This window comes from Sapajus apella, unplaced genomic scaffold (genome assembly GCF_009761245.1).
Source record: "Sapajus apella isolate SASKATOON/1434 unplaced genomic scaffold, GSC_monkey_1.0 scaffold17, whole genome shotgun sequence".
NCBI lineage: Eukaryota > Metazoa > Chordata > Mammalia > Primates > Cebidae > Sapajus > Sapajus apella.
In genome coordinates, this window is record NW_022436957.1 from 19791522 (window position 1) to 19855435 (window position 63914).

The window sequence follows — 63914 nt, forward strand, 5'->3', positions numbered from 1 at the left end:
AAAATTACCTGACAAAAATGTAAAGGCTTTCAAAACAGGTATAAAAGGCAAACCTTAAATTATTCTTAAGATTTTTATATCGGCCCTAGGATTATTTGACTACTGGCCCAAAATGTACCTAAAGGTCAAAATATTTTTCTATAGACAAAGTATGCCCAAGAGGTACAGGGCATATACAAGTTAGGTAGAAAATAACCTCTCCCAATCACCTCACTGGAACATTCCTTCAAAAAGCAAACACCTAATCCTTACTATATACTGATTAATAACATCTTAAATGCAGTTGTTCCCAAAATGTAAAAAGAAAATCTAAGAATTTAAGGGAGAAGAAAGCTGATGGCATTCTCCTCAATGTTAGTTGTATAATATTGAAGTTACGCAGTGTACTGAAAGGATATGATTTTCCATGAATTTATCTATTCCAGTCTATGCCTAGTGAATATTTGACTTTATAAACTCTGGATAAACTAATTTTTAGGACTTCCATTTTTAAGATAAATCTCTTTTTAGAAGATATTTATTCCCAAACCAACTCTAAATGTGACTGAACAAACATATGATCTCCAAAAACGTTCAGAATACGAAACAAAAATCAAAAATGTATAACAGGCAAACAAGAAAACTGGCACTAGCAGTTTTACTGCCATACAGCCCTCAATTATTTCTGATTTACACTATTATCTATGTTGTGTTTTACTTTAGTCTAAAACTTTAAATTATGAATTCTCAAAAGAGCTAGTCTCCTCTGAGATAGCTTATCAACTGAAACAATTTATATTATAAACTGAAATGTTATGACCTACACCCACATATACATATATAAAAATAGTCCCACTGAACGTCTGACATGTTTAGATTACGCAGCTCAAATAATCTGTTATAAAATATTTTAAAGCTTAGTTTCATGTAATTAAGACAAAACTCCATTTTTACCACTTCTCCCCACACAAAGCGTGTGTCCTCTACTATGACTCGAACAGGCTTCCCAGAATGAGGTGTCCAAAGGTGCTGCTTTAGAAAAGATAAGTGAAGGGCTCAGTCAGTATTTCACAAATTCTATTAACACTCACACAGAGCAGAGTAATGAGAACACAGAAAGCTGTCTCCAGAAAAGCTAACAATTCTATTAGTTACGCTTTGCTTTTTAAAAACCAGTAGCATTTCTTCCAACACAAAACCTTCAATGTGAAAAACTTGCATTTTGTGAAAAGGTTTTAGTGCAAGGAATTTCTTTAAAATCAAAACTTAGAAGGCCAAAGACATGGAAGAGAACAAATGGTTCTAATTAAGATGCAATTAACGAAGATCAGCTATTTTTGTGAACTCTGGCATTTAAAATGTAAAGTGAAAATAACACGCATAAAGGTCATAACAGTTACACTGTATATATTCAAATCTCTGATTTTTTAAAAACTGTTTTGAGCATATACAATGCATATAAACAAAAATAATTCCCAATGAAGCACACACAAAATAAACTTGAAAAAACTGCTATGAAAAAATTCTCCATAGTTTAGTATAACAAAAATAAATCTCTCGCAGCAATTAAACCATAATTTTAAAAGGGAATGTAAGTTAATCATGGATTTAAAATAACCTAAATTAGAATTACATATAAACAGAGTTTTCTCATACATTCAGAACCCAAGCAACAGCAACTATTCTTAAAGCTCAAAACTGATCACAGCTAACATCAGGTCCGACGTGCCTTACGTGAAGCTGAACCCAGAGTTAGTTCAAGTTAAGATTTCACCAATTTTACAAAACATCAACTTTGATCTTGGCCTGTCTTTAAAATGGAAGACCAAGCATACTCAAATGTTTGCCCAGAAGTCACCCTAACTAGGGCCATGAAGTCATATATAAGCAATTAAAGAGAACCACCACTATAATGTAAAGCCTTTGATTTGGATACCTGGTCTGATGGCTCTTTCTTGGTCTTTTCCAGCAAAAGACATCAATGAGGAAAATAATGAAGACGTTATTTTCTTTAAAGCAAAACAGCACACATACAAAGCGCCACTAAACTAATGTAGTAGAAAAAAATTTAATTGGCTGACTTATTCCTAGCTTTCAAAAATACTTTTTTAATGCAGAAAAACACTTTTACCCATATTACCATGGGAAACAAGATACCGAATTTCATGTTTGGAAAGTGTAAGTAAATGATAGGAATAGTTAATGAAAATTTAAGTCTCATACATAAAATAAGATTATAATTGATTTCTGAAATCAACGCCAATGGTTTTCTTTTTCAAAAGCTACTTGCGTACCTGTTTCTTAAACCCAAATGCCTCCAATTTTGGAGTTTGAAGATCAGGTTTAATCTCATAGCATACCTAGTAACTGCGAAAAAACAAAAACCCAAAAACCAAAGTCTTCACATTTCCATGACTTCACACTTGCATTTTATGTTCAATGGTGGCAGCAGCAAAAAAAAAAAAAAAAAAAAAAAAAAAAAAAAAAGTGAAACTAGACAATTTATACATCAGCAGCCATATAGAAGGCATTGCAATATTGCACCAATATCCTAAGACCTGGCAAGTTTTGCCAAAGTAGATCTAGTCTGTATCAGATATAGACTACTCATGAGAAAATGGCATCAATTTCAACGATCCACTCCCAGGTTATTCTTGCTGAACTTTGTCAACTATATTCTTTCCTTTGCATTTAAAGAGTTGAAAGGTGCAACTAATCCTATAACACTTACTATAAATGCTTTTAAACAGCTATTCTTGATCCATTCTGAACTTTGTGTTAATAACCTTCATGCTAGTAGCTTTCAGTAAATGAAACAAAACCTGAGGGCTTACATCCCTAGTCGCTGGATATTTTGTACAAAATAAACAAGTAGATATAACCAGTAACATTGGAATTCTGTGTCTTATCTCTAAGTCAAAACTGAGCTCAAATTTTCTAAGTTTCTACCTTCCATTCAATAACAAATGCAGCAGCCTTACTAAATGTAAAAAATGGGAGTTGCACTTACTTTTAAGGGGCCTTGATTTAGGAGTCTGGTATTATCTAAATGCTCTTTAAAAGTGCTTGCATGCTGCAGGGTCAGAACTTGTCATATACCACTCTGATTCTCACTAAAAACAGGGCAACGTTAAACAGACTGCAAAGAAAAACATTTTCAAAAAGAAAAGACACACATCGACAAAGAAGACTAACATTTACTTTTGAAAATAAAATATAAAATGATTTTCATGCCCATACGTGTTTCAGAAATATAAGTAGTTCAAATATTACTGAATCAAGTATGGACTGAAGATAGGCTACTTTGACAGCAAATGAGGACTCCAGTTATTTTAACTTTCTAAAAATGTTAACACGTGAAAAGACGTTACATCTAAAATTCAACAAGTATGGCGAACTGTGTGTGCAAGTGCACTAGCTTAAAAATATAGAATCCTAACCACGCATAAAAGGGATGTGCCTTGTATATTTATAGGTTGTATGAGAGTATGAATATGCTTTCACTAACACAATGCGGGTAAGAGAAGGCAGCTTAGAAATAGTGTTTTGAATATAAAAAGTTAATTTTGTAGAAAATTTATATTTTTGCATTTTCAGCAAAAAGCCATGCAAAAAAGGTCAGGAGTTTTAAATTTTTAAATAATAAAACTAAAAAGTTTAACAGACTGAAATACACTGAAATAAATGTTCAAAAAGGTTTCAGATAGAGATAGGGACTGAAATCACATCCAGTGACACTTACTGGGTCTTCTCTTAGAAGATGCATGACTCCTACGCTAACATCTGAAAGAAATGTTTAAAGCAGAAAATCAATTTCCCAGATAAGTGGAGCATTCTATTAAACTGCTTCTGGAAGTAGTTTCAAGAGCTAGCACTTAGAATTAACTTATTGCGTGAGTTTGAGGCCACTGAAAAGAAAAAAAAGGATGCTAGCACAGAATGAAAAATTCTTACGATATTAGACCAATGGCTTTGATAGTAAAACTGGTGAGGTTTTGCTTTATATGTTTTAACTAACTACTTTATTACAAACAAATACTTTGTTTGCCTCTTTCTTTTTCGGAGAAGGATGTCGTTAGTTGCAACGCCTGACCTCATCCAGTACATAGTCCGGAAAATGCAGGTTGCATACTTGTAAACCATCCAGCTTGCAGGGCATCCGAGGGTACTCATCTTCCTTCCACTTGTTTTCATCAGGATCAAAAGTGAGAATGGAATCGCTGTAATGACCATTATAACAAAGGCCTCCAAGAACCATTATTTGTTTGTCCAGCACGGTCACACCATGGCCACTTCTACCAATCGGCATGGATGCCAAGATGGTCCACTGATCAGTCTCTGGATTGTAGACTTCAGTAGAAGGGCATCCCTGAGATTCGAAAGAGGCCCTTAAGATCACACAGACGCCACCAAAGACATAAAGCTTGCCATTGTAAGAAATCATTTTGTGAAAGCATCTTGCGTAATTCATCTTGCTCTTATTCTCCCAACAGTTGGTAACTACTTGAGTTCTCCTGGTCCGTTGTTCTATGGTCCCTTCTTTGCTGGGGTCAAACACGCACACTTGCTTGGAGGTGGAAGATGAGGTGATTCCACCGGTGATAAACAACTTGTTATTGAGCACTGTCCCCTCATGTCCATATTTGTTAACTGGATAAGGATCCACAAATTCCCATTTATCATTGGTGATGTCGTATCTCTCAGTTGAATAGAAAGTCTCATCTCTGGTTCTGCCTGCTACGGCGTAAATAAATTTCCCAATAACACCAACAGCAAATTCAGAGCGTGGTACGGACATATCTGCCATCTGCAGCCAGGAGTTCTGTCTCGGATCATACCTGAATACTTTGGAAGAAGCATGGAATTCACCATCCGGGCCCAGCTCTTCCCCACCTAACAGGAACACAAAATTATTAACGATAGCAAGGCAGTCAGGTCGCAGAGGTACTTGGGGGCCTTCTAGCTCCCACCAGACTCTTGGTTTCTTTAAGAGAAGTATTTTACTGTTAACCATGCTATGTCCAATCATTCCTCGAAATACTGTAGTTTGCGGTTTTGCAGAACGGATGCGGCTTGACTTCATATCCAACAAAGGCTGCTGGTGAACATTCTGAAAGTAATTCAATGCTTGGTCAACTTCATAACGGAGCTGTCGGGAGTATCTATAAAATTCTGATGTCTTAACCTAAGAACACAAGAAAAAGAATTTGACCCAAGTAAAAAGCATCAACAGCAAACAAATTATCAAATCCCACTAACATGATCACCTTAGGCTCACTTTACTAGAACTGCTTTTCCTGCTAAGATCACTTACTTTCTTTTGTTTTCTAAAGGCTTTTTTTAAAAAAAAAAAATCGTATATTTTAAAATTTGTAATGATATGTACATTCCCAACCTTTTAAAAGTAAACGAACAATTAGGTACCTATTATGTCAAGCTGTGGGCTACAAGTAGGGGGTATGAGGAGAAGTACTGTCTTTCAAAGTACAGGAAACCATATCCACAGTTTTCTTAACCACAAGTAACACCACAAAACCGTGACTGAATCATTTGGGGAGCTAAGTTAGTGAAAATTTAAATACATGTACAATTTCAGGTTTTTGACATAAAGACTTGGTCTGATACCAACTCCTGCGAGAATTCAGGCCTGGATGCGGTGGCTCACGCCTGTAATCCCAGCACTTTGAAAGGCCAAACTGGGCAGATAACCTGAGGTCGGGAGTTCAGGACCAGCCTGATCAACATGGAGAAATCCTGTCTCTACTAAAAATACAAAACTAGCTGGGCATGGTGGCACATGTCTGTAATCCCAGCTACTCAGGAGGCTGAGGCAGGAGAATTGCTTGAACCCGGGAAGCAGAGGTTGCGATGAGCCAAGATCATGCCATTGCACTCCAGCCTGGGCAACAAGAGCGAAATTCTGTCTCAAAAAAAAAAAAAAAAACAGCAGATATTAGGTCAAATTTTTAAAATTTTATTTTAAAATTATTATTATTCTCATGCCTATAATCCCAGCACTTTGGGAGGCCGAGGTGGGCGATCACCTGAGGTCAGGAGGTCAAGACCACCCTGACCAAAATGGAGAAACCCCTTCCCTACTAAAAATACAAAATTAGCTGGGGATGGTGGTGCACGCCTGTAATCGCAGCTACTCGGGAGGCTGAGGCCAGAGAAACCCTTGAACCTAGAGGGTGGAGGTTGCGGTGAGTCGAGAACGTGCCATTGCACTCCCGCCTGGGCAACAAGAGCGAAACTCCATCTCAAAAAAAAAAAATTACTATTATTACTATATATTTTTAGAGATGGGGTCTTGGTGTTGCCCAGGCTAGTCTTGAACTCCTGGCCTCAAGCAATACTCCTGTCTCAACTTCCTGAGCTGCTGGGATGACAGGTGTGAGCCACTATGCCTGGCAAACATTTTCACTTTTGCTTTTGGAGCTGGAGCTACCTAATTATGATGACTACCAAGATTTTATAGAGCACTTTTGGCCAGGTGTGGTGGCTCATGCCTGTCATCCCAGCACTTTGGGAGGCCAAGGTGGAAGGATCACTTGAGACTGGGCAACAAAGCAAGACCTCATCTCTACAAAAACAATTAAAATAAAATAAAATTAAATTAAAATTAAAGCATTTTTGGCCACACGCAGTAGCTCATGCCTGTAATCCCAATGCTTTGGGAGGCTGAGGTGGGTGGATCACAAGGTCAGAAAATTGAAACCATTCTGGCCAGTAAGATGAAACCCCGTCTCTACTGAAAATACAAAAAATTAGCCAGATGTGGTGGCACACGCCTGTAATCTCAGCTACTCAGGAGGCTGAAGCAGAATTGGTTGAATCTGGGAGGCGGAGGTTGTAGTAAGCTGAGAATGCACCACTGCACTCCAGCCTGGGAGACAGAGTGAGATTCCATCTCAAAAAATAAAAATAAAAAATAAAGCACTTTTAAGTATTGTGCTAAGCGCTATAGGGAGAAACAAAAATAAGTACAAGATGTGATCCGTTTCCTTAAAGAACCTAGAATGTATTTGGGAAAGTGAAAACAAATATAAATTTACCAATAGGTAAGTCAGTCAGGTGACAATTAGGTATGAAGCCAAACAGCACATCTGTGAGTACTGCTGAATTAGAAATATAGAATATATTAAACTGGCCCAAAACATTCAAGAGAAACTTTTTGAAAGACGCAGGAAGTTGGAGACCAAGCAGAAAAATCCTGTGTAATAAGACAAGGATAAGAGGGTTTTAAATTTGGAAAATCGGAACTAGTATAGAGATTAAAATCTACAGACAACCATGAGTGATTTGAAATAGGGTGAAAGAATGAAGACTCAAATGTGATTTGAGCATTTAGACTTAAGGTGATAGAGAATGTGGTGATATCAATAAGGAAAAACAGGAAAGATGAGCTGGTTTGGGAGAGGTATTCATTCAACTTCACTGGTAGGGTGCCGAGGAGGAAATGTCTAAGAGCCTGCTGGAAATCTGGGATGACAGCTTGGGAGGGAGTCAAAACCAGGTATATACATTTGTGAGCTTCCTCTCTTTGCTTCTCCTCTTTGTCCTTTCCTCCTTTCTTTCTTTCTTTAACGCATTCATAACTTTATTTCTTGCCTTAGCCCAAAACAGTGTTCAAAACAAAAAGCACAACAAATTTAAGTATTTTGTTAACTGTATTCAATATAACTAATTTCCTTTGTAATGTCAGGCATTTTATCATTAAAATCATTACTTTGAGAAGCAGTCCTTCCATGAGCTTCACCAGATCAGCAAAGCAGTAAATGGCACAAAAAAGGCTGAGAAACCCTTGTTCAACTTCATAAGAAAGAAAACTAACACTGGCCAGGCACAGTGGCTCATGCCTGTAATCCCAGCACTTTGGGAGGCTGAGGCAGGCAGATCACCTGAGCTCAGGAGTTCAAAATCAGCCTGGCCAACACGGTGAAATCCTGTCTCAACTAAAACTACAAAATTATCCGAGCGTGGTGGTGCATGCCTGTAATCCCAGCTGCTCGGGAGACTGAGGCAAAAGAATTGCTTGAACCCGGGAGGCAGCAGTTGTAGTGAGTTGAGATCACTCCAGCCTGGGTGACAGAGTGAGACTCCAACTCAATGGAAGAGAAAAAGAAAAAGAAAAAAAAACCTAACATTGTTACTGCACTGGGTGCTTTACATGTGCATCTCACATTAATTTATTCCTCCTGTTAGAGTGTGATAACCATCCCTGTTTTCCTGATAAGAAAACTGAGGCTTAGAATGTTAAGTAATTTGCCCAAATTGTTTACGTAACTAAAACTGGTAGAGCTGTGATCTGAACCTTAAATAAGGACAATTTTACTTCAAAGCTCATATAATTTCCAGAAGGTTACAACACAGCTTCCATTACTCTTTAGAAAAATCTTTACATTATATACTCAGTTATTAAAACATTTAACATGTTCAATGAATGAGCCTAATGACCCCTCTCAAATAAAAGACAATATAATTGCTCTTAATAAAAAAAAAATCAATCGTATGAATTACAGTGATTGGACATCCAGCCCAATTCTTCCTAGCACAAATAACTCTGGAAAAATCATAGCAAATGATGAATACTAGCAAACAAGTAATTTCAATAAAACAAATAATAAAGGAAAAAAGGTGAGAACAACCTAAGATCTTCTATTTTACTACTTTTACTTCACACATAAAAAGTTAAAGTGGGCTGGGCACGGTAGCTCACACAAACATTTGTACATTCTTTGTTTTTTTTGTGTATCATATTTATAAACAGAAAGAGTTCTTGCCATTCAAAAAATGGTTCTCCATCAAAATGATTTTAAAAGCCCAGGAGTTCGAGACCAGCCTGAGCAACATGGTAAAACCTTGTCTCTACAAAAAAATACAAAAATTAGCTGGGTGTGGTGGTGCACGCCTGTAATCCCAGCTACTAAGGAGGCTGAGGCAGGAGAATTGCTTGAACCTGGGAGGCAAGGGTTGCAGTGACCTGACATCATGCCACTGCCCTCCAGCCTAGGTGACAGAGCGAGACTCCAAGACTCCGTCTCGAAACAACAGAATCCCCACCCCCCAAAAAACAAGAAAAAAAAACCGAGAATTTTTTCATATTTTCATTTTCCATTCATTTCTTCTATAAATTGCCTAACAGTGTGCCTTACCTATTTTTCTCATCTTTTTCTTATTGACTTACTGGAGCTAAAAGGCAATACTCTGAAAATCAACGAGAATCATAAACCTCAAATTAAATATTTAAGTGCCTACTGTGCACATCCAGTGGTCTGAGAGATACACAGGTTTTCAAATAATAGAATCCCGTCAAGTACGGTAATTAAGCACCATGTCTGGTGATTAACGATCCAATTTAGGAAATTTCTGACTTTGGCTCTCAAAAGCTGTGGCAGTCTTGGGCACACAGGTAAATATCTTTAAGCCCATATCCTCAACTGTATTACTGGGATAACACATTCATAACCCTATGACAGGAGAGAAGTGAGATTACGTAAAAAGGATTTAGTATGGTGCCTGTCATGTGGCAGTGTGCAAAAACTATCAGCTGTTATTAGCTATTATTAATGACCAGGGGATATTTGTGAAAGTGTCACTCAGCTTTAATCAGTGCCTCTGATGACATGCTTTTGCCTGTGTAAAAATTTAGTGTTTAGAAGATAGAGGAGAAATGAGAGAAACTGTTACTTCGGACCTAATCCTCACTAGTGAAACATGATTGGTAACGTGCAAATGGGAGGAAGCTTTAGAGAAAGCAGCCATGTTTGGAGATCAAGAAACAAAGGAAGGAGAATGCTGCACATATTGGATAGGCAGATTTCAAGTTTTTCAAAGGAAAATTAGGATCAATTCCAAGATCAGAAACTGTGTAAGGAAGCTCAAGAAGGCTTGGAAGCTCTCAAAAGCATAATGCTGACTGCATAATTGCAAAATACACTGATAAGAGGAAGAAAAGGGGAAAGTATCTAAAAACTCTGATGTGCTGCACCGAGAGCTTTCTGGAATTCAGATGTTAAAAAACCACTTACAACAGATGGTAAAAATTGGGCACAAAAAGAAAGTATTATAACGAGTGAAATAAAGCTACAAGAACATAGTGAATAAGGCTAAAGCCTCAGGACGAACTGTGACTTTACAAAGTAAGAGATATGGAATAAATGGCATTTTATATGTTAAAGAGTGAACCCCACCCCCATTGGGTGGTTAATGTAATATTAACAAATAACAAAGAAACAACTCTACTCCTATTTTATTTCCATTCTCAGCTAATAATGTCTTATTCTTTCCAATCTGAGGATTAAATACAATTACCAAGAAGAAACTTAAATCCAAGACGGTTGAGAACAAAAAGAAAAACTAGCTAATTATTCTCACCAAGTTCAAGTCATTGGATCTCACAAATCATGTCCTGGGATCCTGAGGCTTCGTAGATAAGGCTGCGTAATTGCTTTCTGCAATCTGTGTGGAATCGTGACGAATGGGACAGGACTAGAAGCCAGACAGATTCCTGAGGTAGACTACAGACTGGTTAGCCTGAGGTAGATCCTGTGTTGCTGAAAAATACCCCTTGAAAACAAAAAAGTGCCCCACACTTGGAGGCAGCATGAACTCACTGGGTAATGCCAAGGCTGACCCAGTTTCCCACTGAATTTTTGATGATGTAACAGCACTGAGAGAATGAGAGAACCTATGACTTCAGCAAAGTAATAATCAACAATGTCTACTCATAAAGAAAAGAGAAGCACCAGGGACTCGTGAACCACCTGAAGTTCAGTAATAACTGTGTGTCAATGCATTTGGAGGGTAGGGTGAGGTGACTGGAAGTCCATAGTTTTTATCAGGTGCTCCAGGGACCCACGAACTCCAAATGTAAAGCTTTAACTGACTATCCTCAATATGAACTGAAGTGATACGGCAGCCATAAGAGCTAACAAAACTGTAAACTAAATTAAAAGAACAGATAATCCTGGCTGGGCGCAGTGGTTGACACCAGTAATCTCAGCACTTTGGGAGGTCAAGGATGGCACATTACTTGAGATCAGGAGTTTGACATCATCCTGGGCAACACGGTGAAATCCTGTCTCTAAAATAATAATAATAATAATAATAAGAAGAATACAAAAATTAGCTATGCGTGATGGCATGCACCTGCGGTCCCAACTACTTGGGAGGCTGAGGTGGGAGAATAGAATAGCTTGAGCCCAGGCTGAGGTTGCAGTGAGCCATGACAGTGCCACTGCACTCTAGCCTGGGCAAGAGTGAGACCTTGTCTCAATAAAAAAAAAAAGAAAGAAAGAAAACAGACAATCCCACCCTCTCCATTCAGGCAAAACCACAACCAAGACAGTGTTCAGTTATATCACTATACTATTAAACATTGACAAAGTGGACCACATCTGGAAGACAGTGAAGGAATCCAAAAGGAGAACACGCTCAAATGGGTGAGGAATGTTTCAATACAAGAGAAGACTCAGAAAGATGGCAACTATTTTCAGGACCAGTAAGTGAAGTTAAAAGGGATATTACGCCAATATAAGAAAAAGTTCTATAGTAAGAACCGTCAAAAGAATGGATGCTCATTCCATTATTGTTTGTAAGAGCACAAAAACTGGAAATAACTCAAATTACCTATCAATAAGACATTGGTTGGATAAACTCTGGTATATACCATATGCAGCTGTTAAAAAGAGTGAGGTTAATCCATATGCACTAACACAGATATTCAAAATGTTAAATGACAAAACTGCAGAACAAAATGTATAATATTCTCAAAAAATAAAAGCGGACTGTTTTGTAGTCAGCTGTGTATGTAGGAAAAAAATGTCTGTAAGGCCAGGCACGGTGGCTCATGCCTGTAATCCTAGCACTTTGGGAGGCCAAGGTGGGTGGATCACCTGAGGTCAGGAGTTCAAGACCAGCCTGGCCATCAACGTGAAACCTCATCTTTAAAAAAAATTAATTAATTAAAAAAAAAAAAGTCTGTATACACAGAAAATGTATGGTTACCAGTGAGCTCTTGAGGACTTGCCCTTTTTCGATTATATAAAGTTTGGTCTTGGGATTTTTCTTTTTACAAGGACCATGTCTCTGCTTTGTAGTAAGAAAAAGGTTGGCTAGGTGCGGTGGCTCAGGCCTGTAATCTCAGCATTTTGCGAGGCTGAGGGAGGCGGATCATCTGAGGTCAGGAGTTTGAGACCAGCCTGGCCAACATGGCGAAACCCTGTCTCTACTAAAAATATAAAAATGAGCCAGGCGTCATGGTTGGCACCTGTAATCCCAGCTACTTGGGAGGCTGAGACAGGAGAACTGCTTGAACCCAGGAGCGGAGGTTGCAGTGAGCCGAGATCACACCACTGCACTCCAGCCTGGGCAACAGAGTGAGACTCTATTAAAAAAAAAAAAAAAAAAAAAAAAAAAAAGCGTTATGGATATGTATTTCCCCCAAGTCAAGGACCGTTAGTTCCCAGAGCCAGTGAGTATCCCACCGCTAGAGGCAGTCCAGGTGTGACCATGTATCAGGAGCGCTGGAGAGGGATTCCAGCATCCCATGAAGGACTAGGCCAGATGCCCTTAACAGCCTTCCTTCCTTCTACCGTCCAACTTCAGGTTCTTGCCGATATCATCAAATTGGAGTCATTTACTAGCCTTTCACTTTACATCCAATATTCTGGTCTCTCTGTCCTCTCCCTGTTCATTGTATTGTGCTCCTCTGAAATCTGGGTTCCAAAGAGTTTACAAGAATCACTTCAACTGTATGTTAAAGTCCAAATCAAAGCTACACATCTTTATCTAATTTGTTTTACTTCTAAGCCCCCAATAATGGAAGACGTGCCTTTTGAGACAGCTGACTGTTCCATCAAAGAAATTTATCTCTTATTTCTCTTTGCCAAGGCTAGTTCTAGGTCTGCCCTGCTCTTTTCCTAAAGCTATTCACTCCTGTGATTTGCCTCTAAAACCAAACAACATCATTAAGCATAACTAGTTTCTTCTTTCATTATACAAATGGGAAATTAATGCCTCTCTGATAATCCTGGACAACGCAATTACAGATATATTCAACTTCGAAACAAAAGGCATAGGGCTGAAATCTTCTATGTGAATGGAAAAATTTAAAACACATTAATGATGGGAGCTATCCAAAAAGAAACACGTGGCTCATCTTTCCATAGAAGGCACTTCTCCCATCCTTCATTCCTCACATATCAGTTTAACTATCTGTGTATCAGGTGTTCTCTAAGAGGTATGGAAAGAATGACACATCTTTCATGTTCTGAATAACTTTCCTTTGCCTTTCATAGGATTAAATAGCTGTCATTTTTTTTTTTTTTTTTTTTTGCTCATGTTTTAAAGCTTGGAAAGACTACATTACCACTTTTCTTGCTTTGATGCTTTAAGAAATAGTATTATGAAAAATATTTTGTCCTATTCTGAGTATATAATTATATATATAATTTCAGTGGTCTGAGAAAAATTCTTTTTTAAATTTACTTATTATTTAATAAAACAGATATTAGGTCTCACTATATTACCCAGGCTGGTCTTAAACTCCTGAGCTGAAGTGATCTTCCCACCTCTGCCTCCCAAAGTGCTGAAATTATAGGAATGAGCCACCACGACCAGCCTGAAAATTTAAATTGGCCATTTCCTCTAAACATCTTTTAGATTAACGTAATTGTGTATGCACATATGCATATAGTTGACAAGTGTGACAAATGATTCTGAATACAGTTCCTATAAATATGTATATACACGTACACACACATATATACACACACACAAATGTGTATTAAGTTGAAGAAATGATAACTAGCTATTACTGCTGGGCAAAAATTTCACGTTTCTCCATTCACTGTCAAAATGTTACATAATCCCATGATATTCAAGCTCTTACGTTTTAAAGGTAATTTGTATATACCATCCTTAATTTTGAGAGAATTAAAATGAAACTTGCAATCTAATTCAAATAGGCATTTCCACTGAGCTTACTACCCTTATTTCATTAAAAAGTCTGGAATTGAGAAAAAATCTATTCAAACTGACTACAGTCTAGAATTATTTTAGGCTTTTAGCCAGCCTTTTTTTTTTTTTTTGAGATGGAGTCTCGCTGTTTCCCAGGGTGGAGTGCAGTGGTTTGATCAGCCCACCGCAACCTCTGCCTCCAGGGTTCAAGCAATTCTCCTGCCTCAGCCTCCCGAGTAGCTTGGATTACAGGCACCTGCCACCATGTCCGGTAATTTTCGTATTTTTAGGAGAGATGGGGTTTCACTATGTTGGCCAGGCTGGTCTCAAACTCCTGACCTCATGATCTGCCCACCTTGGCCTCCCAAAGTCCTGGGATTACAGGCATGAGCCACTGCGCCCAGCCTAGACAGCTAATTTAAGATACTATAAGCTGTCTCACTTTTTAAAATAATTTTTTTTTTTTGAAACGGAGTTTTCGTCTTGTTGCCCAAGCTGGAATCCAATGGCGTGATCTCAGCTCACTGCCACCTCTGCCTGCCAGGTTCAAGCTGTTCTCCTGCCTCAGCCTCCTGAGTAGCTGGGATTACAGGCATGCGCCATTACACCCAGCTGATTTTTTTGGTATTTTTAGTAGAAACAGGGTTTCACCATGTTAGCCAGGCTGGTCTCGAACTCCTGACCTCAGGTGATCTGCCTGCCTCGGCCTCCCAAAGTGCTGGGATTACAAGCATGAGCCGCTGCGCCTGACCGCAAAATGATTTTTAAAATATTCAATATACTTATATTGAATCAAATAAAATACCTTTTATTAGTTTATGTATCAGAGGGATGGGGGGGTTGCAATTCCTGAACTTAAGATGGTGTCCAGCCCTATAAAAGAGGTTAGTTGTGTGAACAGATACCTCTCTGGCCCCTTCTACATCCAAAAAATGCTAACCTAATCGTTAGAATGACAAGTATAAGGAGGTATCAAGACTCAGTCTTGGTTGTCACAGTTTTATCATCCCCTTCCCACCATGATGCAATCCTCCTAAGTAGTTACTATCGTGGTGCTTTAGTGCTGAAACAAATCATCCATATCAGGCTGGTGCGGTGACTCACACCTGTAATGCCAGCACTTTGGAAGGCTGAGGCAGATGGATCGCCTGAGGTCAGGAGTTCGAGACCAGCATGGGCAACATGAGGAACCCCCGTATCTACTAAAAAATGCAAAAATCAGCTGGGCGTGGTGGTGGGTACCTGTAATGCCAGCTACTCAGGAGGCTGAGGTAGGAGAATCGCTTGAACCCAGGAGGCAAAGGTTGTAGTGAGCCAAGATATCTCGCCACTGCACTCCGGCCTGGAGCAGTCTTTAGATGCTATATTGCAAAACTATCTACCCTGGTATGATAAGTCTTTATTTATAAAATCTTGCTCAGAACTAAAGCTAATATTGATTTATGTAAAACAAAATCATCACAAAAAACCTACGTTCAAGATGCTTTTAATTAATCCCTTTGTCCTGAAGAACTGAGTTAATGATCAGGAATAAAGCTATGAAAAATCAGTTCATGCTAAGCACAAATCCCTTCAGTAATACTGTAATTATAGTCAAATATCAAATGGTAAATAAAGACAAATTGTAGTAAGGATTTACCCACCCTCTCCTCTCCAAGCAGACAAGAGTCAAAAGGGAACTGAACTTCAGAAGTAAAGTGACCAGGGTAAATAGGGGTAAGGGAGAGGCCTCCTCAGGGCAAGATTCTAAGAGTTTAAGCACAATTTGGTAAAGTTTTCTATTCCTTCAACTCTATCTAGAGAGTAAAAATTATTTAAAAAACAAATGTGCTTAGAAAGTGTAATTTCCTTCCAATTTCAGTACATAGAACACTATTAGAAACTTAAGCAGCTGGGCATGGTGGTGTACCCTGTAGGCCCAGCTACGCAGGAGGCCGAAGTGGGAGGACTGCTGGAGCACAGGGATTCAAGGCAGCAGGGAGCTATGATGGTGCCACTGCACTCCAGCCTGGGCGACAAAGCAAGACCTCATCTCTAAAAAAATTTTTTTTGGCTGGACACGGTGGCTCATGCCTGTAGACCTGCACTTTGGGAGGTGGGTGGGTCACCTGAGTTCGGGAGTTCGAGACCAGCCTGGCCAACATGGTGAAACCCCACCTCTACCAAAAATACAAAAATTAGCTGGGCATGGTGGTGCGTGCCTATAATCCCAGCTACTCAGGAGGCTAAGGCAGGAGAATCACTTGAACCCGGGAGGCAGAGGTTGTAGTGAGCCGAGATTGTGCCACTGCACTCCAGCCTCAGCTATAAAGTGAGAGTCTCAAAAAAAAAATTAATTTTAGAAAAAGAAACAAGCCTCAGTCAAGTGCCATGGCTCATGCCTGTAATCCCAACATTTTGGGAGGCTGAGATGAAGGATGGCTTGAGGCCAGGAGTTGAGACCACACTGACAAACATAGCAAAACGCCATCCCTACCAGAAAACAAACAAAAAAACCCTAACAAGCCTCAAAGGTAAAAAATAATGCATCTTTTAAAAAGACTTAAGACCATCTTTTTATTTTCTGATTATACTAATATTTAGATAGTACTATTAAGTTCTAGAATTCACAATGTATGAGGGATTTTTTTCCTATTTATTTATTTATTTTATTTATTTTTGAGATGGAGTCTTGCTCTATCGCCAGACTGGAGCGCAATGGCACAATCTCAGTTCACTGCAACCTCCACCTCCCAGGTTCACGCGATTCTTCCGCCTCAGCCTCCCGAGTAGCTGGGACCACAGGTGTGTGCCACCACACCCGACCTACTATTTATGATAGAACAAGAAACCAAATAAAAGATTTCATCCTAAAACTAACTTTTGAATGAGCAATGCTTACCTATTATACAAATCGCATTTTCTGAATAATAAATTTGAAAACAAAACTTTAAAGCCTAAACTCTCAGTACTTCCCGTTCCTTTCCTGCTTCAAACATTTTCTCCAGTCATTTCCAGACTCTCTGATCCTTTTCAATTTCTGCCTAACACTTTTTCTTCCAATTTCTTAAAAGGGTTTTCTCCTTTTATACGTCAACAAAGCTGTCCCTGTTCCATGACTTTCTTTTTAATTTCCAATTCTCCTATGCTTGTTTTCATCCATTTTATTTAAAAAGAAAATCAGCAAGTAAGATTGAATTTTTCAACTCGATTTTCAATAGATTCCTCCTTTCGGCTTAATACACTCCCAAGATACTATTTTTCCCAGGGCTCTGATAGCAGTCAACAACTAGATTACAGTCACTCTTCAGGAACCTGTGATCCTGGAGTGAATGCAAGGCAGATGTGGAAAATAAGAGCACTCTACATCTATACATAAAAGGCAGAAAACTTCGGAGAAGAAAAACACCTCGGGTGATTTTTAAAGAACTGTACATGTGTTAATTACAATCTTTCAAGTCCATGGGGTTGGGTAGGAGGGGCTGGCAAAAAGGAGTCTGATGCAGAAAAAGACATTAAGTTAACTGAGAAAGCACACTTAACCCACTGACCTAGTTTCCAACAGAAAACCTGCTCATCTCTATGTTTTCACTCTAAGAGGCAAGAAAGTTGATTGTTAATTTAAGCAATTTCAGGTTCTAGCTGTGTATTATGTGATATCTGAAGGAGATTTAAAACTTTTTCAAAAACAAGCTTATTAGGAATTCTAATCAAATTTCACATTCGAAATACAGTTTTAAAAAGTTTGTTACTGTCAAACACAACACTGCTTATATTTCTCATGTACTTCTAAAACTGGGGGTTAGAGGGAAATTTCTACTTCTCTAGATTTATCTGGCTCTAGCTGAAGTCATTAGATATAAATGAATTGTTGTGTGTGTTTGTGTGTGTGGTTTTTTTTTTTTTTTTTCTCTCAAAAAGAGTTTTTGGCCAAATGATGATAACACACTGCACGTAATGGTTTGGTTCCTGGACAGAAATTTTGCATTGGTCAAGTGCTGGATTAGTCAAACATGTTCCAATGCCTAAGTGAAGGAATTCTGGAGAGGCATACAGCACCTACACTTTACAAAGACATGGCTTTGCCCAGGCAATTTCATTTACCAAATGGGTTGTATCTCAATTAACCAGAACAGCATACCACCTAAGCATGAGATTAAGGACAATAAATGTTCTCATGTGCCATATGCTATTGTTAATACTATGCAGGTCAACTATGCTGATAGAGAAAATATGTGGAAGATTATCAGTGTTTCGTGAAGACCAGTTCTGAGAGCTACTACATTCTAAGTAATGTATACTTTGGTTACCTGATTTGTCATTTTTGAATTTTGTCAGTTTTAAGGTGAGTCCAGGACACCTTGTCTCCACTTTAAAATGTAGCTTTTCAAGCCACAAATTCAGATTGGGCAACATAGCAAAATCCCATGTCTACAAAAAATTAACCAGGCATGGTCGTGTGCACCTGTAATCCAAGCTACTCAGGAGGCTGAGGTGGGAGGATCACTAGAGTCCAGGCGACGGAGTAAGAACCTGTCTCCAAAAAAAAAAAAAAGCCACAAACTCTACTCCTTAAATTAGATATATATTTTTAAGTGTTAAAAAGCTCTTCTGGGCCGGGCGTGGTGGCTCATGCCTGTAATCCAAGCACTTTGGAGGCCAAGGCGGGTGGATCATCTGAGGTCAGGAGTTCAAGACCAGCCTGACCAACATGGTGAAACCCCATCTTTTAAAAAAAAAAAAAAAAAAAAAAAAAAGCTTTTCTGGCCAGGCATGATGGCTCACGCCTGTAATCCCAGCACTTTGGGAGGCCGAGGTGGACGAATCATCTGAGGTCAGGAGTTCGAGACCTGCCTGGCCAACATGGGTAAAACCCAGTTTCTACTAAAATACAAAATTAGCCAGGTCTAGTGGTACACATCTGTAATCCCAGCTAATCGGGAGGCTGAAGCAGGAGAACTGCTTGAACCTGGGAGGCAGAGATTGTAGTAAGCCAAGATTGTATCACTGCACTCCAGCCTGGGCAACAGAGAGAGACTCCATCTCAAAAAAATAAAAATAAAAAAATAAAAAGCTTACCTGAGGTATTAATTTTTACTGATGCTTAGATTTTCCCAAATAGTGAACAGCAATCAAAATTATCTCAAAGTTGTGAATATTCTTAAAGTACATTAGGGGGTCTCAATACCATGAGCCAGTTTATAAAAAAAAAAAAAAAATTTTGGAATAAGCATGATGTCTTTATTTAAAGCAGATCACTCCTATATAATCTACTTCCTTAATAGCCAATGAAAAATCAACTATAAAACCCTAAATACAAAGCTGAACCAGTGTGTTATCTTTATAGGATTTAAAATAGAATTTTCTTTCCCTTTGAGAAGTTGAAAGATTTTACAATTATGAAGATAATGTACTTTACATATTAACACCATTTCTAAGGGGATCATTGGGATGCTGAATCTTACTTCATGCATATTTACGATACTGAAGATACCTTGGGTTCAAAAACATTAAAATGTCAATGTACTAAAGAATCAACATATGGATATTTTAATGAATAATTGAATAATTTTGGTTAAAAAAATATTTTACATACAAAAAAGTCAAGTAGAAGCTGAGTGTGGTGGCTCACACCTGTAACCCAAGCACTTTGGGAGGCCAAGGTGGGCAGATCACCTAAGGTCAGGAGTTTATGCCAACATGGCGAAACCCCGTCTCTACTAAAAATACAAAAATTAGCTGGGCATGGTGGCACATGCCTGTAATTCCAGCTACTCGGGAGGCTGAGGCAGGAGAATGGAACCCGGGAGGCAAAGGTTGCAGTGAGCCAAGATCATCCCACTGCACTACAGCTGGGAGACAGCAAGATTCCATTTCAAAAAAAAAAAAGTCAAGTATAATATCCGTTTTGCCAAATATACATTTACTTCATAAAATGTTTTCAATAAAACGATAATTGTTTTTTAAAATCTAAAGACCACAGAAAGCAGTTTTAACTATTTAAATCTTCACATCACTGAAATTCAGAATGGCAAATGTCAGGCCTTATCTCTGTTAACATGTGCAAAGACCATCAGGGCTAGTAAAAATATATGCCACAGGCTGGGCATGGTGGCTCACACCCATAATCCCAGCACTTTGGGAGGCCAAGGCGGGCGGATCACGAGGTCAAGAGATCGAGACCATCCTGGCCAACATGGTGAAACCCCGTCTCCACTAAAAATACAAAAAAATTAGCTGGGTGTGGCAGCACATGCCTATAGTCCTAGGTACTCAGCAGGCTGAGGCAGGATAATTGCTTGAACCTGACAGGCAGAGACTGCAGTAAGCTGAGATTGTGCCACTGGACTCCAGCCTGGCAACAGAAGCGAGACTCTGTCTCAAAAAAAAAAAAAAAAAAAAAAAAAAAGGCTAGGCGCGGTGGCTCACGTCTGTAATCCCAGCACTTTGGGAGGCTGAGGCAGGTGGATCACGAGGTCAGGAGTTCAAGACCAGACTGGCCAACATAGTGAAACCCAGTCTCCACTAAAAAATACAAAAAAAAAGTTAGCTGGTCATGGTGGCTCGTGCCTGTAATCCCAGCTACTAGGGAGCCTGAGGTAAGAGAACTGCTTGAACTGGGAGCCGGGAGGCGGAGGTTGCAGTGAGCTGATATTGCGCCACTGCACTCCAGCCTGGGCTACAGAGCATGACTCCAACTCAAAAGAAAAAGAAAATGCCACAGACATTTGTGTAAGTAAAAACTGAAACTGTAGTCTAGTTTTAAAAAACTAGGAATCCACTATAGATCATGTAAGTCACAAGAACCCTTAAACTATGTCCAAAGAACAAGATCCTTACAATTTCAATTTCTTTGATTATTCAGTGAAAACCCAAGATATATGCTTTCAAGTCAAAGTTTTCCCACACTTTATATATATATATATATTTTCAGTGTCATTAAATTTCCTACGCTATGTTTTTCTTTATTTTTTTGGAGGTGGGGAGGGAGGGACAGGTTCTCATTTTATTGTCCAGGCTGGAGTGCAGTGGCGCAATCATAGCTCACTGCAACCTCAACTTTCCTGGCTCAAGCAATCCTCCCACCTCAACCTCCCCAGCTGCTGGGACTCCAGGCATGTGCCACCACACCCAACTAATTGTTAAAATTTTTGGAGAGATAGGTTTGCCTGTGTTGCTGTCTAGGCTGGTCCCCAACTCCTGAACTCAAATGATCTTCCTGCCTAAGATTCCCAAAGTGCTGGGATTACAGGGGTAAGCCACCTGCCTGGCCCTTCGGCTATGTTTTGCTCCTGTAAACACATTAGAATTTTTACAACTCTGTAACACGAACCTGCCCCTTAGGCTATGTTTTGTTAATGCAAACAGCTTAGAATTTTCATAGCTCTGTAACAACTTCTGAATGACCCAGGCTGGGTCCCAGGTTAACAGCATGCTTCCTACACCTTAGGGTCTTCTCCCTATTCTATTAGCTGTAACAGGAAGTCCCAGATTGGGAAGCGAGCTGCCTCGGCTTTCAGTCTGGACAGTGCCACTTGGTCTAGAATAAGATGTTTAACCTTTGTGAGCCTGTTTCTTTATCTACAAAACGAGAAAAACATGTAGATGTTACCCATATATAGAGTAGAGCACTTAGTGCATGATCTAGCATAAATGCCTGTGTGTGTGTGTGTGTGTGTGTGCGTGCGTGCATGCATGCGCGCGCGCGTGTTCAGATAAACAGTATCACCGCCTCTAAGAAACTCAGTGAGGAAATTTGGAAGCCTTGGCCTTTTTGGTGATGGTCCCATAGAATACTCAGTACAAAAATTAAGACAATCTGGCCAAGCATGGTGGCTCACGTCTGTAATCCCAGCACTTTGGGAGGCTGAGGCAGGAGGATCACTTGAGGCCAGCTCAAGGCCAGCTTAAACCAGCCCAGGGAACATAGTGTATCTACAGAAAAATTTTAAAAATTATGAAAGAAAAAAGTATACCAAAAAAAAGAAAACAAAAAGTTAAGACAATCTTATCTTCACCTAAGGAGAAAATCCAGTAGAGGACTACATAGATACTGCAGAAGAATAAACCTAAAGATTTCAGCACAGCTAGAGGACAAGATTTGGGTCCCTGGAACAAATTGGGGCTTTTCCTTGGGTTGAGGCAGAATGTCCCCTTCCCTACACTATTAAGTCACTGCTCAAATCTGTTACTACCAAAGGAAGAATTAAGAATCAGTCCCGGGCGTGGTGGCTCACACCTGTAATCCCAGCACTTTGGGAAGCCGAGGCAGATGAATCACGAGGTCAGGAGTTCAAGACCAGCCTGGCCAACACGGTGAAACCCTGTCTCTCCTAAAAATACAAAAAATTCGCTGGGCGTAGTGGCAGGCGCCTGTAATCCCAGCTACTTGGGAGGCTGAGGCAGAAGAATCACTTGAACCCAGGAGGCAGAGGTTGCAGTGAGCCAAGATCGCGCCATTGCACTCCAGCCTAGGCAACAAGAGTGAGACTCTGTCCAAAAAAAAAAAAAAAAAAAATACTGGCCAGACATGGTGGCATGTAACTGTAGTCCCAGCTACTGCACTCCAGGCTAGGCGACAGAGCAAGACTACGTCCCATGCACGCATGCATAAATAAATAAATAAATGCCAGGCATGGTGGTGTGTGACTGTAATCCCAGATATTAGGGGGCTGAGGTAGAATTGCTTGAACCAGGGAGGCAGAGGTTGCAGTGAGCCGAGATTGCACCACGCGGGCAATGAGTGAGACTCTGTTTCAAAAAAACCGAAAAACAAAAAACTCCATGGGTTCCCTTCCCCAAGCTTTTTATAGTTGCTTTTTATTTTTCTGAGGCCAAAGAAAAGATCCTGACAAAAAGATGCTATATTCAGTTAACAGCTATCTTCATCAGCCACTCCACAGAATCATTAGGTAGGTTAAAGTTCATTTAACACTAACTGTATATAACGTTTCTAAAGGCTAGGAATCTGGGAGAAGGGTTAAGTATGTGAGAAAGCCTATTTATCGTATGCACATTCAGACAGTTTCTAATGAACAACTCATCTTAACTTCTAGAGCAGTGCTGTGTGATAAAAATAGAATCTGAGCCACAAATGTGAGTCAAAGATGAAATTTTACATTTTCTAGTATATTTCAAAAAGTAAAAAGGACAGGCTGGGCGTGGTGGCTCACACCTGTAATCCCAGCACTTTCGGAGGCTGAGGCAGGTGAATCACAAGGTCAAGAGTTCGAGACCAGCCTGGCCAACATGGTGAAACCCCATCTCTACAAAAATATAAAAATTACTGCCAGGTATGGCGGCTCATGCCTGTAATCCCAGCACTTTGGGAGGCTGAGGCGGGTGGATCACGAGCTCCGGACTTGTAATCCCAGTTACTGAGGAGGCTAAGGCAGGAGAATCGCTTGAACCTGGGTGGCAGAGGTTGCAGCGAGCTGAGACTGCGCCATTGCACTCCAGCCTGGGCGACAGAGCAAGACTCTGTCTCCCCCCCCCCCCACCAAAAAAAAAAGGTGAAGTTGATTTTAATAATATATTTGTTGAACTAAATATACCCAAAATATGTAACCAATATAAAAATTATTGCGGTAATTTACATTTGTTCATCCTAGTCTTTGAAATCTCAATTCAGACTAGCCACATTAGTGTTCAAGAGCCACAGGTGATGACCATATTGAACAGTGCAGTTCTAGAGTCACTGCCACTTTAGCTAGCTTTTAATCCCAATAAATTAACTCAAAGTGTTCTAAATCGAAAAGAGGGAGGGGATTTTAGGAATCTAAAAGAAACCTAACACAGAATAGTGTGAACAAAATTCTTGATGATTTTAGTCCTAGAGTTGAGCTAAATCTCTTCATAATACAAAGTTCATAAAAACTACTTACAACATTAAGTAGTTTTCTAAGCTTTTTTCTGGCATTCAACATTTTCCCGTAACTGTCCTGAAAAACATGGTGCTAAAAAGATGTGTTAATAGAAAATAAAGGGAATAGAGGAGCTAAGTTAACAGCAACACAAAGAAATTATCAGATACACTCATAATGTAGGACACACTGAGACAACTGGTGGTCTGGTCTTTCTCCAAAAAAAAAAAAAAGGAAAGGCTGGGCACGGTAGCTCACACCTATAATCCCAGCATCCCAACATTTTGGGAGGCCGAAGCAGGTGGATCACCTGAGGTCAGGAGTTCAAGACCAGTCTGACCAGAGAGAAATCCCATGTCTACTAAAAATACAAAATTAGCCAGGCGTGGTGGTGCATGCCTGTAATCCCAGCTACTCAGGAGGCAGAGGCAGAGGCAGGAGAACAGCTTGACCCTGGGAGGTGGAGGTTGCAGTAAGCTGAGATTGTGCCACTGCACTCCAGCATGCGCAACAAGACCAAAACTCCATCTCAAAAAAAAAAAGCAAAGAGCAGTTCTAGATGAAGAAAGATTAGATAATGGTATCAGGATCTTCCTAATTTTCCTAGATGGAATAGTATTTTAGTACTGTACTTAAGTAGGAAAAAATCCTTATTCTTAGGAGAAGCATGTTAAGTAATTGGGAGGAGGTATCTTGATGTTTATAACTTATTTTCAAAGGTTCGACCAAGAAAAAAATCTATATGAAGCAAATAAAGCAATTATTAACAGTTCTTGAATCTAACTGATAGCTATATAAGCAGCCATCATACTCTTTACTCTTTTACATACTTTTACTCTTTACATCATACTGTCACTTTTTGTATGTCTGAACATCCTCATAGATTGAGAGACATAGGCCAGGCATGTGGCTCACACCTCTCAACACTTTGGGAGGCCAGGCCGGGAGGATTACTTTAGGCCATGGGTTTGAGAACAGCCTGGGCAATGTAGTGAGACCCCATTTCTTAAAAAAATTATTTTTAATTACCCAGGCGGGGTTATGCATACCTGCAGTCCTACCTACTCAGGAGACTGACGTGGGAGGATCACTTGAGCCCAGGAGATGGAGGCTGCAGTGAGCCATGATTGTGCCACTGCACTCCAGTCTGGGTGACTGCAACACCCTTTCTCCAAAAAAAAAGAAGCAAACAAAACAAAAACAATAATAATAATTCTCTCTGTGGGTAGGTCCTTACTAAGTTTTCCTAAAAAAAATTAATTCCAGAAGGAAGCCTTAACAACATGTTTATTTTGATTACTTCCAATGTCTGGCCAACGGGTAATAACCACCTCCTATGCCATACATGCCAAAGGAATCCACCAGTAGATACAACTGATGTTTTCTACAGTTTGCAAAATTACCTGATAGTGTATTGTTAATTTCCAGATACTGTCACTTTTGTTTGTCTTGAACTGATCAACGGACTGTAAGAAGGCTCTGCAGCTCAGCGCTTAAAATAACTTACCATGGCCAGGCATAGTAGCTCATGCCTGTAATCCCAGCTACTCGGGAGGCTAAGGCATGAGATTCATTTGAGCCCAGGAGGCGGAGGTTGCAGTAAGCCAAGATCATGCCACTGCACTCCAGCCTGGGTGACAGAGCGAGACTTCATCTCAAAAAACAAAACAAAACAAAAAAAACTTACTGCTATCAATTATCTATCATATTGTCTGACAAGAGGGAAAATCTTATTTTTTATTTCATAGTACCTTCCATCTAGACTGAGGTTGGAGGAATTTTGTTCTAGCAGTGGGAAAGCATTTGCATTTAATGTATAAAGACAAAACAGCGGCGAGGCGCAGTGGCTCACACCTGTAATCCCAGCACTTTGGGAGGCTAAGGCGGGCAGATGACTTTAGATCAGGAGTTCAAGACTAGCCTGGTCAAGATGGTGAAAGTCCGTCTCTACTAAAAACACACAGAAAATATCCAGGCGTGGTGGTGGGTGCCTATAATCCCAGCTACTCAGGAGGCTGAGGCAGGAGAATCACTGAAACCCGGGAGGCGGAGGCTGCAGTGAGCTGAGATCGTGCCATTGCACTCCAGCCTGGGGGACAGTGAGACTCCTTCTCAAAAAACGATTCCCCAGAGAAAGAGAGCAATAAAAACAATAGAAAAAAATCAAAACATCAGAGACAAATGATTTACATAATTGATGTGGGGCTAATTATCACTAAACAAATATAATTAAGAAATATATTCTTCAGTTTCAATTATTTTTGTCATATCAATACATTCTGAGACAAAAAGATAAAAACCCAGAAAACCAAGTTCTCTATTAAAAGTTTAAGTTAGTGACATTTCACAGCACTCTGGAGGAAAAAAAGTATGTCAGGCTGCTGAGTGTTATTCAAAGGCGCAAATGGGTTTATTTTTCAAATGGTGTAAACAACCCTCCTATGCAGATATTATTATTATTATTATTATTTTTTTTTTTTTTGAGACGGAGTTTCGCTCTTGTTACCCAGGCTGGAGTGCAATGGCACAATCTCGGCTCACCGCAACCTCCGCCTCCTCGGTTCAGGCAATTCTCCTGCCTCAGCCTCCCGAGCAGCTGGGACTACAGGCACGCGCCACCATGCCCAGTTAATTTTTTGTAGTTTTAGTAGAGACGGGGTTTCACCATGTTGACCAGGATGGTCTCGATCTCTTGACCTCGTGATCCACCCGCCTCGGCCTCCCAAAGTGCTGGGATTACAGGCGTGAGCCACCGTGCCCGGCCGCTGCAGATATTATATTTTTATAACCAGGTCTAGTAACTAAAGCTGAGGAACTATTTAACACAAAAGGTGATCGACCAAGCTTTCAGTGTGCTTTCTAGAAAAAAAGTGAAGATGCAAGAGGTAAACAGAGCCCCAGAGGTAACCATGTGATTAGAAACCAATTAAGTTTAGCAATTACTAAAACTGCTCTATGAGCTTTGGGCAAGAAAGGATCACAAGTGAGACTCGGATATAAAAATGAAAATGCTAGTGGGTAGCGGTGGCTCATACCTGTAATCCAAGCACTTAGGGAGGCTGAGGTGGGCGGATCGTCCGGAGTTTGAGACCAGCCTGATCAACATGAGAAACCCCATCTCTACTAAAAATACAAAATTAGCCGAGCGTGGTGGCACACGTCTGTAATCCCAGCAACTCGGGAGGCTGAAGCAGAAGACTTGATTGAACCCAGGAGGCGGAGGCTGCGGTGAGCCGAGATCATGCCATGGCACTCCAGCCTGGGCAACAAGAGTGAAACTCCATCTCAAAAATAAATAAATAAATAACAAGAGGCCAGGTGTGGTGGCTCACTCCTGTAATCCCAGCACTTTAGGAGGCCAAGGCAGGCGGATCATGAGGTCAGGAGTTCTAAACCAGCCTGACCAACATGGTGAAACCCCATCTCTACTAAAAATACAAAAATTAGCTGGGCATGGTGGTGCACGCCTGTAATCCCAGCTCGGGAAGCTGAGGGAGGAGAATCGCTTGAACCAGGAGGTGGAGGTTACAATGAGCTGAGATCTTGCCACTGCACTCCAGCCTGGGCAACAGAGGGAGACTCCATCTCAAAAAAAAAAAGAAAAAAGAAAAAAGAAAAGAGAAAAGAAAAGAAAAGAAAATGCTAACATGCAAAAAAAAAAAAAAAAAAAAAAAAAAAAAAAAAAAAAGAGCAAGCAAATAAAAAAGGGCAAGGCTGTTTCAGAGAAAGACTATCTTTAAGAGAATTATTTACATGGTAAAATGTGCCCAGGGATGGTTGATCAATGTAGATATAGGATTTATAGTCTACTTGTTTAGAAATGAAAAAATGATGTTTTTAGACATATAACATGTTTTCATTGTCAAATTTAGTTAGTATTCACAGTAAAATGGGGAAAACCAGAAGGGAAGAGTAGGGAAGAAAATCACCATTAGAGCTTATTGATTTCCAAGAGCTATTTTGTGTGTCCTTACTATATTTTAGAGGAATAGGAAACTCAATGTATATCATACAGAACTCTTCTCAATGCCAATTTCTGCATGTATTACTTGAATTTATTTTTAAAAAGGGAGCTGGCCTGACCCAGTTCAGATTCAATTTGTGAGATGAAAAGCTACAGCAAACATGTAATACTTTGCATCAAACAATTATGCTTCAATTTTAAAAGTACTTTTAAAATAAAACTATTCTACTACCTACCTGGTTTATCTTTCACCCACAAAATGTATTTTACAAAACCTAATGCACAACAAAGCAGGCTTCTTACACATATTCTTATAAGTTATTCATTCTTGGCTCCTAAGTGTGTGAACCTTATCTATAAAGACACACTCTGCCTTAACTAAATGATGAGTACCATCTATTGCTTTCAAACATACTAACCTTCTCAAAAACGCTGGATGGGGTCATCAAGCAAAATCGGATATTCTGAATGATGGTATCAGTGTGTCTCCAGCGTCTTCTATCATGCCGCAGCCAAGACTGCACAGCCTCATACAGCTCTATCTCTGGGAACCTGCTTAGATGATCATTATCCAAATAAGACATGAGCTTCTCAAAACTCAGATAGGACAGAAAGTCAGGCCTAGACATGAGTGGAACAAAGTTGTCTAGTAGAAAAGCGTCCAACTTCTCCCTGACTCCCTCAATGTTTACACCAAAATCATCTAAGAGTCTCATAATTTCTGCACAATTTTCTAGGCAGATCTTTGCTAAGAGAAAAGAGCAGCAGAACTTCACCACTTCTATAAGTTGAACATACATGGCAGCCTGAAGAATCTCATGAACAGTATTCATACTCAGTTCTATAGTTCCGTAGTACATAAATTGCAGGACGTGGCTGAAACCGGTAGCAGTTAGACCTTTCAAATGAATTTTGTCTTGATCTCGTTCCCTCATGTCTGCAGTAAACATAATTCTGAAGTAGTCACTCTGGGTGGCCAAGAGTGCTTTATGGGCCTGGAACTGATGATCTTCAATAACCAGAGTGACATCAAGAAGCAATCCCTCCTCATACAGTGCTCTGAACCCAGCAGAGACACTGGTATCATGGATGGAGGAACAGAATCCTTCCACGTCCCCTGCCATGAATCACCTGGAAAAAAAGTAATCAAAGACAACAATGTTAATCACTTCCATACATTCAGAAGACATTATTAACTTATCGAGTTTTAACAATTTTTATTATTATCTCAATTCCACTGCCTAAGTCCAAATGTACAAGTCCTTTGGGAGAAGACAACCTAAAAGTTTGCAGACTAATGTCTTTGGCTTCCTTACCTAAGAAAAATAATCTATTAAAAATATACCAGCAGTTCATGTCTATAGCTCCAGCACTTTGGGAGGCCGAGGCAGGAGCATCACTTGAGCTTAGGGGTTGGAGACCAGCCTGGACAAGATGGCAAACCCTGTTTCTACAAAATAATTTTTAAAAGTAGCTGGGCATGGTGGCATATTGCCAGTAGCCCCAGCTACTTGGGAGGCTGAAGTGGGAGAATCCCTTGAGCCCACGAGTTTGAGGCTACAGTGAGCTATGATAGCACCACTGCACTCAAGCCTGGGCAACAGAGCAAGACCCTATCTCTCATATATATATGTGTGTGTATATATATATATATGTATGTATATCAGCCAGACGCAGTGGCTCACATCTGTAATCCCAGAACTCTGGGAGGCAGAGGCAGGTGGATCACCTGAGGTCAGGAGTTCAAGACCAGCCTGACCAATATGGTGAAACCCCATCTCTACCAAAAATACAAAAATTAGCCAGTGGTGGTGGCAAGTGCCTGTAGTCCCAGCTACTCAGGAGGCTGAGACAGGAGAATCACTTGAACCAGGGAGGAGAGGTTGCAGTGAGTCGAGATCACTGAATTCAGGCCTGGGAGACAGAGCGAGACTCCATCTCAAAAATATGTGTGTGTGTGTTTGTGTGTGTGTGTGTACACATACATGTGTCAATGGTAAATTGTTATCTTACAAACAATATATGCCTATTCCACTAATTTCATACTGTTCATCAAATATACTTTAAATGTGTTCCAAAATTAGCAACATAAAAAGGATTTCACATTCAAATATTAAATTATGAAAAAAGGGACAAAAATGGAACTAAAAAGTATACTTGAAAACCCCTAAGCCAGGCGCGGTGGCTCAAGCCTGTAATCCCAGCACTTTGGGAGGCTGAGGCAGGTGGATCACGAGGTCAAGAGATCGAGACCATCCTGGTCAACATGGTGAAACCCCATCTCTACTAAAAATACAAAACATTAGCTGGGCATGGTGGCGCGTGCCTGTAATCCCAGCTACTCAGGAGGCTGAGGCAGGAGAATTGCCGGAACCCAGGAGGCGGAGGTTGCAGTGAGCCGAGATCGCGCCATTGCACTCCAGCCTGGGTAACAAGAGCGAAACTCCGTCTCAAAAAAAAAAAAAAACTCCCAGAAATTTACCTATAGGAAATATTAAAATAAATAGCTAAGTCGTACATACAAGGTTTTTCTGTATAGGCTTACTATTATAAAATTAGCAACTACTCAAAAGTCCAATAACAAATTATTAAAACATGGTACAGTTCTACAATAAATTAGTGTAACAATTTAAAACGATGTCAATAGTTTACCTATTCTTACAAAGAATATTTATCAGATATTGCATGAAGAAAAGCAAGTGACTGCAGTATACTGAGTACATCTTCTAAAACTAAATACACATATATTTGTTAGATGAGAAAAAGTCTGGAGAAATATATACCAAAATGATGTCCCTGCCTAGTGGGTTTTCTGGAGACGGTTTTCTTTTGTAATTACCTCATTACCCTTACTTAAAAAAACAATAATGATGTAATGCTTATATATTTAAAAATACAAATGTATAATTTTAAAGGAAATTAAACCACATCTTTCCATTATCAGAGAAATGAAGCTTAAATAGCAGAGAACTATAATTAGATTTCTTAAATACAGCAGAATAAACTAATTCAGTCTAATTTTTGGGAGGGGGGCAGCGGAACGAGTCTCACTCTGTTGTCCAGAGCTGGGACTACTGGTCTCAAACTCCTGACCTCAGGTGAACCTTCTGCCTCAGCCTTCCAAAATACCGGGGTTCCAGGCATGAGCCACTGCACCCGGCCACTAATTCAATCTATTGGACTATTTATGAAGCAAATTAATTTTCTCCTTTTCCCATACCTCCCCGAGGTCATCTATCTTCTTAATTCTCATCCTGCCGGGCGCGGTGGCTCAAGCTTGTAATCCCAGCACTTTGGGAGGCCGAGGCGGGTGGATCACGAGGTCAAGAGATCAAGACCATCCTGGTCAACATGGTGAAACCCCGTCTCTACTAAAAATACAAAAAATTAGCTGGGCATGGTGGCGCGTGCCTGTAGTCCCAGCTACTCAGGAGGCTGAGGCAGGAGAATTGCCTGAACCCAGGAGGCGGAGGTTGCGGTGAGCCGAGATCGGGCCATTGCACTCCAGCCTGGGTAACAAGAGCGAAACTCCGTCTCAGAAAAAAAAAAAAAAAAAAAAAAAAATTCTCATCCTTACATAGCTCCCAGCTTCCTTCCCAATGACCCATCTTCCATCCCTAAATTCCCTCCCTAACTTTTCCACTGTGCCCTGTGGAACCTTACTTCAACGTAAACAAACTCCCCTGCATGCTCAGGTTGGTCACAGAAAGTTCCCTCTTCAACCTGATTTAAATGAGACATAGTTTTCCTAAAAGTCAGAGCTTCCAGGCCTCCTGCCTCCAACCTCTATCCCTATTCCCATGCACCTTGGAGAAAAAAAAAAAAAATACTTTTGGCCAGGCGCAGTGGCTCACGTCTGTAATCCCAGCACTTTGGGAGGCCGAGGTAGGCGGATCACAAGGTCAGGAGTTTAAGACTAGCCTGACCAATATGGTGAAACCCCATCTCTACTAAAAATACAAAAAAAAAAAAAAAAAAAAAAAAAAATAGCAGGAAGTGGTGGCACACGTCTGTAGTCCCAGCTACTTGGAAGGCTAAGGCAGGAGAATTGAGTGAACAACCACCTGGGAGGCGCAGAGGTTGCAGTGAGCCAAAATCGCTCCACTGCAGCCTGGGTGACAGAGCGAGACTCCATCTCAAAAACACACTTTTAGAGCTTACAGACCTACTTTCCAAGCTTTCTTTCTCTTAGCTTTCTATTGTTCTTTTTCTAAAACCTGGCCTTTTGCTCGATAAAAATCCATTTTCTGTCATCCCTTGTCACTTCCATACACATCTTCTGATCAATCACTCTCCCACATTTAATGAAGACTTCAACACTGGGGCCTGGGGCCAGGTGCAGTGGCTCACACCTGTAATCCCAGCACTTTGCGAAGCTGAGGTGGACCACTTGAGGTCAAGAGACCGAGACCAGCCTAGGTAACATGGTATAAAACCCTGTCTCTACTAAAAATATAAAAATTAAAGGCTGGGTGTGGTGGCACATGCCTATAATCCCAGCACTTTGGGAGGCCAAGGAGGGTGGATCATTTGAGGTCAGTAGTTCGAGACTAGCCTGGCCAACATGGTGAAATCCCATCTCTACTAAAAATATAAAAATTAGCTGGGTATGGTGGCATGCACCTGTAGTCCCGGCTTCTCAGGAGGCTGAGGCAGGAGAATTGCCTGAACCCGGGAGGGGGAGGTTGCTTGAACCTGGGAGGTGGAGCTCTAATTGGTCCAATTCAGAGCTTACATCCTAGTCCCTATTTCCCTGGATCCTTCTGTAGTGTAACTCATGCTCAGCTCATCACACTCTCAGCTCCTTGACACTGTGCTCCTGATTCTCTTCCTGGTCTTGGGCTGCTCATTTCTCAATCTCCTTCATGGGCTCATTTTTCTGAGCTACGCTTTAAACATTGGTATTCCCTAGGATTCTGTTTTTGCCTCTTTTCTCATCTAAACACTATGTCTCCCTAAATGATCTCACCTAAATCCACGATTTCTACTTAATTTCATCAATATCTGGATAATCTCTGTCCAGATCTCTAGCCTTACTCCAGTCCATATATATGTTGAATCAAATCCCTGGTAGACACTTCTAGGTGCTCTATTTTGGGATGATCCCATTCTGACATCTCAAAATCAACAAGTCTAAACAATCATTAATTCTATTCTACCCGGACATCAGATTTTTCAGTACTCCCCATCTTTTCAAGAGAGATTTGAGGTGCCTCTTTGTTCCCATCTGTCCCCTAACCTATCTTTAAGCCCTATTGATTCGACCACATTAAATGTTCACTTATCTAAGACAGCAAAGTATGTAAAAGATGAAATTAATAACAAATTTTTATTAGTACTCCATTAATTGAAAGCTGTATCATTCATTTGGGAAGGTAGAACACAAGAGGGCTGTCTATAATTTGGAAAAAAATATATTCTGGACACTGTAATCAATGCTTACATCTGGTCCCATCTCTAACAAAATTAAAAAACAAAAATTGGGCTGGGCTTAGTGGCTCACACATGTAATCCCAGCACTTTGGGAGACCGAGGCAGGCGAATCACAAGGTCAGGAGTTCAAGACCAACCTGGCCAGTATGGTGAAACTCCGTCTCTACAAAAAGTACAAAAATTAGCTGGGCGTGATTGCAGGCACCTGTAGTCCCAGGAGGCTGAGGCAGGAGAATCACTTGAACCCGGGAAGCAGAGGTTACAGTGAGCCAAGATGGCACCACTATACTCCAGCCTGGGCAACAGTGCGAGACTCCACCTTAAAAAATAAAATAAAAAAAAGATTTATTGGTCACATTTAATGAAGATTTAATAATAGAAGGCTGGACATTACTGTACATATACTTGAGAGTAAACTGCTTTGTGTTTCACTAATCGGTTGTTTTGACAATGCCTAAAATACCACATTTCACTTCATGTCAAAGTTACCCTCTCTGTTCAACAGTTAATCACTACCTGAAAAGGTCTAAAACAGCTAATACTCAGCTTTCTGAAAAATATTCCATCTAAAGGAAATTTATAAAAGAAGAAACTATGCTTTCTCAAAAGAAAAAAAAAAAAAAACAACAAACAAGGTTCCAGATACTTACTATGGTAGAAATATTATAAGGCAGAGAAGTAGAGGGGGGGAAAAAAAACAGCAGGAGGAGGATTGCCAAATTGTGAATCAGAAGACCCCAAGATGTATGTAAAGACAGCTCCTGCCTGAGTACACAGCACTCTCCTCTGGGCACCCAGCCTACCGAGAGGGATTCCTAGCAGGCAGCCTCCCACTCTTTGATCCCAGCCACGGTCACACATGGTCATACAGGAGTGGGAAATATGAATCAAGATGAACAGAAACTTAGCAAAGGCAAGGGGAGAGAGGAGAGAAACAAAGAGAAAAAGAGAGAGAGACGTGTACTGACTGTTTATGACTGGAACTGGAACATGTCAAAGAGCAGCTGTGGGGGCACCCACTTCTGTCTGCCATGTGGGCTGAAGATCAGAGAAAGGCAGTCAACTGAGAAAGAATAGAGCCAAAAGGAGAGGACAGGGAGGGCTCCTTAACGCCTCACTTTCCCAGTTGCTAGGACCAGTTCTATGCCTGCCCTTGGGTTCTGAGAGAGCCTTACATTCTTAGAATAAATTCTTCCTCTTTACTACCTTACGTTGATTTTTCCTACTTATAACCAAGAGTCCTAACTATAGTTTTAGAACAGAAGTATCTGTAAGCTACTCAAACTTTCTTGGCCTTCTCTCTGCATCTGTAAAAATAAGAGGACTAGACATGACCTCTAAAATATTTTTAGTCCTAAAATTCTCATTCTTTTTATATGATTTTGTAAATATGCAACACACTTATATACACATGCAATTAAATAAACTATAGCTACTTTTAAACTCTCAGCAATGCATTTGTGAAGTTTACCTGATCTAAACAAGCTTCTAAAACTAATCTGTGATAGCCGAGACATATGCAGTAACTTATTTTCTATCTAAAAAGCTTAGTGCATTTATCAATAAGACTAATAGCTTTAGAGCAGCAGGAGTATTTTACACTTTTATGGTAAACTCATATTAAGTAGAAAACACTGAAATACTCAGTGATTATGTGACCAACATGATATAGACTCTAGATGAAAGTAGTAAGAAGTGTGGTTCTACCTCTTTTTAGTTCTGTGACATTGGGACAAGCTACTCAGCGTCTCTGTGCTCTAAAACGTCACATCTGGGCCAGGCACAATGGCTCACACCTGTAATTCCAGCACTCTGGGAGGCCAAGGTGGGCAGATCACCTGAGGTCAGGAGTTTGAGACGAGCCTGCCCGACGTGGTGAAATCCCATCTCTACTACAAATAGAAAAATTAGCTGGGTGTGGTGGCTGGCACCTGTAATCCCAGCTACTTGGGGAGGCTGAGGCAGGAGAATCGCTTGAACCCAGGAGGCGGAGGTTGCAGTGAGCCGAGATTACACCTTTGCACTCCAGCCTGGGCAACAGGAGTGAAACTCTATCTCAAATAAATAAATAAATTGCAGTGGCTCACACCCATAATCCCAGCACTTTGGGAGGCCAAGGCAGGCAGATCACTTGAGTTCAAGAGTTCAAGACCAGCTGGCCAACATGGCGAAACCCCGTCTCTACTGAAAATACAAAAAAAAAAAAAAAAAATTAGCTGGGCATTGTGGCTCACACCTGTAATCCCAGCTACTCAGGAGGTTGAGGAGGGAAAATCACTTGAACCCCAGGAGGTGGAGGTTGCAGTGAGCCGAGATCGCACCACTGCACTCCAGCCTGGGCAACAGAGTGAGACTCTGTCTAAAAAAAAAAATGGAGTACTAATACTAATATAACCCACCTTACAGAATGCTGAGAGGATTAAATGAGTTCATGCATGTAAAGCACTTAGAATGGTGCATGGACCTTAAGTACACCATAACATCAAGGTTTATTATCATGTCCCTTCATGTGGTACTACTGCAGCCAAAATAGTAAGCCTGATCTAGTTAACTTTGAAGAAACCCCCCCAGAGCCCACCTTCTCAGTACAGTTTCTCAGGACTCAGGACCCATGTCAACTCTAACTCCATAGATGCAGACAATAATTTCCATGAGTGAACTGGTATTTTTTAATTCAAGGTCATACAACTAGTAGTTAGAAATAAAGTTAAGACTAGATTCTAGCCTGGGCAACATATCAAAACCCTACCTCTACAAAAATTAGCTGGGTGTGGTAGTGTGTGCCTGTTGTCTCAGCTACTTAGGAGGCTGAGGCAGGAGGATTGCTTGAGCCCAGGAGGCAGAGGTTGCAGTAAGCCAAGACGGCATCACTGCACTCCAGCCTGGTCAAGAGTAAGGGCCTATCTCCAAAAAAAAAAAAAAAAAAAAAAAAAATGATTAGATTCTACTCGCAAAAAATACAAAATATGCCGGGCTCGGTGGCTCAATCCTGTAATCCCAGCACTTTGGGAGGCCAAGACGGGGTCACCTGAGGTCAGGAGTTGGGAGACCAGTCTGACCAACACGGAGAAACCCCATCTCTACTAAAAATACAAAAATTAGTCGGATGTGGTGGTGTACGACTATAGTCCCAGGTACTCAGGAGGCTGAGGTCAGAGGATAAATTGAGCCTGGGAGGCTGAGGTTGCACTGAGCCATAATCCACCACTGAACTCCAGCCTGGGCAACAGAGTGAGACTGCGTCAAAAAAAAAAAAAAAGAAAGGAAGAAAGGTAGAAAGAAAAAAGAAAAGAAAAATGTACAAAATTGTGTACATAATTCTTTAACCGGGTGCAATGATTTGAGAGGCAAGGCATGAGAGTTCCTTGATCCTGTAATTCAAGACCAGTATAGGCAATGTGGCCAGATCTCTTCTCTACAAAAAAAAAAATTTTTTGAGACAGAGTCTTGCTCTGTCAGCCAGACTGGAGTGCAGTGGCGCAATCTTGGCTCACTACAGCCTCTGCCTCCCAGGTTCAAGCAATTCTCCTGTGTCAGCCTCCCAAGTAACTGGGACCTGTGAGCCACCACACCCAGCTAATTTTTGCATTTTCAGTAGAGATGGGGTTTCATCATATTGGCCAGGCTGGTCTCGAACTCCTGACCTTGTGATCTGCATGCCTCAGCCTCCCAAAGTGTTGGGATTACTGGTGTGAGCCACTGTGCCTGGCCTAAAAAAAATTTTTTTTTTTTTTTGGAGACAGAGTCTCACTCTGTCACCCAGGCTGGAGTGCAATGGCTCAATTTCAGCTCAGTACAACCTCCACCTCCTGGGTTCAAGCAATTCTCTGCCTCAGCCCCCCCGAGTAGCTGGGACTACAGGCACCCACCACCATGCCCAGCTAATTTTTGTATTTTTGGTAGAGACCGGGTTTCACCATCTTGGCCAGGCTGCTCTAGAACTCCTGACCTCGTGATCCACCCGCCTCAGCCTCCCATAGTGCCAGGATTACAGGCATGAGCCACCATGTCCAGCCTCTGAACAATTTTTTAAAATAGCAGAGCATGGTAGCATACTCCTGTAGCCACAGCTACTTGGGAGGCTGAGGCAGGAAAATCACTTGAGCTAAGGACATCAAGGCTGCAGTGAACCATGATGCAGCCACTGTACTCCAGCCTGGGCAAGAGAACAAGTCCCTGTCTCTGAAAAATATCTAAGTATGGAATTATATCAACTTAAGGAAGAAAACTATCATAAGAACTATTTTGCAATGACAGAGGCAATGGCGGCAGCAGTGTACTCAGCAAGAATTGCCTGACCCCACTCCCCCAAAAGAAAAAACTAGTCACTGTAAAACTAACAAAAACTTTAAGAACTCTTTCAATCAATGAGTGCTGGAGAAAAAATTTAAGAGGCTTTGAGAAAAGATATTTACCAAAATGTTCAATGTACAAAAATTCTGTATATTCACTTTTCATATATAGGTTTATCAACACTTTACACTTGGCCTTCAGAATTTCAAATGGTATTTTTTTTTTCAAGAGGGGAACCAACCTAAATTAGACCAAATGACAATGCATACTTATACTACCAGGAAAGAAATACTGAAAAGTGGGTCTTGTTTCATAACCTTTGTACTGACTATATATATATATATATATATTTTTTTTTTTTTTAAAAACCTCATGTTTTTGTGCAGAAGAATGATTAGTACAGGAATTCTCAAAGCATGATCTGGGTATAGGGCCATAGGGGCCCCACAGGGTCGTGGGGTGTCCCTTACGCTGTGTTGAGGTGCAGGATCCGACAAGTAAAGAGACAGGACACTGAAGAACTAGTGAAGAGCTCATCTGGACTCGGCGGGCCACGCCACCCATGAGCGGAGATCAGCAACGGTCCCGAAATGCCCAAGGGCATCTGTATTTATTAGGTACAAGAGGGGGCAGGGTTGTGACTGAGGTCATCATCTACAGGCTTAGTAATAGGGCATATATAATCACATGAGTCACAAGCGAGGGGGCCACCCCATTATGTCACCTGGGCAGAGAGGTGGGCCATGTGCAGCAGGGGGCCGTGCCATGCACAGTAGTAGAGCGTAGTGTGCAGAAAAGGGGTCCATTCCCATTAGGTCACCGAGGCAAGGAGGTGGGCTGTGTGCAACAGGTGTCGTGCGCAACACTTCTTATCTGGGGGCTGGAGACTTCAAAGGATTTCTAACAGAAGGATACTGTAAGCTTAATGCAGTGGGAGCTGACAGACCTGTGCTCTTCTCTTAAGATATTTACGGGAGGATGATTTGCGCTAGCACAGAAGCGAGAAAAGACTGACAGACAGGGTGTACAGCCGCCTTGACTGGTCACACAAGAGGGGTTCTTATTCCTCGGTTACTTCCAGGATCTCAGGCCTGAGGCCTACTTTCCACAGGAACTGGATGCAAGATACTACAACTCCTTTATTAGGAGGAGAGGCACTTGCTCCAAGCCTGCCTTACAGCATATGCCCTTTCAGGCAGGGACGCCACTGCCTGGATCTTTGGTTCTTGTTCTGGTCTGGCTGTTTTCCCATGGACTCCTTCTGTTCTGTGACTGCTCTAGGCATTCCTCCTACTACAAACTACTATATGGTTTTATAGAAGCATTACATAAATCAGCACTAAATGTGTCAGTACAGCTCCAACTACAATACCTTTATGATTAGAAAGATTATATAGAACTAAGTATGCTAGATGTAAGTATTAAGTATGATTGTATAAACTAGATATATGTAAGCATAAGTTACACTTCAAGCACTAATTCTATAAACTAATGTATTATATATGAAGGATTATATAAAGGAAACAGCCGAGCAGTAACACTATGAACTAAGATATTCTTCAGGCACTAGTTGTGCCTGGGGTCTGGACAGTTCTCCTTCCTCGGTGCTCATGAGGGGTGTTACCCACACTGGGGACAAGTGGATCCAGTAGTCCTAAAAGATCCCAGACCCCACTAAAGGGGTTTCCCAATGTCAAAATTATTATCAAAATAATTTTTTTAAAAGTTATCAGTCAGCTGGGCCCAGTGGCTCACATTTGTGATCCTAGAACCTTGGAAGGTAGAGGTGGGCCAATCACTTGAGCTCAGGAGCTCGAAACCAGCCTGGCCAATATGGTGAAACCCCATCTCTACTAAAAAATACAAAAATTAGCCAGGGGTGGTGGTATGTGCCTCTAATCCCAGTTACTCCAGAATGGCACAATTATTGCTTGAACCTGGGAGGCAGAGGTTTCAGTGAGCCAGGACTGCACCACCGCACACCAGTTTGGGCAACAGAGTAAGACTCTATCTCTAAATAAATAAATAAATAGACAGACAGACAGACAGACAGATAGATAGATATACAGACAGACAGACAGACAGACAGAGACAGACAGACAGATAGATAGATAGATAGATAGATAGTTATTTGTCTTTTTCTCTTCAATTCTGTTTTCCAGAGGTTTTTGCATGATATGTGATATTGCAACAGATTCAATGCAGAAGCTGATGAGAAGCCCATTGGCTTTTATTAAGCCAGACATTTAAAGAGGTTTGCAAAAATTTAAAACAATGCTATTCTTTTCACCAAGTTCTTAAGTGTTTTAGAAAAGTTCTTTTTCATATAAAAGTTATTTCTGGGCCCGGGCACAGTGGCTCATGCCTGTAATCCCAGCACTTTGGGAGGCCGAGGCGGGTGGATCACGAGGTCAAGAGATCGAGACCATCCTGGTCAACATGGTAAAACCCCGTCTCTACTAAAAATACAAAAAATCAGCTGGGCATGGTGGCACGTGCCTGTAATCCCAGCTACTCAGGAGGCAGAGGCAGGAGAATTGCCTGAACCCAGGAGGCGGAGGTTGCAGTGAGCCGAGATTGCGCCATTGCACTCCAGCCTGGGTAACAAGAGCGAAACTCTGTCTCAAAAAAAAAAAAGTTATTTCTGTTGCCATACAATAGACTTTTTAATTTTTATCTATTTATTTATTTTTTGAGACAGTCTTGTTCTGTCACCCAGGCTGGAGTTCAGCGGCGAGATCTCGGTTCACTGTAACCTCTGGTCTGGGGTTCAAGTGATTCTCCTGCCTCAGCCTCCTCAGTAGCTGGGATTACAGGTGCCCACCACCACACCTGCCCAATTTTTGTATTCTTAGTAGAGATGGGGTTTTGCCATGTTGCCCAGTGTGGTCTCGAACTCCTGGCCTTAAGTGATCCACCTACCCTGGCCTCTCAAAGTGCTGGGATTACAGGTATGAGCTACCAAGCCCAGCCCTCCTAATTTTTAATAATACAAACAAGTCCTGAGACTACATGCTTAAGAAGAACTGAAAGAATGACAAGAGATAAGTGACAACACATACACACACAAACACATGTGCGCACGCAAACCTCAACCTCTTCCTACCTCTGCCCTGGAAGACTATTACTGCTATTTATATCACAGAATTTTCGAACAGTTCAAACTCTCTAGTGACTAGTAAAGAAAGAAGTCTGGTGGGGTAAAACTGGACAGGAAATTAAAGGCAAAGTAATTAAATGCTTCCTTTTCAGGTATAAGGCTGCCATTCTGATGTGAAGGCAAAATTCTAGGCAATTAATTAAAAGACATTTCAAAATTAACCTCCATGTTTATGCCATAAGCAAGAATGTATTACTTTCACATTCCTTCCACAGCTGCTTGAAAATTCATACAAAAGCTTAAGGCATTCAATGCAAAAGCTAGATTCTCAGAGGTTGATATAATACACTTATCCTCAATGAAAAATTTAAATGATTTCATACTATCTTCATCCCCAACCTGTTCTCCTACCAAAATTGACGCCTATGCAGAAAATGCCACACTTACACATTGAAAAGGGAATGGAAAGACTTACTACAGATAAAAACAGAATTAATTTCTGAGTCATAACATTTTTCACTTCGGTAACCTATAAAATAAAAAATGTAAATCCGACAATCTCAAAGCACCCAACTTCTCAACATACCAATCTAAAAGAAAAGACAAATTTAAAGACAGACTTTTTAGCTCTATCAGCAGTCACTTTACTCTCAATACACTATTCAAATTGAGAACTCACTTTAATATGGGAGGAGTGGTTGTATAAGTTTAATTTAATACTGAAAATTCTTTCTTGTGATCAAAATACTTTTATAACTCAGTACCAAATTGCAAATGACCATTTAACTAAGCTATTAGGAAGGCCCTGGGTTCTCCAGCCTCCAGACTGGCACCTATTATCCAAATTACTTCACTTTTCAGGTATGTTTAGCATTTAGTCACCCGATAATACAAGATGCCTTATAAGAAAAAAAAATACCCCTGTTTGAATGCTATTTTTCATCAAAGGACTTTAATGCTTCTCTGCTTATTCCACACTATGACTAGAGGTAGTCCAAGAGTGATGTCATGGAAAACAGCTTCCCTAGCCTTTAGAGATTGGATCCAGTGAGAATTCTAGGAAAAGCCTCTACTGGGGAATAAAACCCCAAATCTTCCAAGTTCTAGTCTAATATGAAATCACAAATACTGTAACATTAGCCTTTTAGTTCCTCATAAGAATTAAACAACCAAACTAAATATCTGGAAGGTCTTGCTGTTAGGACACAGATTTCCTGGAAATCATTAAAGTCTATGATATATACTATGATATATATCATTAACTAAATTTGAAGATCTTATCAGAGACAAAGGATAACTTTTCTATCCATTCTTATATGTTTCAGCAATTCAGCCCGATGAGCTTTAAGGATCTCACATTAAAAACAGAAAACCTGACAACATATTTTGCCTTTCCTAATTCCTTGCTTCCAAAGTTAAAATTTCCAATTCTGAAAAGGCCTTCTACTTTTGGACCAGCAGCAATACAACATATACCCTTGGCAGAGATGAACTATGAGAGCCTTTCCAATGATTCTTAAAATGACAATAATCTTATATTACTCTCTCCCTTGGTCCTGCTGTTCCTTGAAAACCAGCTATACTCCCAGCATAAGGCCTCTCTACATCCTTTTGCCTCTGCCAGGATCAGATTATCCCCATATATATATGGTTCCCTTAGGGCCTTTGGTGTCATTTCAGTGAGCCTTCCTCAAACACTCTCTTTTAAAGTTGCAAAACCCCATATGCCCCATCAACCAGATAACCCCCGTGCACCTCTGGTTTATTTTTCTCTGCTGTCTATTAAACAGCAATACAGGCTATCCATTTTACTTAATTTCCTTTCTACTTCAATTTTTTTTATCAGTTTTGCTTCACTGACTGTTGCTATCTCTAGCACCTAAAACAGTGTTTGGCACATAGTAAGTGCTTAATTAAATTTGTTGGAGGAACAGATCAATTTAATCCTCAGAACGTTCCATGTTGTGTATCCACCCCTGACTTAAAGATAAGAACATCAAGCTCACAGAGATTACGTAACTGGCCCAAGGATATAATGATTAGCAAATGAAGTTGGGTTCCACCTGACTTCAGAGCCCGGCTGATTAACCACTGTTCTACAATGCCTCAGCCACAGATCCATCTTTCATCTCTCTTCAATTATTTTAAAAAAAAAAAAGGCCACATGCTATGGCACTCCAGTTCAGAGAAAATAGATGCTAATACGGTAGTCCACCTTCTTGAAACTAAAGATTCATTCCCTAGCCTTTAGAGACTGGATCCAGTGACCCCAACCAAGGTGACTCACGACTATAATCCCAGCACTTCGGAGGTCAAGGCTGGTGGATCATCTGAGGTCAGGAGTTCCAGACAAGCCTGGTAAACATGGTGAAATCCTGTCTCTACTAAAAATATGAAACTTAGCCAGGCATACTGGCAGGCGCCTGTAATCCCAGCTACTCGGGAGGTTGAGGCAGGAGAATCCCTTAAGCCGGGAGGCGGAGATCGCAGTGAGCCGAGATCAGGCCCCTGCACCACAGCCTGGGTGACAGAGACACTGTCTTAAACAAAATAAAACAAAACAAAAACAGAGAGACTGGACCCAGTAAGAATTCTAAGAAAAGCCTCTACTGGGGAATAAAACCCCAAATCTTCTAAGTCGTACTCTAACATGAAATTCAGAAATTCTAGTCTAGTACTCCAATTCAGAGAAAATAGATGCTAATGAAGAAGTCCACCACCTCGAAGCTAAAGATTCATTCCCTAGCCATTACAGACTAGATCGAGTGAGAATTCTAGAAAGAGCCTCCACTGGGGCATAAAACCCCAAATCTTCCAAGTCCTAGTCTAACATGAAATTCAGAAATTATAATCTAGCACTCCAATTCAGAGAAGACAGATGGTAATCAAGTAGTTCACCACCTCTAACCTAAAGATTCATTCCCTAGCCTTTAGAGACTGCATCCAGTGAGAATTCAAAAAAAAAAAAAAAAAAAAAAAAAACGCCTCTACTGCGGAAGGGGAAACCCCAAATCTTCTAAGTTCTGGTCTAACAAGAAATTCAGAAATTCTAGTCTAGAACTCCAATTCAGAGAAAATAGATGCTAATAAAGTAGTCTACCACCTCTAAGCTAAAGAGACTGAAACCAGTGAGAATTTTAAGAAAAGCCTTTACTGGAGAATAAAACCCCAAAACTTCTAAGTCCAACTCTAACATGGAATTTGGAAATTCTAATCTAGCACTCCAATTAAGAGAAAATAGAAGTTAATAAAGTAATCTACCACCTCTAAGCTAAAGAGTCATTCCCTAGACTTTAGAGACTGGATCCAGTGAGAATTCCAGGAAAAGCCTCTATTGGGGAATAAAACCCCAAATCTTCTAAGTTCTGGTCTAACATGAAATTCAGAAATTCTAATCTAGCACTCCAATTAAGAGAAAATAGATGTTAATAAAGTAGTCCACCACCTCTAAGCTAAAGAGTCATTCCCTAGACTTTATTTAGAGACTGGATCCAGTGAGAATTCTAGGAAAAATCTCTATTGGGGAATAAAACCCCAAATCTTCTAAGTTCTGGTCTAACATGAAATTCAGAAATTCTAATCTAGCACTCCAATTCAGAGAACACAGAGACTAATAAAGTAGTTCACCACATCTAACCTAAAGATTCATTCCCGAGCATTTGGAGACTGGATCCAATGAAAATTCTAAAAAAAAACCCCTCTATTGGAGAAGGGGGAAAAACCCAAATCTTCTAAGTCCTAGTCTAACATGAAACTCAAAAATTCTAGTCTAGCACTCCAATTCAGAGAAAACAGATGTTAATAAAGTAGTTCACCACCTTTAAGCTAAAGATTCATTCCCTAGCCTTTAGAGACTGGATCCAGTGAGAATTCTAAAAAAAAAAAAAAAAAAAAAAACCTGTACTTGGGGGGAGGGGGGAATCCAAATCTTCTAAGTCCTAGTCTAACCTGATATTTAGAAATTGTAATCTGGCAGTATAAATTGGAGAAAATATGTTAATAAAGTAGTCCACCACCTCTAACCTAAATATTAATTCCCTAGCCTTTAGAGACTCAGTCCAGTGAGAATTCTAGAAAAAGCCTCTATTGGGGAATAAAATCCAAAATCTTCTAAGTCCTAGTCTAACATGAAATTCAGAAATTCTAATCTAGCACTCCAATTCAGAGAACACAGATGCTAATAAAGTAGTTCACCACCTCTAAGCTAAAGATTCATTCCCTACCCTTTAGAAAGTGGACCCAGTGAGAATTCTAGAAAAAGCCTCTACTGGGGAATAAAATCGTCTAAGTCCAAGTCTAACATGACATTCAGAAATTCTAATCTAGCACTCCAATTCAAAGAACACAGATGCTAATAAAGTAGTTCACCACCTCTAAGCTAAAAATTCATTCCCTAGCCTTTAGAGACTGGAAACAGTGAGAATTCTAGAAAAAAGCCTCTACTGGAGGAAAAAGACCCTAAATGTTCAAACCCAAATGTTCTAAGTTCTGGTCTAACATGAAATTCAGAAATTCTAATCTAGCACTCCAATTCGGAGAACACAGGTGCTAATAAAGTAGTTCACCACCTGTAAGCTAAAGAGTCATTCCCTAGCCTTTAGAGACTAGATCCAGTGAGAATTCTAAAAAAAAAAAAAAAAAAGCCTCTATTGTGGGGGGAAAAAACCCAAATCTTCTAAGTCTCAGTCTAATCTGAAATTTAGAAATTCTAATCTAGCAGTATAATTCAGAGAAAACAGATGCTAATAAAGTAGTCCACCACTTGTAAGCTAAATATTCATTCCCTACCCTTTAGAGACTGGATCCAGTGAGAATTGTAGAACAAGCCTCTACTGGGGAATAAAACCCCAAATCTTCTAAGTCCTAGTCTAAAATGAAATTCAGAAATTCTAGTCTAGCACTCCAATTCAGAGAAAATAGATGCTAATAAAGTAGTTCACCACCTCTAAGCTAAAGATTCCTTCCCTAGCCTTCAGAGAGTGAAAACAATGAGAATTCTAGAAAAAGCCTCTATGGTGGGGGGTGGGGGTGGGGGTGGCGGTAAAAACCCCTAATGCTCAAACCCAAACTTCTAAGTTCTGGTCTAACATGAAATTCAGAAATTCCAATCTAGCACTCCAATACAGAGAACACAGATGCTAATAAAGTAGTCCACCTCTAAGCTAAAGAGTCATTCCCTAGCCTTTACAGACTGGATCCAGTGAGAATTCTAAAAACAAAAGCCTGTATTGGGGAGGGTGGAAAAAACCCAAATGCAATTCAGAAATTCTAACGTGGCACTCCAATTCAGAGAAAACAGACGTTAACAAAGTAGTTCACCACCTCTAAGCTAAAGATTCATTCTCTAGCCTATAGAGACTGGAAAGTGAGAATTCCAGAAAAAGCCTCTACTGGGGGATAAAAACCCCAAATATTCTAAGTCCTAGTCCAACCTAAAATTCAGACATTCTAATCTAGCACTATAATTCGAAGAACACAGGTGCTAATAAAGTAGTCCACCACCTCTAAGCTAAATATTCATTCCCTAGCCTTTAGAGACTGGATCCAGTGAGAATTCTAGAAAAAGCCTCTATTGGGGGAGAAAAAAACCCAAATCTTTAAGTCCTAGTTTAACATGAAATTCAGAAATTGTAATCTAGCAGTATAAATCAGAAAAAACATGCTAATAAAGTAGTTCACCACCTCTAAGCTAAAGATTCCTTCCCTAGCCTTTAGAGACTGGAAACAGTGAGAATTCTAGAAAAAGCCTCTATTGGGGGGGTACAAACCCCAAATGTTCAAACCCAAACTTCTAACTTCTGCTCTAACATGAAATTCTAATCTAGCACTCCGATTCAGAGAACACAGATGCTAATAAAGTAGTCCACCACCTCTAAGCTAAACATTCATTCCCTGGCCTTTAGAGACTGGATCCAGTGAGAATTCTAGAAAAAGCCTCGATTGGGGGTGGGAGGGGAACCCAAATCTTCAAACTCAAATCCTCTAAGTTCTGGTCTAACATGAAATTCAGAAATTCTAGTCTAGGACTCCAAGTCAGAGAAAATGGATGCTAGTAAAGTAGTCCCCCTCCTCTAAGCTAAAGATTCATTCTCTTCAGTTAGCGTTATTCTCTCTCAGAACATTTGCCCTGGGAAAGGCCAGGCTTGACAACAGGGCACCTACAGCATTTGCGGGGACTGCTGTTCAAAATCAGGGGAAAATGTCGTTAAAGGCTGGGCGATGGCCAGGTGCGGTTGCTCCCGCCTGTAATCCCAGAACTTTGGAAAGCAGAGGCTGTTGGAACACTTGATGTCAGGAGTTCCGAGACCAGCCTGGCTAACACAGTGAAACCCTGTTTCTACTAAAAATACAAAAATTAGTCAGACACGGTGACGCGCACCTGCAGTCCCAGCTACTTGGGAGGCTGAGGCAGGAGAATCGCTTGAACCCGAGAGGCGGAGGCTGCATTGCGCCAACATCGCGCCATTGCACTGAAATCCCGCCATTGCACTCCAGCCTCGACGACAGAGCGAGACTTTGTCTAAAAAGAAACAGGCTGGGTGCGGCAGCTTCCGCCCATAATTCCAGCACTTTGGGGGTCCGAGACGGGAGGATCACTTGAGTCCAGGAGTTTGAGACCAACCTGGCCAACACGGCGAAACCCCGTCTCTACTAAAAATACAAAAATTAGCCAAGCGTGGTGGCGCACACCTGTAGTCCCAGCTACTCGGAAGGCTGAGGCAGGAGAATCGCTTGAACCCAGGAGGCGGAGGTTTCAGTGCACGGAGATCACGCCATTGCACTCCAGCCTGGGCGACAGAGCCAGACTCCGTCTCAAAAAAGGAAAAAAAAAAGTTATTATAGGTGTTAAAATATAAAGCTTCTTCCTTTCTTCTGTATCTCTCGCCTGTTTCACAGTATCTTTTAAATTTGATGTCTGATGTCGTTCGGAGTAAAGGAAAATTAAAAATTTAAATTAGCATGAATTTTACCATTCACCCTGATACCGTACAATCCCAGTTTTACATGCAGACTATTAAGCCAAGTGTGGGGCCCTTCTGAACATCCAAGAAGCCAAGCCTGCCCTGATCAAGGTTGGGTTTCCGAGATTACCCAACTCAAGGTAGAGGAAGGTCAAATCTTGAAATTCCCAATAAAGCAATGATTTGTCAGAATTTTATCTTCAAGATAAGTGAAAAATCCAATCTATAAAAGCAGCCACTTTGAAGTAGGCTCTTCTTTTTACTATGTTAATCCTACCCATCTTCTATTATTCTGCCTATTTACAAGACAGAAAAGTATATTCTGAAAGACAACTGGTATTGGACTAGAGGGTTATCCATTTCAATAAAACATCTCTACTCAAAACCACTTGTTAGCTAAAAATAACAGTATACCCCAAAAATGCTGCTTTTTCACTTTTTGTGGACCATTTAAGCCAAACCATACTACATTTTTCATGCGCCAAGTAAGAATGATCCATACTGATCTGTTACACATCTAAATTCTGGCAAAATATGTTCCATTTCAAATCACAAATATTTACTCACCTATTCTTTCCCCAAACTAATCAGTAATGAAAAGTGCAAACTAACGTCCTTTACCACTGATAAATGTGACTCTAAGCACCTACTAAGTGCTGTGATGATTAAAAATGAGAATCAAATTATCTAAATATTACAGTAAATGCTAAAAAGTTGAAATGTTCTGTACATTTCTAGATCAAGGATTACTGAAACATGAATGCATTGATAAGCTCTTCAAAAACAATTTTCAAATTAGTAAATGTAGTCAAGCACCCTGTTCCCTAGATAGGAAAAACAGGCACTAAAATTAGGGCATATAAGTCTGCAAGGCATTTTCTAAATTACAACTTAATCAGATTAACAAACGCAAACAAAATCGGAAAATAGAAAAGACTAAGCAAATGTAAGGTGTTAACTAAATATCTGGAGTAAGAAAAGGGGCCTAAAGCGGCCTAGAACGATAAAAAGCAAAGCCCCTACAGTAACGTTACGTTTGACTTAAAGAATACCGTTATTTAAATAAGCAGTTAACACTTGGTAGGAGGAAGGCCAAACAACGTGACTATTATAAATCTATGGATTCACAGCACTGCTTTACTATTATTCCGTACTTATTTGCGGATATTTAAAATATAGAAATAAAGAGGCAGCAACAGTTAGCCACTACATTAACCACTCTAGCAAAGGTTACTTTAAAAAACGGCCTTGCATTCTTACAACACTCTACAGTTAAGGATTATTTTCACATATATGACCTCATATAGTCCTCTCAACCCTGAGAGGTTGGCAGTACCGACTATATTTCATAGATAAGAAACAGAGGCTTGGTACGCGATTTTTTCTCGGAGTCACCCAAGTCGAACCCAGACCTTCCGATTCCTAGTTTTATGCCTCGCATTCCGTGTAGTTCTATTTCAGGCATAAATAGAATTGTTAAAGGGAAGGAACGGGTTGGGGAAAAAATAATCATGGTACCTGCAGCTGTGTGCTGCAAAAAATGGCTGAATTATGCTTCTTCCTTTTTCTTTCTCGCTGTCTCCGGGAAAAAGAAATTACATTTCAAACAATTTAAGTAAACTCAAAGACAAATGAGGTCCCGGCGTCTACCAAATGTTTGACTCGGGTCTGTGCAGAGACGGCCGGCGAATTCGTGCCTAGCTCGGGGCCGCGGGCGAAGCCCCGGCTCCGCAGGCAGGCGACCGGGGGCGGCTACGTACCTCGGGGGGTCCTGTCCAACCTCTAGTGGACGGCAGTCCGCATTAGGAAGAACGGGGCCGGCAGGCCGATGGGTGGGCGGTCGGGCGCCGGGAAGGCACTCGGCAGGCTTCTCGGACGTCTACGAGCGGCCGCTCACGGCCCGAGCCGGGTCGCTCCGGCGGGGCACAAGTGTGCTCGCCTGCAGCCCCCTCTGAGTAAGTCCTGGGAAAGAAGACAGCTCTGAGTCGCGAAACCAGACAGTCGGGCTCCACACGAGGCGGCGCTGCGTCCGGGCCCGGACCGGCCTTGCCAACGCCGGGGTCTTTGCAGCACCCGGAGGGGCTCGGCGGGAGGACCGACTGGGGCCGCGGGCGGAGGAAAGGGCTGGGGGGCAGCGGGCAGAGAGAGAAGCACCAGCGGTCGCAGCGTCAACGACGGCGTCTCCGGGCTTCTGCCCCGAAGCGCGCCGAGCCTCGGGATCACCCACGCCGGGGGTGGAGGAAGGCGGGAAGGGGGCGGGAAAGGGGCGGGGCGTGCAGGGCCACGAGCCGGGGGCCGCTCCGGGCCGCGCGCCCCCTGCGGGCCGCAGGAGCCGCCCGGGGCCCGCCCAGGGAGGCGGGGCTGCCTGGCACGGGCCCCCCGTGCGCGGTAGTCTAGACGCAGAAGCCAGCCACACTAGGAGAGCGGGGGGAGGGTGAGATGCCGGGTGGGGAGCGGGGAGCTGGCCCGGGAGGCCCCCTCGGCCCCTGCTGGCGCCCCGAGGGGGCCAGCGCGCGGCCTGGCGGGTGTTTACCTTCCCCCTGGTCGAGCGCCAATGCCGCCATCTTTCAGCCCAAAGCGCGTCACTTCCGGCGCCACGGGAGCGGGAGCGGGTGTGGGAACGGGGGGAGGGGGCGGGGAAGGGTATCCCGCGCCCGCTGCGCCCAGCGTCCGGGCCGCCGGCCCGCCACGCCAGCGGTGCCCCACTGAGGAAAACAGGCGACCGGGCGTCGCGGCTCGGGGCTTGGCCCGACGCAGCTTCCCCTGCGGCGCCGCCGTCGGGGCTGAGGACGCTCAGCTGTCCTCGTCCCCTTGCAGCGGTCCCTCTCCCCTTGCAGCGGTCCCTCTCCCCCTGCACGAGCGGGGGCCCGGAGCCACTGCGGTGCGCCCATCCTCGACAAGTTAAGGGCTAGGAAGCCAGGAAAGTGTCTTTTTGCATCTTTGCCACGGTGGGGGTGGGGGAATCGGGGACAGCGTGTAGGGAGCTTTGCCATTACTACCTGTTATAAAAGTGACTAGATCTGCGCCAAATGACATCATTTTCGTAAGGCAACTTGCAGTGGATTATTGCGTCACTGTCCACTTGGCTCACTGCACAACAATTACACGTTTCAGAAATCGATTTCCCAGGGGTGGGAAAATTAATAAAAATGGCATGTCTGCACTACCCGGAGAAATGCCGGATCTAAAAAAGCTGTTCTGTCTCTACTTGCGTCAAAATAATCAGGAATGAACATTCAGAGGGCAGTGATTTTTTTTGCTCCTTTTTAACACATCAGCTATAGAATTCTAGCTAATAGTTTTTAAATTTAACCTTTTCTTGACAAGAATATAAAACTAGACTATAGGACTGTTTTGTAAATTTATTATGGAATATCTTTGTGGGAAAAGTGTAGGTGACGGAAATGCACGGTTGGAAGCCCGTGGTTCTACAATTAACCTTAAATTAGGGCATCCATTGCCCATTGCTCATCCTAAACTGGGGTATTTCGGCTTCCCCCACCCCCACCCCCCGCCGCCATTTTCTCTCTAGACCAATATCCCGATGAACTTTCCGTGAGATGTGTCGCTAAAAGCGATAATTATCTCTTTCTAGCAAACTTGAACGTGACATCTTTCCCAAGAGGCCAAAATAGCACACGGTGTACTGTTTTGCTGAAGTAGACTACTTCGTGGGAAAGATAACAGAATCACCTCAGTCTTTTGGAAATAAGCTTCCTTATTACGATTTAAACTATAACAAGCTTTAAAAAACTATAAGACACTGAAATTCCCAAGTTGTTCACACATTCTTTCCATCTTTTCCAATAGCTCCTTTAAGATATGTCTGTTCATTATTTAAAAATCCTTGCTTGCTGTATTTGTATCTATTAATATATGACAAATTACCCCAGAATTTATCCCCTTAACACAAATTTTTAAAAACCATAAAACTTTTAAAATGCATACATTCAACTTCTGAATATTTAAATTTTCATACATTATTCCGGAACATCTAAACGCTTGAATTTTGATTTTTGTACATTAACCAACAGGCATACATTTTAATCTATACATTACTATGTGGCACTGACCTGTCTAAGGAGATGATTCTGTTCTTGATTCAGGCAGGAGCTGAAATGTTTCAGCGTTCTGTGTAGCAGGTATAAATGTAGTGAGTGATGTCATAAGCCATTGTGTGATCACCATGCCCGCCCTCCCGCCCTCCCTTATGTTGACATTACAAGGTCTCATATGTGGAATTTCAAATGTGCTTTTTTGAATATTTATTGTAGTTTCTGAAACTGGGCTGGGTCTTTCAATCAATCTAGACATTTACTATATAAACCACCCCCCAAAGTTATATTTAATCAATGATGCCTCTTTCACTCTTATTTCTTATTTTTATTTTATTTTTATTATTATTATTTTTTTTTTTTTTGAGGTGGTCTCACTCTCGGCCAGTCTAGAGGGCAGAGGCGCGATCATGGTTCACTGCAACCTTGTCCTCCCGTGCTCAAGCGGTCCTTCCACTTTAGCCTCCGAGTAGCTGGGACCACAGGTGTGCCCCACCATGCTTGGCTAACTTTTCTGTTTTTTGTAGAGACGGGGTTTGGCCATGTTGCCCAGCATGCTCGCAGACTCCTGGGCTCAAGCGATCCGCCCGCATCTGCCTCCCAAAGTGTTGAGAGTACAGGCGTGAGCCACCGCGCTCGGGCGCTCAGGAGTTTGAGACCAGCCGGAGCAACGTGGCAAGACCCTCGATCTCAATCAAAAATTAAAAATTAAAAAGTAGTGTATAATATATAGAAAGATGTAGTACCTTGAGAAAACATTCTGCTCATCCAATATCAAGGAAAGTAAAACTCTCTCATTTAAATAAACTCCAGGTAATTCCTGTCTTGAAATGTTAATTTTCGGCCGGTCCTGGTGGCTCACGCTTGAATCCCAGCACTTTGGGTGGCCGAGGCGGGTGAATCACCTGAAGTCAAGAGTCCGAGACCAGTGTGGCCAACATGGTGAACCCTCATCTCTACTAAAAATACAAAAATTATCTGGGCGTGGTGGTGGGCGCCTGTAATCCCAGCTACTCAGGAGGCTGAGGCAGGAGAGTCGCTTGAACCCGGGAGGCGGAGGTTGCAGTGAGCCGAGATGGCGCCACTGTACTCCAGCCCGGGCGACAGAGCAAAAACTCCGTCTCAAAAAAAATAAAAAAGAAAGAAAAAGAAATTCTAACTTTTCCCACCAATTGCTGGACTGTAATGGGAGTTGCTAAATACCTTGAGAGTATCCTTTCACATTGGTAGAGTCCCACAGAGGCAGATGGAAGCCGTCTTTTTCTAGCCCTCTAGCCTAAGTATTTGAGAATACACATTCCTCAATAGCTGTCTATTTAGCAGCCTGCGAGGTCGGAGGCCTGCTAGAGGCTTGGGCCTGGGAGTGCTGGTGGAGTTGGAATGAGGTTCCTCCCCAGGGGTTCTGAGGATTTAGGATACTGCATACCCTCCTCCTCCCTCCTGCTTTTGTTTTTTAAGAACTTGAGGCCTGGGCGTGGTGGCTCATGCCTGTAATCCCAGCACTTTGGGAGGCCGAGGAGGGCAGATCATTAGAGGTCAGGAGTTCCAGACCAGCCCAACGAACCTGGTGAAACCCCGTCTCTATTAAAAATACAAAAAAGTAGGCCTGGCGCGGTGGCTCACGCCTGTAATCCCAGCACTTTGGGAGGCCGAGGCGGGTGGATCACGAGGTCAAGAGATCAAGACCATCCTGGTCAACATGGTGAAACCCCGTCTCTACTAAAAATACAAAAAATTAGCCTGGACATGGTGGCACGGCCTGCGGTCCCAGCTACTCAGGAGGCTGATGTAGGACCATGGCTTGAGCCCAGGAGGCGGAGGTTGCAGTGAGTCGAGATTGTACCCCTGCACTCCAGCCTGGGCAACAGAGCTAAACGCTGTCTCAAAAACAAAAACAAAAGTTGAGGCTTTTCAGAAATTCAGTCTGCAGTAGTTGTCTTGGTAATCACTTTTCTTTTTACTTGTGTGTGAGACAGAGAGAGAGAGAGAGAGAGAGAAACAGAGTCTCCCTCTATGACCCAGGCAGGAGTGCAGTGGCATGATCAGCTCACTGCAACCTCTGCCTCCTGCATTCAAGTGATTCTCCTGCCTCAGCCTCCCAAGTAGCCAGGACTATAGGCACATGCCACCACCCCTGGCTAATTTTTGTAACTTTAGTAGAGATGGGTTTTCCCATGTTGGCCAGCCTGGTCATGAACTCCTGACTTCAAGTGATCCACCCACCTCCGCCTCCCAAAGTGCTGGGATTATAGGTATGAGCCACTGCACCCAGCCAGTAATCACTTTTCATGTGACTAGTCCCCACTGAATCTTTGGGAGTCAGAGCATTATCTTCAGCAAAGCCTAATAAAACTGCACATGCATTCTATTTCTTATTGAAAACTGTTTCACCAAGCCCTCTTTAGCTGTTCAGAATTTTTAAGGTATCTTGTGGGATTCAGTCCATGTCAGTCCCTCAGGATCCGTTGGTATCCCCCAATCAGTACCAACTTCTGCATGTCCACATCAAGCCAGTGTGTTCCAACAGGATGGTAGCTGTCATCCTAAACATTATACCTTGGTTTCTATCTCAGATGGAACCTTTAAAATGCAATCTGAGGGTCCAATTGTCCAGCCTTTTAAGTTCATTGTTTTGACAGCCAAAAAGAATAACTTGAGCCCTTGCATTGCATGACTAATGGGAAATTGGTAACTTCATGAATGTTGGAGGATTCCTGGCTTCTGTTTACACATGTTGGTCATTGCTGGTCACCTCTCACTTAGACTAGCCCCTCTTAGCTTCTCTCCCATTACCTCCAACCTGATCTGTTACCACCTCTCCACGTCTCTTTCTTTCTTTCTCTCTTTCTCTCTTTTTCTTTTTCTTTCTTTCTTTCTTTCTTTCTTTCTTTCTTTCTTTCTTTCTTTCTTTCTTTTTTCTTTTTCTTTCTTTCCTTCTCTCTCTCTCTCTCTCTCTCTCTCTCTCTCTCTCTCTCTCTCTCTCATTCTTTCCTCTGTTGCCCAGGCTGGAGTGCAGCGATGCAACCTCCACTGCCGGGTTCAAGCGATTCTCCTGCCTCAGCCTCCAGAGTAGCTGGGACTACAGGTGCGCGCGCCATCATGCCCGGCTAATATTTTTGTAGTTTATTAGTAGAGACGGGGTTTTTGGCCAGGCTGGTCTTGAACTCTTGACCTCAGGTGATCCGCCCGCCTTGGCCCCCCAAAGTGCTGGGATTACAGGTGTGAGCCACCGATCCCGGCCTCACCTCTCCACATTTCTCCAGCTCTCCGTCCACTCCTTCCTAACCCATGAACCTGATTCTCCCTCTACTTCCCTATGTAAAGCAAAAACCTAAAGGTATCACGAGGAAAGTACAATCTCTTTAAACACGTCATGGCTTCCAGAGGTCCCTACATAGGGAATTTCCTCACTGCGCACCTCTGAGATCTGCAGTCATTTGGTGGGAACCCCTTCCTATGCATATCAATTGTTACTTCCATCTTTTCTCTTCCCCAATCCTGGAAGCCCCAAATCCATCCCCCAGGCCCAGCTGGGGGAACCAAATCCCTAAACATCCAAAAGGGATGTGAGTGCAGAAACAAAACAAACTGCAAAGGGTACCCCACATGAAACAGAAAACGTCTGAAGTGACCAGGTGCATTGGCCCACGCTTGTACTCCCAGCACTTTGGGAGGCCGAGGCAGGTGATCACCTGAGGTCAAGAGTTCGAGACCAGCCTGGCCAATATGGTGAAACCCCATCTCTACTAAAAATACAAAAATAAGGCCAGGCGCGGTGGCTCACACCTGTAATCCCAGCACTTTGGGAGGCTGAGGTGGGCGGATCACGAGGTCAGGAGTTTGAGACCATCTGCCTAACACGGTTAAACCCTGTCTCTACTAAAAACACAAAAAATTAGCCGGGTGTGGTGGCATGCGCCTGTAGTCTCAGCTACTCAGGAGGCTGAGGCAGGACAATCGCTTGAACCCGGGACCCGGAGGTTGCAGTGAGCCAAGATCATGCCACTGCACTCCAGCCTGGGCAACAGAGCAAGACTCCATAGCAAAAACAAAAACAAGACAAAAATAAGCCAGGCATGGTGGCATGTGCCTGTAATCCCAGCTACTAGGGGGGCTGAGGGAGGAGGATTGCTTGAACGTGGGAGGTGGAGATTGCAGTGAGCTGAGATCGTACCACTGCACTCCAGCCTGGGCAACGGAGCGAGACTCTGTCTCAAAAAAAAAAAAAAAAAAAAGAAAGAAAGAAAAGAAAAAAGAACATGTCTGAAGTATTTATCTTTGCATTATTTTACCAGTGTAGGGAGCTAGCTGAGGAAAATGAATTGATAATTTGACTTATATGTACGTGACTCAACACAATCTGTCCTGGAACCAAGTGCTTTTTTACTATTTCACTTCCACCCTTTAAGCCGTAGAAGTTTGTGGAAGATCTCTCTCTCTCTTCTGTCTCTCTCTCTCTGTGACACACACACACACACACACACACACACACACACACACACACACACACCCCTAGGAAACAAATATCTGTTGCTAGTTGTTAGAATAATTGTCTGGCTCCTGCTACCAGCCATCAAGTGTTCAGACACACTCAGGCTTGGTCTTCGAGTCCTCAACACACTGTAACAGGTTTATATAACATGGGGTACTACGATGTAACCCAGGTGGCTGGGTGCGGTGGCTCATGCCTGTGATTCCAGCACTTTGGGAGGCCGAGGCAGGCGAATCACAAGGTCAGAAGTTCAAGACCAGCCTAGTCAACATAGTGAAACCCCGTCTCTACTAAGAATACAAAAATTATCCAGGCATGGTTGGGCGTGCCTGTAATCCCAGCTACTCAGGAGGCTGAGGCAGGAGAATCGCTTGAATCCTAGAGGCGGAGGTTGTGGTGAGCCAACATCACACCACTGCACTCCAGCCTGGGCAATAGAGCAAGATTCCGTCTCAAAACAAAACAAAAACAAAACAGAACAAGCAAACAAAACCCAGGCTTGGGAGGGTCAAACAACGCTTCTCAGAGTCGGTGATCTGTAAGTTCAGTCCAAACAGAAGAAGGAGGGGGGAAAATGGAGGGAGTAAAAAACATCTACAGGGCAATGAACCAGGCCTGAGAGAGGCAGCAAGACACCTTTAGAGAATAGCTGATAATTTAGTAGGGTTACAGTGTAAGACAAAAGTAGTGGGGAGGGGAAAGAAGCAAAAGATCAAGCAGCCCACCAAGTGTAGATGGTGGCAGTTAGGGCTGCCACCCTCCTGTGTTGCTTCTCACCCATGCTTTGTTTTGTTTTGTTTTGAGATGGAGTCTTGCTCTGTCACCCAGGCTGTGGGTGGCTTTTATCTTGTGCAGTGGCGCAATCTCGGCTCACTACAACCTCCGCCTCCTGGGTTCAAGCGATTCTTCTGCCTCAGCCTCCAGAGTAGTTGGGATTACAGGCTCCCACCACCATGCCTGGCTAATTTTTTATATTTTCAGTAGAGACAGGGTTTCACCATGTTGGTCAGGCTGGACTCGAATTCCTCACCTCAGGTGATCTGCCCACCTTGGCCTTCCAAAGTGCTGGGATTACAGGCATGAGCCATGGTGTCCAGCCACCCCATGGTCTTTCCACTGTACCATGTAATTAAATTAACATAGTAAATGATCTTCACATTGTTGTATTTTTATTCCTACTTAATTCCATAAATTGTTGGTTTGCAATCTACTATACTATTTATTCCTTCATTCCATAAGTATTTGTGAGTGTCTAGTACATGCCAAGTCTTGCTCTACCCACTGGGGATCCATCAGTAAAAAAACATATGAAAACTCTGGCCCTCATGCGGATTACACATGTCAGGTAATAAAATAATTAAGCAAATTATGTGGTCTGTTTGAATGTGATAAATGTGGCCGGATGTGGTGGCTCATGCCTGTAATCACAGCACTTTGGGAGGCCAAGGCAGGTGGATCATTTGAGGTCAAGAGTTTGAGACCAGCCTGGCCAACATGGAGAAACTCTGTCTCTACTCAAAATGCAAAAAAAAAGTTAGCCAGGCACAGTGGCCCATGCCTGGAATCCCAGCTGCCTGGGGACTGAGGTGGGAGAATTGCTTGAACCTGGGAGATGGAGGTTGCAGTGAGCCGAGATTGCGCCACTGCACTCCAGCCTGGACCAAGAGCAAGACTCTGTCTCAAAAAATATATATATCTATAAATATATATATATATATATATAATTTTCATAGAAGTTTTAATGGCTTATGAAATTGTTTCAAATATAATCTTATGTGAAAATGCGGGACAAAAAAAAAACTATAATTGCACTGGTTGCAGTAACACCCCTCAGAGGCAGTTTTCTGTTGACTCCTTATTTTCCTGAATGTGGGTCACACTTTGCTGTTTCTTTGCACATCCTGTTCTTTTAGATAATATGTTGTAGCAACTCTGGAATCTGTATTAACCCACTCCCAATCCAGTGGGGGGTGGTTTTTGCTATTGTTTGATTTGCTGTTTGTTTAGTGATCTGCCTGGACTAATTCTGTGGCATCTATTCCCCCAAATCAAAATGTGATGAATCCTATGGAAAATAATAGAGCTGGTGAAGGGTGTTCCAAATTTAACTGGGGTGATCAAAGTAGGAGGTATCATTTGAAGGAGATTAGGGACCAGACTGTATGAAGCCTGGTAAGCGATTATGGGATCTTTGGCCTGTGAGAAATTGGAAACCACTGGAAGGTTTTGTGAAGAGGACCAATATGATTTGACACTTAGGTGGCTATGTAAATAACAGAATTTAGGTGGACTAGGGCAGAAGCAGGGAGATGGGTTAGCAGACTATTTCAATAATGGAATGGAACGCAGGCTACAGTGGAGGTGGTGAGAAGTGCTTAGACTTTGCAAATATTCTGGAGGAAGAGCCAACAGGATTTCCTGGATGTAGGGAAAAAGGAAAGAGAGGAGTCATGGATAACACCAAGGTTTCCGTCCTGAGCAACTGGAAGGATGAATTTGTCATTTCCTGACACCAGGAAGACCTCAGGAGGATCAGTTTTGAAGGGAGTGGGGAGGAAGGAAAAGCTCCAGGGACTGGGATCAGAGGCATGCCCGGGTGAGGGAGGCATCCTGGAGAACAGAGGGAATAGGTACGCGGAGATCAGACAAGAGTGTGGAATGCCACAAGCTAAAGAGAAAGTTACTGGAAGTTGCTAAAAATCCACTATCAATAAAAGACGTAATGAATATTGCCATTTTAACAGAATATATTTACTTTGGAATATGGTGTGGACAATGCCCCTTTGTAAATGAAAACCTTAAAAAGAAAGTAATCATGGCTGATGCCCTTTTCAGCCTCAGCCCGCCTGCACCCAGATGAATAAAAATATAAATAAATAAAAAAAAGAAAGTAATCATTTTTGAGCTCCTTATGAAACAATGAAAAATAACATTAGGCTTCAGGTTCAGAAGCATCAAAATTCAAACCACCTATGTTCAAGAAGTGGTTATGAGATTATCAAGGCGCTGAGAGTACAGCGAGGACTGGGCTTTGGGGCCCAACAACGTGAAGGAGTCATCTGGGAGAAGATAGGGGACCGTCAGGGAGACAGAGGAGTAGCCAGTGAGATAAGAGTAAGACAAAGAGTGTGCTATGCTAAGCCACATAGAAAAGTACTGTATTTGCTAAACATTCACTATCAATGAAAGATGAAACAAATGTCACCATTTTAACTAAATCTTTACTTTGAAATGCAACGTAGACAATGCCTCTTAGTAAATGAAAATGTTAAAACGAGTAACATACTCCCTTTCCCAACTAAAAAAAAAAATTTTTTTTAAAGAGTTGAGGTATCTTTTGGGGGTCGAGTGTGATTGTAAAAAATAAATAATTTAAAAAAAGAGAGAGATGAAGTATCTCTCTGTAGCCCAGGTTGGAGTGCAATGATGTGATCATAGTGTTCATAGCTCACTGCAGCCTCAAACTTCTGAGCTCAAGGGATGCTCCTGCCTCAGTCTCCTGAGTAGCTCAAAATACAGACTTGAGCCACTGTGCCTAGCAAAATGAATCACTTTTTTCATTTTGAGACAGAGTCTTGCTCTGTTGCCCAGGCTGGAGTGCAGTGGCACAATCTCTGCTCACTGCAACCTCCACTTCCCGAGTTCAAACGATTCTCCTGCCTCAGCCTCCTGAGTAGCTGGGATTACAGGCACGCAGCACCACGCCCAGCTAATTTTTGTATTTTTAGTAGAGGCGGGGTTTCACCATGTTGGTCAGGCTGGTTTTGAACTTCTGACCTTGTGGACTGCCGGCCTCCCCCTCCCAAAGTGCTGGGATTACAGGCATGAGCCAGTGAGCCCCTTACCTAGCCAAAATTAATCATTTTAAAGTTCTTTATGAATCAATGCAAAATAACACTATATTTCAGAAGCCTCAAGATACAAGCCACATTTTTTTTTTTTTTTTTAGACAGAGTGTCACTCTTGTTGCCCAGGCTGGAGTGCAATGGTACAGTCTCAGCTCACTGCAACCTCCGCTTCCTGGGTTCAAGCAATTCTCCTGCCTCAGCCTCTCAAGTATCTGGGATTACAGGCACCCACCACCAAACCTGGCTAATTTTTGTTTTTGTAGTAAAGATGGGGTTTTACCATGTTGGCCAAGCTGGTCTCCAACTCCTGACCTCAGGTGATCCACCTGCCTCAGCCTCACAAACTGCTAGGATTACAGGCATGAGCCACTGCACCTGGCCCAAGCCACATATTCTTAAGTATTGCATTTCAGTAGATGTGGACCCAAACACACACACATCCTAAGTGTTAGCGCCACAGTTGAGGTGAGTAGCAGGAATAAAGAGCTGCTATATGATGTTGCATGACGAAAGAAGTGGAAAAAAAAAACCAAAAAATCTCCAGTAATTGCTGTTGCCAGCAGCACAACTTCAGGGTTTGGGGACTGTAGTTAAGGATAGAGACAAGATTGAATGCAGGCTCTGAGGTTATTTATTGATTCTAAAACTAAGTTCTTCAAAAAACAGTGAGGCTGGGTGCAGTGGCTGACGATTGTAATCCTCCCCTCACTTTGGGAGGCCAAGGGGGGCAAATAGCTTGAGCCAAGTAGTTGTAGACCAGCCTGGCAACATAGGGAGACCCCGTTTCTACAAGAAATACAAAAAATTAGCCCAGCGTGGTGCTGTGCACCTGTGGTCCCAGCTACCCAGGAGGCTGAAGTGGGAGGATCGCTTGAGCCCGGGAGGTCAAGGCTGCAGTGAGCCGTGATCCTACCATTGTACTCCAGCCTGGGTGACAGAGTGAGACTCTGTCTCAAAAAACAAAACAAAACAAACAAAAACCTAGTGATCACAAAACTATCTCTAAGAGAATTTCTTTCTAGATACAGAAACTTTAGGTCAATTCTGGCCTCCCCAGTTTTGGGTGTGGGTAGTGGAAGAGAAAGCAGGGGTATAGTTTCACACATAGATATCTGGGCACAGGCCTGGACAAAAGGAGGGCTAAATTTCATGCTGTCTTAGGGACTTGGGAGAAGAGGCAGCACAGTCTTGGTGAGGGAGGTGAGAATGCTAAGCATAGGTGAGGCAGGATAGTCCTCTGGGATTAGAGGTGTCAATATTGTCAACATGATGGTTCTTCCCAATTGATCTACAGATTCAAAACAATTCCTATAAAAAATCCAGTAGGAGAGCCGGGTTAAAACTTAATTGGGTATGATGGCACATGCCTATAGTCCAGCTACTCAGAAGGCTGGGGCGGGAGGATCTCTTAAACCCAGAGTTCAAGGCCAGTCTGGGCAACATAGTTTAACCCTGTCTTAAAAATTAAATGAGTGGGCCGGGCGCGGTGGCTCAAGCCTGTAATCCCAGCACTTTGGGAGGCCGAGGCGGGTGGATCACAAGGTCAAGAGATCGAGATCATCCTGGTCAACACGGTGAAACCCCGTCTCTACTAAAACTACAAAAAAATTAGCTGGGCATGGTGGCGCGTGTCTGTAGTCCCAGCTACTCAGGAGGCTGAGGCAGGAGAATTGCCTGAACTCAGGAGGCGGAGGTTGCGGTGAGCCGAGATCACGCCATTGCACTCCAGCCTGGGTAACAAGAGCGAAACTCCGTCTCAAAAAAAAAAAAAAAAAAAAAAAATTAAATGAGTACACGGTTTCAGTTTTGCAAAATGAAAAGGTTCTAGAGATTGGATGCATAACAATGCACGTATAACTAACACTATTGGCTGGGCACCGTGGCTCACGCTTGTAATCCCAGCACTTTGGGAGGCCGAGGCAGGTAAAGAGTTTGAGACCAGCCTGGCCAACACAGTGAAACCCCATCCCTACTAAAAATACAAAAATTGCTGGGTGTGGTGGCAGGTGCCTGTAATCCCAGCTACTCCAGAGGCTGAAGCAGGAGAATTGATTGAACCTGGGAGGCGGAGGTTGCAGTGAGCTGAGGTCACACCACTGCACTGTAGCCTGTGCTAGACTCCGTCTTAAAAAAACTAAAACTAAACAAAAACAACTAACACTACTGTACAATTAAAAATGGCTACCATGGTAAATTTTTACAACAATAAAAGAAAATCCAGGCCGGGCGCGGTGGCTCACACCTGTAATTCCAGCACTTTGGGAGGCCACGGCGGGCAGAGCAAAGGTCAAGCAGTTTGAGACCAGCCTGGCCAATATGGTGAAACCCCGTATCTACTAAAAATACAAAAATTAGCCAGGCATGGTGGCAGGTGCCTGTAGTCCCAGCTAATTGGGAGGCTGAAGCAGGAGAATTGCTTGAACTCAGGAAGTATAGGTTGCAGTGAGCCGAGATAGTGCCACTGTACTCCAGCCTGGGCAAAAGAGCCAGACTCCCTTTCAAAAAAAAGAAAAAAAGAAAATCCAACAGGCTTTTTTAATATAATGTCACAAGCTGATCCTAAAATAGATATGGAAATGCAAAGGCCCCAGAAATAGCCAAATAATTTTGAAAGAGAACATAAAGGACTTACACTTCCCAATTTCAAAATGTAGTATAAAATTACAAAAATCAGCTGGATGCGGTGGCTCACACCTGTAATCCAGCACTTTGGGAGGCCAAGGTGGGCAGATTACCTGAGGTTGGGAGTTTGAGACCAGCCTGGCCAACATGGTGAATCCCTGTTTCTACTAAAAATGAAAAAAAAAAAAAAAAAAAATTAGCCAGGCATGGTGGTGCTACCTGTAATCCTAGCTACTCGGGAGGCAGGAGAATTGTTTGAATCCGGGAGGTGGAGGTTGCAGTGAGCTGAGGTTGCACCACTACACTCGAACCCAGGCAACAGAGCCAGACTGTCTCAAAGGAAAAAAAAAACCCCTCACCTCAAACTATACCCAAAAATAAAGTCAAAATGGATTGGATCACATACCTAACTGTAAGAGCTAAAACTACAAACCTTTAAGAAGAAAACATAAAAGTAACTTTGTGACCTTGGGTTAGGCAAAGTATTCTTTTTCTTTTTTTTTTTTTTTTTGAGATGGAGTCTTGCACTGTCACCCTGGCTGGAGTGCAGTGGCGCGATCTTGGCTCACTGCAACCTCCGCCTCCCAGTTCAAGCGATTTTTATGCCTCAGCCTCCCAAGTAGCTGGGATTACAGGCACCTGCCACCATACCTGGCTAATTTTTTGTATTTTTAGTTGAGACTGGGTTTCACTATGTTGGCCAGGCTGTTCTTGAACTCCTGATCTTGTAATCCGCCCACCTGGGGCTCCCAAAGAGCTGGGATTATAGGCGTGAACCACCGTACCCAGCCCAAAGTGTTCTTACATACGACACCAAAAGCATGATCGATAAAAAAGAAAATAAATGTATAAATTGACTTCATCAAAGTTAAAAAATTTCACTCCTCAAAGACACCAGTAAGAAGATAAAAAAGCAAACTATAGACTGGAAAAAAACATTTACAAATCAAATATCTGATAAAGGACTTGTAACTAGAATATTTAAAACAAAACAAAACAAAAAAACCTCTTGCAACCCAATATTAAGACGATAAGGCCGGGCGCGGTGGCTCACGCCTGTAATCCCAGCACTTAGGGAGGCCGAGGCGGGTGGATCACGAGGTCAAGAGATCGAGACCATCCTGGTCAACACGGTGAAACCCCGTCTCTACTAAAAATACAAAAAATTAGCTGGGCATGGTGGCGCGTGCCTGTAATCCCAGCTACTCAGGAGGCTGAGGCAGGAGAATTGCCTGAATCCAGGAGGCGGAGGTTGCGGTGAGCCGAGATCGCGCCATTGCACTCCAGCCTGGGTAACAAGAGCGAAACTCCTTCTCAAAAAAAAAAAAAAAAAAAAAAAAAAAAAAAAAAAAAAAAAAAAAA

The 63914-nt window shown here is 42.1% G+C and overlaps 1 protein-coding gene across 1 annotated transcript; it reads right to left on the minus strand.

The window, feature by feature from the left end:
• Window positions 1-378: 378 nt before the first annotated feature.
• On the minus strand, window positions 379-50117 carry KLHL15 (kelch like family member 15). The gene is made up of 4 exons (XM_032286134.1): window positions 50069-50117; window positions 49296-49497; window positions 28167-28878; window positions 379-5164 (listed from the first exon to the last, which is right to left on the minus strand). The coding sequence occupies exons 3-4, from the start codon at window positions 28869-28871 to the stop codon at window positions 4055-4057; spliced, it is 1815 nt and encodes a 604-aa protein (XP_032142025.1). The 5' UTR covers window positions 28872-28878; window positions 49296-49497; window positions 50069-50117; the 3' UTR covers window positions 379-4054.
• Between the last annotated feature and the right edge of the window lie 13797 nt (window positions 50118-63914).

Coding starts and splice junctions, on each gene's coding strand:
- KLHL15 (XM_032286134.1), bottom strand. CDS start 28,871: ATGGCAGGGGACGTGGAAGGATTCTGTTCCTCCATCCATGATACCAGT. Junction 5,165..28,166: donor CATCCAGCGTTTTTGAGAAG/GTTAGTATGTTT, acceptor TTGTGTTCTTAG/GTTAAGACATCAGAATTTTA.